The sequence below is a fragment of the Diabrotica virgifera genome, chromosome 2 (genome assembly GCF_917563875.1).
Source record: "Diabrotica virgifera virgifera chromosome 2, PGI_DIABVI_V3a".
Taxonomy (NCBI): Eukaryota; Metazoa; Arthropoda; class Insecta; order Coleoptera; family Chrysomelidae; genus Diabrotica; species Diabrotica virgifera.
The window spans coordinates 145,837,957-145,910,045 of NC_065444.1; the positions used below are offsets into that span (position 1 = coordinate 145,837,957).

Here is a 72,089-nt window from a genome sequence, read left to right on the forward strand (position 1 = left end):
CTGGGTTGAAAGTAGAAACAAATGATTATAAGAAATTAAAAGAAGAAATGGAAAATTTCAGAGCCCAAGAGTTGCAAATACAAATAAAACTAAGAAGTGCAAAAAAAAAATAGGAGAAACAGTATGCGCAATAGAAACAGAAGCCTCACGTATAAAATGGAAATCCTAAACAAGAAACGTAAACTAAAACAGCATAAAGATCGTATCTATATAAACAACGATTGAACATCGAAAGAAAAAGAAATACAAAAGGAAATAACTAAAATAGCAAAGGACGAAAGAAGCAAAGGTAAGCAAACGAAAATCGGCTACAAGAAATTAATAGTGAATGGCAAAATCTAGATATGGGACGAAGAGAGAGAACAGCTGATAGAAAATTCAAAAAACTAATAAACCACTAATAAAATGGAAATCCTAAACAAGAAACGTAAACTAAAACAGCATAAAGATCGTATCTATATAAACAACGATTGAACATCGAAAGAAAAAGAAATACAAAAGGAAATAACTAAAATAGCAAAGGACGAAAGAAGCAAAGGTAAGCAAACGAAAATCGGCTACAAGAAATTAATAGTGAATGGCAAAATCTAGATATGGGACGAAGAGAGAGAACAGCTGATAGAAAATTCAAAAAACTAATAAACCAAGAACAGCGGCTGAAATATGATATTGACATGACAAAAAAGACTCGGAAATGCAAACGGTTAACGAAAACAAAATAACGCATACAAAATAAAGAAAGAATCTCAATAAGAAGAAAAGAACAAAACCCATTAGAATGGGCTCTTGGAATATTAGAACCATGCTGGCAGCAGGTAAGATGCAAGAAATAGCTCTTGAAATGAAAAAATACCAACTAGAAATCCTAGCCCTACAGGAAATACGATGGAAGAAAGAAGGAAAAATTGAGAAGAAAAACTTTAGCATGTATTATTCGGGAGAAAACAAACAGGGAACGAATGGTACGGCATTTATGGTGAACAAAAAAAAATGAGGGAAAAACTGATACAATTCAAAGCAGTTAATGAAAGGATATCTTACATAAGAAAATAAACAAGCCAACATCTCGATAGTCAATTGCTATGCACCCACCGAAGAAGCAAACCAAGAAGATAAAGCAGAATTCTAAGACATCCTGGAAGAAACCTGTGAAAATATTCCGCGGAATGACATATTAATAATATTGGGTGATTTCAATGCAAAGATCGGAAAGGAGGACTATAATCGTAATGTAGCTGGCAAAGAAACCATTCATGAAACTACGAATGATAATGGAGGAGAAATCTGCAACCTAGCAGCAGCAACAAATAGATATATAGTTAGTACTGGGCATAAACATAAAAAAGAACACAAAATAACATGGATGATACCAGGAAGAATGGATGGAAACCAAATAAATCATACTCTAATTTCGAAAAAGTGGACACAAATAGTACAAGACGTAAGGTCATATAGAGGGGCAAATGGAGGCACTGACCACATATTGTTGATAGCAAAACTTAAGATGAAAATAATCAAAGCAAATAATCATAAGGAAGGAAAAAAGGAGGAAATGGAATATAGCCAATCTGAAAACGCAAGAAACAAAGCAACAATATACAGAACAACTGGAACAGAAATTGGGTCAGTACGAGCACATAGAAATAGAAGGAGAATGGAAAAACATAAAGAACAGCATAATAGAGACAGCAGAACAAATAATAGGATTCCAAAAAAACAAAGAATCGAAAGAATGGTTTGATGAGGAATGTCACCAAAAAAGTCAACTGAAGCACCTCGCAAGAAACAAATGGCTACAAAGTGCCGAACAGGAACAACTGGACCAATATAGAAAAGAAAAACAAGAAGCATTGAAACTGTATAGAAAAAGAAGAACACATGGATATCTGAACAAATGCAAGAATTAGAAACGAATAATAAAGACAACAAGAAATTGTTCGAATAGATAAAACAACAACACTACCAAAAAATCTGTCACAAAAATAAACAAAAAAGATTGGGAAAAACATTTCACGGACCTATACAAAAACGACAATAAGGCATATTCAGAGGATGAGGATATAAGAGATAACAGAGATGAAGAAGTAGTCGCACCTACTTATCAGGAATTCATGGAGGTATTAAAACAACTAAAAGTAAACAAAACGCCAGGGCCAGATGAAATCAACAACGAACTGATCATCAACGGAGGAGAGGAGCTCACGAAGCGAATGCACAAGTTAATGGTTACAATTTGGAAGGACGAACGCTTGCCCATAGAATGGAAAAACGGACACATCGCACCAATCTTTAAGAAAGGAGATCCAATTAAGTGCTGTAACTACAGACCCATTATGCTACTAAATACACCGTATAAGATATTGACCACAATTATAAGAAACCGACTAAATCAATACACAGAAAAAATTATAGGACCATATCAACAGAGTTTTAGAACAATAGATCAAAGGAAGATCAACAATAGATGCAATACACGTACTGACACAAACAATTGAAAACAGCTATGAACATGACATAGAATTACACATACTATTCATCGACTTCCAACAGGCTTTCGACAGCATATACAGACAACAATTATTAAAAGAAATGAAAAAAAATGGAGATACCGGCAAAATTAAAAAGACTAACTAGAATGACAATAAAAGACTCAACAGCAAAAGTTAAAACAAATGAGGGCGATACAAATGACATCAAAATAGAACTTGAAGTAAGACAAGGAGACAGTCTGTCAACGACAAACGACACTATTTAATATCGCTCTAGAAGGAGTAATTAGGGACACAGGGCTGAAAAAGACAATTATTCAAAGCTCAACACAGATCATAGGATATGTAGATGACCTGGGACTGGTAGCACGAGATAAAAAAGACTAGAAGAGGCACTTTTAACCCTGGTAAGAGAAGCAAAGACGAGAGGACTAATAATCAATCAGAATAAAACAAAATATCTTATAAGCACACGAGACAATATAAACAGAATAACAGAAATAAAGATAGGTGAAAATACATTCCAGAGAGTAGATTGCTTCAAATACCTGGGGGTGATGGTGGACGGCAAAAACAGAAGGAGTATAGAGATAAACGACAGAATTAAAGCAGGTAATAGAGTATATTGGAAATATCACCAACTACTCAAGGACAAAACCTGAGCAAAAAATCAAAATCAAAAATATACACAGCAGCAATCAGATCAGTGATAGCCTATGGAGCAGAAGTAATGTGCCTTACGAAAAAAGACGAAGAAAAGTTAAAAATAATTGAGAGAAAAATTATAAGGATACATGGCCCAGTAAAGGCAGAAACAGGGGAATATAGAAAGCTGATGAACCATGAAATAATAAATATAAATAAAGGAGTAGATATAGTAAAATTCATTAAAGCACAAAGCCTCAGATGGTTTTTAGCACACACAAAGAAGAGGGGTAGAAGAACTGATCAGAAAGATAATGAACTGGAAACCAGTAAAAAATAGACCAAGAGGAAGACCAAAAATTAGATGGGAAGATCAACTGCTAGACGATATATCAAAGATGGAAATTGCAAACTGGAGAGAAAAGATTCAGGACCGGAGAGATTGGAAGAAGATAGTAGAGAGGGCAAAAAAACATCACAACCTGTGAACTAAGACCTAAAGGAAAAGCGGACTAATTTACCGCGTGAAATGGATTAAAAGAGCTCATATTTGAGCGAACTATACTCTAGAAAGAGTGAACGGTCCATATAATAATTCCAGGCAGGGCCTATTTTACCACTAGGCCCATGAGGCTCCTGCCTCGGGCCCGCATTTTAAGGGGGCCTGAAAAGATCACTTAAAAAATATTTTTATTAAAAAAACAAAATACATTTTCAAAATTATTTTGTTTTACGAACCTTTTTAACCCTTATGTTACTTACAATTTTTATATAGGTACGTCGATTACCTAAAAGGTACACCAGTACCTACCTACAATAGCTGGTTTTATTATTATTTTTAAGTGTACTTTATGGGGCACTGCATTGCAACCCCAACACCTGGCAATAAGCACATAACCTTAGCGACAGTGAAACCCGTTATATCTAAATTTAGACATCCACCCGAAAATGGCTGGGGTGTGAATTGGTCATATTTCAATCTCTTCAGTTGGATTGAACTATTTTATAATTATTGTGGTGTTTGAAAAAATTTGTGTTTATTTTGAAATATTATTATTTAAATATTAAACGAAAAAAAAAACAAAATAAAAACATGTCATTAAAATGAAAAATCTACCTACTTGTTTTAGACTGTTTTCAGAAGGCTTTTAGTTTAGGAGATATCCAATTTATTCCATACTTAACAGAAACACTGTACATTGAAAATACACATTTGTAGTCTGAATTACTTATTCCCAAACAAAAGTATTAGTCGTAGCAGAAATAAATAAATTAGAAAAAGTATTAGCTAAAATATTGACAAGCTCGTTAAGGAAAGCTCGGCTCGTTTCGAATTCGGCTCGGCTCGGCTAGCAAAAAATTTAGCTCGGCTTGAAGCTCGGGTCGTAAGAAACGAACCGGCTTGAGATCGAGCTATTACAAACATTTAAGTGACATTGAAAAACGAAAAAAGCAAAAATTAAGAGAACAGAAACGGCAGGCACAAAAAGATGCAATATTATCATATTTTACACCCCACAACAATGCGCAAAAAAGGAGTTCGTCCTCCCATCCTATTCTTCTTCTTCTGCTGCGGTACTACAGCCCAAATTGAGCCTTACCTCCATTATTTTTTGCCTCCACCCTTGTTTCTGTCGCTGCTCTTCCTTATACACGGACTCCTAAAAATGCTTATGCATCTCTGCTTACCAGCGTTACCGTGTCTTTCCAGCGCTTTCTTGGTTTTCCAACCGGTCTCCTTCCCTGCATCCTAACGTTAATTGCTCTTTTTGGTAGCCTATCTTCTCCCATTCTTATCACATGTCTGGCCCATTGCAATTTTTTATTCTAATGAAGTCTGACAAAAGGTGTTTCCGTATAAAGTTGATAAAGCTCGTTGTTGTATCGAATTCTGAAGATTTCGTTTTCCCTCGCAGTTAACACGTCCTAGTATTCTCCTCAGTAGTTTCCTTTGGAATGTGTCGAATTTGTTTTTGGATGTTTCTTACAGGACCCATGCTTCACTGCCATAACATGCTATTGGTCGAATTAAGGTTTTATAGATTCTCATATTTGTAATTCGATGGACACTTTTAGACCGAAATATAATATATATTATAACATATTATGGGAGAGGACAAAATAAGTTCCGTATTTCTCCATCTTCTGATCCGCCTGCATATATTATTTCTACTTCCAGGTATCTAAACTTTCCAACCGTTTCAATGCCACCTTCATGTATAATGTTTTGTGGAATTATATTTCTTCTCGTCTGTATCATTATTTTTGTTTTTTCTTTGTTAATTTCTAGACCTAGTCTTTTCGTTTGCGTTTTTAACTCTGCGTATGTTTCCTGTGCTCTTGTTGATGTTTTGCTCGTAATATTAATATCATCGGCATAAGCGGTCAGTTGAACGGTTCTGTTGGTCAGTAGGTTTCCTCGTCCAGTTTGCATTTATCTAACCGCATATTCCAGTGCCAGGTTAAACAATGTTGTGGCCAGCTCATCTCCCTTCTTCAATCCCTGAAAGATTTTGAAAAAGTCTTTCCCGTGGTTTTGTACTCGTACACATGCCTGAGTTTCATCTTCATCCATGGTTTATTGTGGCTTTAATGGGTCTAATTAGCTTGTGACGTATTGCCAATTAAGGCAATATATAGTAAAGTCCGTTTGACTGAGTTGTAAGCATGTTTGAAGTCTACAAACACGTTGTGAACATCAATGTCGTGTTCCCATGATTTGCTCAAGACTTGCTTGACTGTAATTGATCCATTGTCGATCTTCCCCAGCTGAAGCCCGTCTGATACTCTCAAATAATATTTTCTGCTAGTCGTTGGAGCCGCTGGTTTACAATATACTTACATGAGGACTTTATAATGCTGTACATAGAAATTCCACGGTAGTTTTTGCACTTTAAACAATGTTTAATTATTTAAATATAAATTTTATTATTAAAATTTATTTTATTTAGTAAAAATTTAAATCTCTGATGCAACTATATTTCTATTAAATAATTAATACTTTTAAAAAAGTTAATATTATTAGTACTACATATTAAATTTTTGTTAGGGGCCCGAAAATTATGTAGTGCCTCGGGCCTGATTTGAAGTAAAATAGGCTCTGATTCCAGGTATGCACCTGTATAAATTACCCTCCTTGAAGTTGGTGTAAAAGGTATTCACCATTTATGTATTGTCTTTTGGAAGGATTACTAGAGAAAATCCAAATAAATTTTGAAAAAATGGCTGAAATCGCTGAAATTCTTGTAACAGATTCCGTAATGAGTGTACATGGGTGGTAAATGATTTTAAATTGCACTTAAAGAAAGTGCTAAAAAGTCTAAAACATTTATGGTACTGTTCTGCATCTGGTTTCCAGGCAACCTGTTATACCGATGGTTAGTTTTTTTAATATTTTGAGTAGTAACTATGTTGGTTATCAACAATTTGATGTCAAAAATGCACATTTTGCCATTTTTTGTCTACCAGTAAGAAGTGAAACATTCAAAACAAAATTTAAGATAACCGCATTATAGAGCATGAAAACAATTTAAACAAGGTTTTATAAATTTCGCTATACTTAATTGTTGCTTATAAAACTATAAATTAAGTCAGTTTAACGTTAATATAACTTATGTAAAAAATACAACTTATATCTCGATATTACGTGAAATAGCTCAAAGAAATGAGTAAAAATACACGGTTTTTATGACACTCAGTGTAACTACGTAACAATTGTTTTAGTTTCTATATGGACGGAATAACAAAATTTATGTAAATCTGACCAATTTTTTCTCAATTTAATTATTTATTGACAATTTAAATGAAAAATAGCCGATTTTAAGAATTTTCTTCTATAACCCTAATAGCACACGACGTCCAATGGACGTCCAAAATAGGTCCATTTTTGGTCCTAACGTCCATGGACTATAAATGGACGTCCTTTGGACGTCCCATGTTGGACGTCCTTCGGAAGGAATAAATATGGACGTCCTTTGGACGTCCGACGTTGGACGTCCTTCGGACGGAATAAAAATGGACGTCCTTTGGACGTCCGACGTTGGACGTCCTTCGGAAGGAATAAATATGGACGTCCTTTGGACGTCCGACGTTGGACGTCCTTCGGACGGAATAAAAATGGACGTCCTTTGGACGTCCGACGTTGGACGTCCTTCGGAAGGAATAAATATGGACGTCCGACGTTGGACGTCCTTCGGAAGGAATAAATATGGACGTCCTTTGGACGTCCGACGTTGGACATTCTTCGGACGGAATAAAAATGGACGTCCGACGTTGGACGTCCTTCGGATGGAACAAATATGGACGTATATATACTGGACGAAATACGGACAATTCCCTAATAGCACACGACGTCATTTGGACGTCCAAAATAGGTCCATTTTTGGTCCTAACGTCCATGGACTATAAACGGACGTCCCATGTTGGACGTCCTTCGGAAGGAATAAATATGGACGTCCTTCGGACGGAATAAATATGGACGTCCTTTGGACGTCCGACTTTGGACGTCCATACTGGACGAAATACGGACGTTTTATGAACGCTTATATTGGACACATTATACCAATTACGAGATCAAATAGCAAAATAATTCAATAAAATATTAACTTGCGTTAACTTTACGTTAATGAAATACAGTCAAACCTGTCACTAACGGCCACTAAAATGAAAGAACTATTGGCCGATATAGAAAAGTGGTCGTTATTGCCAGTTTTTGTAGCCTAGATATACAGTACAACCTGTGTTACTGGCCACCTGTACTAACGGCCAGTTTAAAAATTCCCCAAACCAATTATATCTAGACTACAAAAACTGGCAATACCGGTCACCTTTCTATATCGGCCAATAGCTTTTTCATTTTTAGCGGCCGTTACTGACAGGTTTTACTGTAATTAGTGTGGGGAATTTTTAAACTGGCCGTTAGTACAGGTGGCCGGTGTTGGCAGGGGGCCGGTAACACAAGTTTTACTGTAGTTTAAATCGATTAGATCGAAAGATTAAATCTTAATTCAAAATTGTATACTAAATTATTACAATTATAAAACTATATAGTTTAATATCCAAAACATGTTTTGATTTCATGTAATGTAATGAAAATCTTATTTGTAAATTATTGGTTACAATGTTTAACAACAGGAAATATTCAAGAATAAATAAAATAAAAGTTTCCCCTAACAACAAAACATTCCAGGAATTCTACTATCAAAGTTCTATTCCGTGAACATCTGATTAAATTATGGCTGGAAAGTTACCACAAGATATTCTATGAAAAGAGTACAATGTCCTCCTGGAGGGGTAAAATTTTCCATACTCTAAAGAGAGGCCATTTACTATTCAATTTGCGTTCATTTTCAAATTTGCCGCGCGAGTATCTATGTAGCGTCGCGTGGTCATTGGTCATCAAGTCATCAATTATTTCATTTTCATCATAAGATAACCTAAAAATTTAGTAAAAATTTTGATTGGAAAAAAATGCATCGATAAGGGGGTGAAAAATGGAAATTAGTGGCTTTTTTTGCTGTACTCAACTGTACTGTTTAGTATGCTAATAGTTTTGGCTATGGCTGGATCTCTTAAACAATTATGTAAGTATTATAAAATCCGTTTTCAATTTTCTTTATGAAACGAATCATTTATGCATGTATTACCTGTAAATATTTTGATTTTTAATTGTAAAGAATAGAAAAATTACCGTTCATTTTAATTTTTTTTAGAATCAGCTGAAAGTGGTCTACAAAAAACCAGATATAACCAAAATAAAGATATAAAAAGTGTATTGGCTAATTGGAAGAAACAACATTGTCCATGCATAATAAGTTATTACTTTATAAACAAATATTAATACCTAGGAATGGAACCTGGATATAATCATCAAGAAGATAGCAGGAATCCCGACAAACAACTTAAATAAGTACAAGAATATTGAGGAAATCCTCCTCGATACTACTGGGCAAACTAGAAGATTGAAGAGGACAAAGCCTTTTGAACTAGTTTGAGTGATAGGTGATAGTGAAAAGCAGAGCATAGTGCGTGATGTGGCTGTGTATGTTAGAATAGTGCACGATCTTGTTAGATTAGATAAGAGACGCTATCGGGTAAGCTCTTCATTTTAAGAAACATTAGTAATTTAGGTTAAATTAAAATTGCTCATTGGTCAGTTATGACCAGATTGCTTTTTTTATGTTTGGCAAAAAGGGCGTAAGTCAGAATTGCACATTGCTAATGTTTTGATGATTTCTGGACCAGCAAAAAACTGTTGTAGACGTAAACTGTATGTACCAATAAAAAGAGCCGATTTTTCTGGTCCAGAAATCATCAAAACATTATCGATGTGCATTTCTGACTTAAGCCCTTTTTCCCAAACATCAGAGAATTGTAATGTACAAATTCTCCTATCTGATTTTTCATGAATTTTGTAGGAGACGAAAAACCATTTTTAGGATCATCTCCTGCTTTCACATGTAAATTTTGACATGTCTTGTAGTAAATAGATAGTTGAATTTACTACAAAACATGTCAAAAAATATATGAAAACAGGAGGTAACCATAAAAAAGTTTTTAGTCTCTCTTACAAAACTCATGAAAAAACAAATCGGAGGTATGTCACATCAGTGACTATATCCAGGGAATGTCTAAAAAATATACTTTGATGTCCCAAGAACCAAATATAACCTTTATATATATACAGGGTGTAACAAAAATACAGGTCATAAATTTAATCACATATCCTGGGACCAAAAATAGTTTGATTGGACCTAACTTACCTTAGTACAAATGTGCACAAAAGAAAAGTTACAGCCCTTTGAAGTTATATATTAATAGCACCAAGGGCCTTAGAGGCCCATGGCTTGAAAAGTTTGTTTTTTCTTCATTTTCACGTTTCTTTATGTACTGAGATCTTCTCTGGCTTGATATGTGATTTTTCTCCATTCCTTCCTCTTATTCATTTTTCTTTTCTGACCCTGTAACACCATTCTTTCCAAATCTTTTTCGACCTCTTGCTTCCATCTATTTTCCGGTCTTCCTCTTCTCTTTCTTGAAGCTATAGTGTAGTTTAGTACCCTTTTCGGAGTCCTCGTTTTTGGCATCCTTTCAATGTGACCTCGTGATCTAAGTCTCTGTGCCTTTATCACTCATTTGAAGTTACAAAATGAAAAGTGATTTTTTCCAATGTATCGAAAACAATGTGCTTTTGTGCACGTTTCAATTTAATTATTATTGTAGTACCTACCATTTAAACAACGTTTTAAAAACTTTTTTGCCTCTTATTGCTTTTTCGAAAAGTCAATTTTTATCGAAATATTGTGAATATTTGTCAAATCCACCACATATTTGTATATGGTTAAGTACGATTATGGAGACTTGGTAATAATATGCAAAATTATTTATGCTTTACATTTTTAGGTATATTTTGAACCATATTAAAAAAGAAGCCAGACTCGATAAAACGTGCCTTATCGAAAAAATACAAAGAGGCAAAAAAGTTTTGAAAACACTCTGTTTAACTAATGGTACCTCAGTAATAGTTTAATTGGAACATACAACATTTGGGGGGTTTAAAGGAACAAAACCCCCATAAAATTTTTACGTGGACATATTAAAAAAGAAGTCGCAACTCGATAAAAACTGCCTTATCTGAAAAATACTAAGAAACAAAAATATTGAATTTAACTAATGGTACCACAATAATAAAATTGAATTGGAACATACACAAAAGTTTGGGAGGATTTAAGGGATCAAAACCCCCATAAAATTTTTATGGGGTGCACAAATTTCACCATAATTTTTCTTTAAGATATTCCTGCCATAATAATGCCACATGTCACATGTCCATTTTCAATAAAAAATCGCTAATAGTTTTCGATATAATCGAAAAAATCCATTTTCATTTTGTAATTTCAAAGGGCTGTAACTTTTTATGTGCATATTTGTACAAGGTAAGTTAGGTTCATTTGAACTATTTTTGGTCCCAGAATAATGTGATTTAATTTATGACCTGTATTTTTGTTACACCCTGTATATACAGCCCATTACGCACCACCTTAAAAATTGGGCATTTTTGATGTCTCGAATTTCCTAAACCTGTTGTTGCATCTAAGTGATTTTTTTTATAATATTCTAGCCTAGGCCCTAGAATATGTTACCTCCTTATGCTTGTCATGCACAGGGAGCTATACTGTAATATATATTATATCACATTACTATAGAGAGCGATATGATATAATATACATATATTACAGCATGACAAGCTTAAGGAGGTAACCTATAGCCTAGGCTATAATATTATAAAAACATCACTTAGATGGGACAACAGGTTTAGGAAATACGAGACATCAAATATACCCCATATTTAAGGTGGTGCGTTAATTTCTTGGAGAAGTGTATTGTAATTTAATGTAAATACTGTAATATCCAATAATTGTAATTTGATATAAGATGAAATATAAGTTCCTTAAAAAATATATTTTTTATTTCCCACAATACATTCTCCACAGGTCTAAATATCGTCGCTAGACGTCCACCGAATGACCTTCCAGGACGTTAGATGGATGTTCAGCAGCAAGACATTGGACCAAACTGGGACATCCTATGAATGCCCAAATGACGTCCACCGAACGTCCCCTCCGACGTTAGGTGGACCTCCATTGGACGTTTAACAACTTGGCCTTTGGACCAAAATTGGACGTCCTGTTAAGGTCCAATTCACGTCCCCTAGGACGTCCGATTAAGGTCCAATTTACGTCCGATTAAGGTACAATTTACGTCCGCTTAAGGTCCCATTTACGTCCGATTAAAGTCCAATTTACGTCCGATTAAGGTCCAATTTACGTCCGATTAAGGTCCAATTTACGTCCGATTAAGGTCCAATTTACGTCCGATTAAGGTCAAATTTACGTCCTATTAAGGTCCAATTTATGTCCGATTAAGGTCCAATTTACGTCCGATTAAGGTCCAATTTACGTCCGATTAAGGTCCAATTTACGTCCCCTAGGACGTCCGATTAAGGTCCAATTTATGTCCGATTAAGGTCCAATTTACGTCCGATTAAGGTCCAATTTACGTCCCCTAGGACGTCCGATTAAGGTCCAATTTGCGTCCGATTAAGTTCCAATATACGTCCCCTCGGACCTTAGATGGACGTCCAATGGACGTTCGGTAGCGCGACATTTGGACCAAAATAGGACGTATAAAGGACGTTCCTCGGACGAAAACGGACGTCCAAAGGACGTCCCTAAAGTCCGTGAAGGACGTCCAATGGACGTCCATTGGACGTCCTTGTGCTATTAGGGAAGTTACAATATTTTACCAAAAAACTGAAAAAAGAACCGATTAGTTTATTGAAATAGCCTTAAAATGAGTTGAAGTAAAATAGAATTGGAGCTTTGTTTATCAATGAACATTAACTATTCAAATTTATTTCTTACGTTTTAAGCTAACTACCTGAGGTACCCCTAAACCCTAAAAATGTCATCAAAACGACGATTTTGAAGCTCTTCCGACTGGATTAAAGAAGCTATTATCGATTCAAACAAAAGTTGTGTATTTTTAATTCTAAATTTCAACTATTTAATTAAAAATAAAGGGTTTCAGTTGAAAATTCAAAGTTGCTACACCCACCGCTTTCGCAGGCAGAATAAGAACCCTGCTATTGCATAAGTATATAGATTTTGAAAAGCCATTCAAAAAGCATTCCAAAGTTTTTTCGATATGCCGTCTAGTTCTCGAGATATTTGACAAGCGCCTTTCTGGACAGAGCCCTTAAATAATGTAAACATTCTTATTCAAGCTAGACATAAGCCGAGTGAGAGAGCTGACCGTGAAATTCAGTTGCGATGTTTCCAAATTTACCGGATCTCGGGTTGTCTGCAAAGTATATATTTACCATATACACAACGGATCGCGCGCGCTGACCTCTACAGCGGATTTAGTGGAACCACTGCAATATAAAATTCACCAAAAGGGGTGCAAAATGAGGTCCAGACAAAAATCGATTTCCTTGTAGCCTAACCATTGTTACATCGAGATGTCACTATATACACGTGAATACAAGGTGAGATCCAAAATCGGATCTCGCCTTGCAAAACGGATCTCATCTTGTATAGCTTATGATACAAACGGATCTCGCCTTGATATGAAGACATATATATATATATATATATATATATATATATATATATATATATATATATATATATATATATATATATATATATATATATATATATATATATATATATATATATATATATATATATATATATATATATATAACTTCAAAGGGCTGCAACTTTTCTTGTGTGCACATTTGTACTAAGGTAAGTTAGGTCCAATCAAACTATTTTTGGTCCCAGAATATGTGATTAAATTTATGACCTGTATTTTTGTTACACCCTGTATATATCTACATACTTCGTCTAATTTACTAACTGTTGCGCGTCATCCGCGTCGTAGCCTGTGAGGTCGCATGATACCAACACGAAATATTTAGGCGGTAGGTGTGTTCTTTTTTAGAATCACTTTGCCGAGTACATTGGAATTAGAGACTCTAGACATATTTTATTATATACGCGTAGAAATAATATTTGAAGATTTCTATTAATGTTAACCTAAAGAAATACACAATAATATGTTTCATTTAATTTGTATAAATGGATTATAAAGCGTTTTTATGAAGCAGATTTGTTCGGATCACACTGTAACTGTAATTGAACGAAGATGACATTTTAGAATAAATTGGTAACATTTATTTGACAGTTGCGGTGATGACACTTCATATTTGTTTATATTCTTTACTATAAGTATCTGTATTATATTTACTGTTTTTATTATTTACTTTACTATAAAAAGATCCTCTACTATAAAAATATAAATTTCACCTAATTTTATAACGACTTGGAATAATCATCGAGGTATCTGACAACTTTTTTAGTTGTTATTGTAGACATACTTATACAAAGAAACCTACCGGCTTTTTGCCAAGAGTTCGGAGCCGTTTTTTAATTATTAACAATGCAGTGCAAAAACGCTTGCACTGCAAATCTTAAAAGATTATAACTTAATTCTTGTTCTCTATTTCTTAAGTTTTTACTTATTTACATTGAATATTAATTTGTTTTGTTGTATAATCCACGTTTACAATAATTATGTGATATATTTGATTTAAAATGGATTCAGGATCTTTTTATACTTTGGCAACTATGTCAACTTAGATCTCTGGCGTAGATAATGACGTGCAACGGTAAGTAAATTAGATGGACTGTAGGTTATATTTGGTTCTTGGGACATCAAAATATATTTTTTAAACATTCCCTGGATATAGTCACTGATGTGACATACCTCCGATTTGTTTTTTCATGAGTTTTGTAAGAGAGACTAAAAACATTTTTTATAGTCACCTCCTGTTTTCATTTATTTTTTGACATGTTTTGTAGTAAATTCAACTATCTATTTACTACAAAACATGTCAAAATTTACATGTGAAAGCAGATGATCCTAAAAATGGTTTTTCGTCTCCTACAAAATTCATGAAAAAGCAGATAGGAGAATTATTGTACATTACAATTCTCTGATGTTTGGGAAAAAGGGCTTAAGTCAGAATTGCACATCGATAATGTTTTATGATTTCTACAGTACTGTAGTAGATTCTACTGTACATACAGTTTACATCTACAACAGTTTTTTCTGGTCCAGAAATCATCAAAACATTATCAATGTGCAATTCTGACTTAAGTCCTTTTTGCCAAACATAAAAAACAATCTGGTCATAACTGACCAATGAGTAATTTTAATTCAACCTAAATTACTACTGTTTCTTAAAATGAAGAGCTTACCCCATAGCGTCTCTTATCTAATCTAACAAGATCGTGCACTAATCTAACATACACAGGCACAGCACACAAGCACTATGCTCCGTTTTTCACTATCACCTATCACTCAAACTAGTTCAAAAGGCTTTGTCCTCTTCAATCTTCTAGTTTGCCCAGTAGTATCGAGGAACTGGATTTCCTCGATATTCTTGAACTTATGAAGTTGTTCAATTGCTCCTGTTGCTCGTGACTTCCTGCTATCTTCTTGATATTTGTTGATAAAGTAATAACTTATTATGCATGGACAATGTGGACTTTCTTCCAACTAGCCAATACACTTTTTATATCTCTCTTGTGCCTTTCATAGCCACAAGGCTATACATTTCCTTCTTGGTTTTTTTTGTAGACCACTTTCAGCTGATTCTAAAAAAAAATAAAATGAAGGGTAATTTTTCTATTCTTTACAATTAAAAATCAAACGGTAATTTTTCTATTCTTTACAATTAAAAATAAAAAAAAATAGAGACTATTTACAGGTAATAATATGCATGCATAAATGATTCGTTTCATAAAGAATAAAGCAAATTGAAAACGGATTTTATAATACTTACAAAATTGTTTAAACAAGAGATCCAGCCAGAGCCCAGAGCAAAAACTAGCACACAGTACAGCAAAAAAGCCACTAATTTCCATTTCCCACCATAGAGTTATATATTAGCATAGAGAGAGTGTCTTTCAGAGCGAAGTGACGACACCATCTTTTTTATTTGGATTAGTGCTGTTTCACTCTTACGCACAGTAAAGCTGCTATAGTTGTCCTCCTCTTCCGTGCCTATATTCACACTGAATGTCATCATAGATTTTCGATACAATGTGTTAGAAAGAGATGCAGCAAACCAGTCAATGAGATCTTGTCGTCAGGAAGCGCGGAAGGTAGGCTCCCTCTATGTTAATATATACCTCTATGTTTCCCACACCCCCTTATCGATGCATTTCATTTTTTTCCAATAAAAATTTTTACTAAATTTTTAGGTTATCGGTTATGTTATCTTACGAAAATGAAATATGTATATGAAATGTGATGACCAATAACCACGCGATGCTAAATAGATACTCGCGCGGCAAGTTTGAAAATGAACGCAAATTGAACAGTAAATGGCCTCTCTTAAAATCTTGTAATGGAAAATTTTACCCCTCCAGGAAGACATTGTACTATGTTCATAGAATATCTTGTGGTAACTTTCCACCCATAATTTAATCAGATAGATGTTCACGGAATAGAACGGTAGTACCTCATTCCTGGAATGTTTTGTGTTGTTAGGATTAAACTTTTATTTTATTTATTCTTGAATATTTCCTATTGTTAAACATTGTAACCAATAATTTACAAATAAGATTTTCATTACATTACATAAAATCAAAAACATGTTTTGGATATTAAACTTTATTGTTTATAATTATTGTAATAATTGTACAATTTTGAATTAAGATTTAGCCCCGTATTTATAGTCAGTACTCAAGACTGATCTCGAGATCGGTCTCAGCCAAGACGATCTTACGGCAACGTCGAGCTCAAGACCACGTTCTGTTTTATAAACGAGTCTTCGGCTAATCTCGGCCAAGATTGATCTCGAGGCTGGAAAATTATGGATTTTAAGCAACTTTGACATAGAACACCAACTAAAAACTGTCAATCGTCAAGTTAAATATCTTTGCAATGTTTTTATATTTAATTTGTTTTTTGAAAATAGATTATTAAAATGTTTTCAGTTAAATAAAGTTTATTTTATTGATTGAAAGTTTACATTTTTATTTTTTCTAAATCTTACATGCTATTTTTTCAAAGGTTAATGACCTCTCATAATTTGTTTCCATTATGAGAAAGGATTTCTTTTCTTTGTGGTAAAGGATTGCATATTAAAGGAAAGTATAAATATATTCTTTGATATTACCCCAGTATAACAGAATACTGTGATATTACTTTATTCTTGGTTGGGAGTAATGGTTTATTTCTTATGAGAGAAAGCAAAGCAAATAAAACTCTGGTACTTCCTAGTATTACCTGCCTTTTTATTAATGGTGTAAGCTTTCTTCTATGTTTATATTCTTCATCTGACTAACAACAAAGAAGAAACCATGAGAGGTGGAAATTGTATAAAATGCAATTACTATTTTCATGGGAATAAGCCTCAATTTAAGTTTGAAATTAAATTTATTTAATGTTTAAATTCTTAAAGACAGATCACATGCTATAAATTTTTTGTGATGGATATTATTGAGTTAAAGTTGATTTTATGTAATTGAATTAACTATATTTTAATAAAATCGTCCCAGGAATGCAACTCATTGGCGATATTGGTTTAAAGTCATCTACTCTAAAATGTATAAATATATGTCTGAATGAGTCAGATAAAATTAAATTATTAGAAGAATTTTTATCAAGCAACAACAATATTGATATAAAATATTAATCTTACCCAAATAACAGCACAAAAGTAAATATAGCCTATCCATTTCTACTGGACATTAACGCTCCTCCTCCAATTCTACACTTCTATATCATCCAAATCTCCTTACTGCTTCGAACAACTCTTTTCATGGTCTTTCTCTTTTTTTCTCTCCAAAAATAATCTCTTACATGTCGCTCTTACATTCAAGTAATGTTGACCTAGCCACCTGACTTTCCATATCTATTATTTTTTGCCAGTCCTAACTCAGAACTGCCAGCCCCTACCAGTACTATGTCTATTTTCATTTCATCTTTCTTATTCATTGTTTCAAGTGCCACAAGCATACAATGCCACTTAAAATAACTGCTTCATAATACATTTTTGCATTATAGTTGTCCTACATACATTTTTGACTTCAATTATATACCATCGATCTGCTTACTAGCTTACTCTTAGTAGTATCTTTTCTATTTCTTTTTCTTCTTCCCATTTATCAATTATTGCCACTACTAAATACTTGAATTTGTTGATATTTTCAATTTTGTATGCTTTTGTTCCTGTTTTTAGTGTGAAAAATTTATTCTATTTCATCTCTCCACACATTTCAATACACTTAATATTTTATTTTTGTTTCATTTATAGACATGCAATTTTCTTGCTTCACCTCTTAAGTTTCTAAACAACTTCAGCTTTTTTTCTTGTTAAGAGGACTATGTCATCTGCATAAATAATGGTATACAGTGATGAGCGTGCTATTAACTGGAAAAATGACACAAAAGATGGAAACATATAGTACGTTGTGAAATAAAAGGAGATGAAACTAGTAGAGGTGTACAATTATCAATAGGAACCTATAAATTTACATTACATTACATAATTTCCCACCTTTAGACCTCTGTGACAGTTGTCATACTCCTCCCACACATCTAAAGGTGACAAACTATGTAATGTAAATTTATAGGTTCCTATAGATAATTTTACATCTCTTTATTTCACAACATATGTTTTCCATTTTTTGCGCTATTTTGCTGGTTATTAGAGTGCTCATCAAAGTATTGCTGTTTACACGCCCGGACCTCGGAGGTAATCTACACTATGTCGACATGGTGTTTTTTTATTAGTTGGATTATACACATTGGTTATATATTATCATTAAAATATAGTCATATTGTCTGTCAACTAATTATGGGATATATCAGATTTTTATTAACATCCTAAGTGCTCTAAACTTTGTTGCAAACACATGCTAAACACAGTTGCTCGAAATGACATAGTGTAGTTTACCTCCGAGGTCCAGATGTGTAATTAATTTTATATTTGGTAAGGAAAGGTTTGTCAAATAAATACTTATTTAAGAAGAGGGAAACTCATACTCATTTATTTTAAAATAAAATATAAAAAATACATATTAAGAAATAAAATAAAAAATAATATATCTAACATAATACAGATTCAATAATGTATTCTCAGAATAAATAAACAAATTCCAGTTGAACAAGAGAAAGACAGAAGGTTACTATATATTTATATTCCAAAAATATATGGTGAAAGTACAATAGTAGAGTAGCAGTAGACAGGTAGGTAAAATAAATGATGATAAATTGATAAAGCACTGGAAATAACGATAAAGCACTAGAATCAGGCTAAATAGCATCTAAAATATGAAGACCAGAGAAGATATAATTTTGAACTATACAGGGCATACCACGATCCATATACATTCATCAAAATAGGACCACGTTCTAAGAGGAAGGATGGAAGCATATGAAATATAATTTTGAACTATACAGGGCATACCCCGATCCATATACATTCATAATAGGACCACGTTCTAAGAGGAAGGATGGAAGCATATGAAATATAATTTTGAACAATACAGGGCATACCTCATCTTTCCAGGTTCCAAATAGCTTTTCTACATTTCTTGTTCTCACATGAGTACTATGGTAAAAATATCTTATTTTCTTGATCATTACCTAAAAAGATATTTATGTCTATTAAATAATCTACTATTTATTTAGCAATTATCAATAAATACCTGGCTGTAATACTGGGGTAAGTAGATAGTGTCTGCATGCATACCCACTACTGTCATCTATTCCTATTAATAATCCTGGAATTTCACTTCTTTCCATTTCACAATTTCACTCTTAATGCTCTTAGATCAAATATTGAATGACTTGATAACCTTGTTGTTGAACAATACAATAATATACATAATTTCTCTTCTAGTACCTACAAATTCATTTACATAATAAGAGCCTGAATAACATATATTGTATGTCTTTACAGTACCTGTACATTTTTGGAAAGTGGGTTTCCTTATAAAAACTGGTTATATTCCTATAAGTAGCATAAAACCTTTGTTGTTTAAGTTAATGCGCTGATTCGCTGATGAATTTCAATATTGTAATACTCCATTGTATTTTAGATTATATTTTTATCTTGAATATATCGCTTTTGTATACTTCCTGGGCGATTTTCTTCTCCAATATTATCAATAAACTCTAAAAATGCTTTTACTTCTTCATACATTTTTATTGTAATTAGAAAAATAAAAAATATATGTTGGAACTGAATTAAAAATATTCAAAATTCAAACAATAACAAACAAAGTTAGGTTAGAATCGCGGTCTTGAGGAAGGTCGATCGCATAGAGTTATATATTAGCATAGAGAGAGTGTCATTCAGAGCGAAGTGACGACACCATCTTTTTTATTTGGATTAGTGCTGTTTCACTCTTACGCATAGTAAAGCTGCTACAGTTGTCCTCCTCTTCCGTGCCTATATTCACACTGAATGTCATCATAGATTTTCGATACAATGTGTTAGAAAGAGATGCAGCAAACCAGTCCATGAGATCTTGTCGTCAGGAAGCGCGGAAGATAGGCTCCCTCTATGTTAATATATACCTCTATGGTCGATCGATGACTTGAAGGCCGCGTCTCACCATCAAATAATTTGATCAAACAGTTTGAGCAAACTCCGGAAGTACGTCAAAGTGACGTCACAATTGCAGTTTTTTTGAAATTCTAAAAATCTGTGCTCTCACTATCAGTCTAGTTTGATCAAATTTTTTGTATTGAGTTGTCTAACTTGTTTGTACTTTATTTAAAATTAAAATTTTTCATTATTATCCACAATGAACACTCAGGATGTGACGTCACTAACTGTCACTTTCAGTTTGCTCAAACCGGTTTGATCAAATTATTTGATGGTGGGACGCGCCCTTGAGATTCGCCTGTCATTTTACACTTCCCAAGCATAGAGGTATATATTAACATAGAGTGAGCCCTCACTCCGCCACCACTGACGACAAGATCTCTTCGACTGGTTTGCGGTATCTCTTTCTAGCACAATGTATCGAGAAACATAACATGAAACTAAGTGGGGGTACGGGACGGCAAGTGAAATAAGGAGAATTACTTTATTCTTCTTTTTTCTTTAATTATTATGACAAGTGACAAGACAACATAACCCAAATAATTTAATCCGGCCCTATTTCTATTTTTGAACAAAATGTTGGAAATATCTTAGTTTATTTTTAGTTCTAGCTTATTTATGGCTAGATTGAAAATCTGAATTTTCTAATATTGGTTCATGATTATCATCAGGGACTTGATTCGGTTCTTAAACAGGTAAATTTTCTGTCTCATCTGATATTGATTTGGTAGTGGAATTCTTTAGTGTATTATTTGGACTTTCATTTTCATCTTAATCACTATTGTGATTCAATAATTTTAGGTCACTTTTAGGAGCTGAGTACTTCGTTGCAACTGTACTTTTCTTTCTGTTTGGATACTGCATTAAGGCATAATCTACATTGGCTTCTAAAAGATAATCCTTTTCAACTAAAGGATCAAACTTACTCATTCATACAAATTTTCTTAGTAATACTTTGTCTGAATCTTTCATGAAGAAATAGAATTTCTGCTAGTTGATCTTCATTGATAAGTAAACACATGTTCATGATGTGTACAATTGGTTGCTGTAGACAGTAAACTTCATATAGAGTGCAGAGCATCTGGTATATAGAACATTTTTCCATTTAGTGATGTCTAAATTTCTGGTTTTCAATGCTAGATTCACTGCTTTCCATATAACTCCATTGTATCTTTTAACTTAACCATTTCCTTTAATATGGTGTTGTTCTACTTGAAGATATTCCTTTAGAGTGTAGGTAATTAATAAATTCTTGGTAAGTCAAGCTAGTCCCCCTGTCTGACTGGACGTATCTTAGCATGGAAATCTTGAAAATTCATCAATTTTTTTTTGTTCAGAATCTGTGAGGATACGTGAGAAAAAAGTAACGGGTCTTCCAGATTGACTCAGCATGATAGCAATAGCAAATTCATTCATGTATCTGTTTCAACAATGAGAATTTATTTTTCATTAATTACTGTCCATAGAAGTGCAATATTGTATATCCCAAAATATTTATAGCTTTTGATTGTAGTGACATTTATTTTGATTTACAGTTAACCCATATTTTTTAACGGCATTTAAAAACTTCAAATCATAGCTATCTTGATCCTCACCACTAACTGTTACGTCATCTAAATAAGCGTAAACCCCTTGTAGATTTTCTTTTTTATTGATAGAATCAATGGCTCTCTAAAAATATGATACTCCATTGGTCACCCCAAGAGGAATACGACAAAATTGGTAAAGGCATCCACTTTCCTCAAAAGCTGTACATGGTTTGTCAGATTCATGAATTGGCTATTCTCATTTAAAAAAATATTTGATTACGTCATCACGCCCAGATGGATGACGTCACTAGTATGTTGTATACAGTAGAACCCCGAAAATCCGAACTAATTGGGGGGACAGCCTGTTCGGATTCTGAAAAGTTCGGATTATTCGAAAGTCAGCCTAACCAGTAATTCAAAGCTCTCCTGCAAAACGTGTAACCTGGCTATGAGAAAACCGAAGTAAATTTATGTTTAACCTTTATAAGCACTACATATAAAGTACCTACGTATTTATTTTTAAGAAATTTTAAATGTCAAAGTCCTACGAATCCAATATTGTTCAATTTTCTGGTTATACTTTGTATAATAAACATGTATTTAAGTTTTTGTCTTGAATTTTTAAAAAAAAATTCACTTTCCGTTAGTTTGGATTTGCAGGGTTCTACTGTATGTCAAAAATATATATGAGGGGGGCAAAATATATTGAATAACCCTGTACATCAAGAAATTTACTACCAACGTCTCTGTTACTGAATATATCACTAAGTACAGGGCAACCTATTTAAAACTTAAAAAATCAGCTAAAAAATTAAACTATCAAAATCATCTGAGAAGCTTTAAAAGTGTTGCAAAAGAAATTTGGTCCATAATAAACAATCTTCGAAATCAAACTCACAAAGCTCAAACATTTTCCCTTCCAGACCATGAATACTTTATTAATGTGAGTAAAATTATAACATCAACTATTTTGTCACAAGAGATCAATTTTGTTAAGATCCGATTTCCTATCTCCCTAATTCAAGAAAGGTCTCAAATTCATTATTTATAAGACTAGTTGATTAATCTGAACTGATCCAAACAATCAATAGTATCAAAAGCAAATCTTCCTGTAGTACTGATGGACTATCCATAAAAATTGTCTCAAATCTCCCAGAAAATGTGTTGGGAGTCTGCATCCCACTAATGACTCTTTTAAGGGGCTATCCTAGTGTAAAAGAACGAAATTCACATACTTTTTTTGGGAATATCTAAAATAAAAAGTACTGTACCAATTGTTTTGAAAATTTGCATGACTATTTATTATAAAAAGAAGTACAAGTAAAACAATTTTCATAAAAAAAAATAATGAAAATTTAACGATTTATGCCCTATCTACTGGCACAGTGAAAATAAAAAACATGGCTCCACTGCTGCAGCGATTGGGACTAATAGAGATCCTGAATTATAAAATTGCAAATACATATTGATTATTGAAATATTAGTTATTTCCTATACCATCAATTAGGATTTTTGGAAAAATGACGAAGTGTTGAAATTTTTTTAAATTAGCTAGAACATTTTCAGTTTCAAAAACCGCCAAATTGACATTTTTTATCCGATTAAAAAAATCCCTATTTGATGGTATAGAAAATAACCTATATTTCAATAATAACTTTTGATATTTTATGTTTCAGGATCTCTTTTAGTCCCAATCACTGCAGCAGTGGAGCTATGTTTTTATTTTCACGGTGCTAGTAGATGGCGAATAAATCGTTTAATTTTCAATATTTTTTTATGAAAATTGTTTCACATGTACTTTTTATAACAAATGTTCAGTAGTAATAACCAGAGGACATTGATAATTGTTCGAAAAATTTTTATAACAGATTTCGAAAGCTTGTTCCTTGGAAACAGACCGACGCCGTAGGCGGAGGTCTGTTGCCTGTAAGCAACAAGCTTGAGAAAGTTGTTAAAAAATTTTTGAGCATTTATCAATGTTCGAGGGTTATTCGGATAGAAAATTTTTTGCTGATATAAAATTAATAATAATTTCATTAATATTCTCATCAGTATTACAACCAAATCGTGACATTTTGAAATATTGAATATTTGAAATGTCAAAATTGAAATGAAACGAAATGTAGGTATCCATAGCTACATGATTGACTGAAAACAGCCCATGGGATCTGTTTTCAGTATAATGTTGGTTTTATTGGTTGTATTCAATCAGATGACCACAAATTAATTGATTTCATTGGATTTCTAATTGAGCAAAAAATTTTCAAAATAATTGGTACAGTACTTTTTATTTTAGAAATTCCCAAAAAAGTATATGAATTTCATACTTTTACACTAGGATAGCCCCTTAAGAAAGGTAAATTTCTAGAGCTGCCTAAAGACAGCCATCATTATTCCTCTTCATAAGGGTGGTGAAAAATCTAATGCCTGCAATTATAGACCTATTGCATTACTACTGGTACTATCAAATAGGACTCATATTACACAAGTATAAAAACTTGTTGCTGGTATGAGCACATTGTGTAAATGTTAGGATTTAAAGAGGATATAAAAACCTTCAATACAATTATGAGCGTTAGTCTCTTTATATCCTAACATTTTTTTTGTTATTGTTTTAGTTTATTATTGTTTTTTATGACTCTGTAAGTTTTGTGTATAAATTCTACAATTTTCCATGACAATAAAGCATTTTTCTATTCTAAGTTGTCTATTTGTTAAACCAAAGCATTGATTATTATTACAAAATATTAATATAATCAATTAAATAATAATATTAATCTCACAAACAATATAGGAAGTATAGTTAAAAAGAATAAACATAGTAATCCACAAGGAAATAAATCTGCACATAGCTATAGCCCAAAGTAACTTCTGTTGTTTATCCAAATCTTCAATAGTCAAAAACATTTGTGTAAAATTAGATTCCAGCAGTTTCTCCTTTTCCTACATTTAAAATAGCTGGTGTTTATTCCTAAAAACAACAAATACATAAATAAAAACTCTAAATTGTATACCATAAAAAAATCATACAAATATGACAAAATATCACAAGAGTATTTTAACATTATTTAAGGACAATTGCCATAATAAGCCACAACAAAAATGTATTAAGCGAAAAAGCTATAGAGCTGAAACAGGAAGTTGCTATGTTTGGTCTATATATTAATGAAAGTAAAAAAAAATACCTAAATGGAATATAACAATGGGTCTTATCGGTAATAAGAAGTGTTTTTATGCATACAAAGACGTAATGAAAAGTAAGTTACTGTTACTGAATCGTGAGTATAAGCTTAGAATCTACAAAACAGTAATTACACCAGTGGTCACATATGGATGTGAAATGTGGACCATCTCAACCACTAATGAAAATCAACTGAGAATATTTGAGCGTAAAATACTAAGGAACATATTTGGACCAACACATTGTAAAGATGGTTCATGGATAATTAAAATGAACCACAAGCTGAATGAACTAATGCAGAGCACAGATATTGTTAGATTTGTAAAGTGTCAAAGACTAAACTTTCTTGGTCGCTTAGCAAAAATGTCAGATAATCGAGCTGTGATGTCAGAGATGGAAGCCCCAAGGAAATATAACAAGAGGAAGGCCCTGTAACAGATGGATAGACGATGTAGAGAAGGATCTTAAAACCATAAATATCAGGCAGTGGTGCAGGAAAGTAGCAACAGGGCAGAATAGAAGAATGCTGTTAAGCAGGCAAAGATTTACAAATGGTTGTAGTGTCATTAGAAGAAGAAGATTTAAGGACAGTTTAGGCAGGCTATATGCATTAAGGCATTATTAAGCTTTGCATTTAACCATATTGTAATACACTATATCTTACATGGTCAAGCATGATTTTCTTTACATAACCCTTGTTCTAAACTAGAACCGAATTGGTAAGTACATATATATTTTTATTGTAGACATTTTAAAAACTTATTACTTAGTTGAATTACTTTAAACTTACCACTTATAAAATGTTTACTACATACTCTCATATTTTAATTTGTGGTCTGTTCTCTTTATTGCTTTTATCCAATGTTCCTGCCTTTGTTTGGATAAAATTCATTTAAATGTATTGCATGGGGGAAATGTATAGCCTTGGGAACAGTAAAAAGTGAGGATTTTATCCCTGTCTGTCCTATTCCCGCAATTTACAGGCTTCTCAAGAAAGCCCTTGCTACAAGTCGGTCAAACACAAGGAAAGGTGTTTTTTCTTTTTTGCACACAAACAAATTGACACAAACTGATAATTACTATGGGATAATTCAGTTCTGTAGGCTATAAACAACTTTATATTTAATTTACTATCACAATTTCGCTGCACAATTAACAATAAAAAACAAAACCAAACAGAATATTCGTCTAACATCTACAAATAAATGTCAATGTCCAATGTAAACAGTGACTAAATAAAAATAACAGGAAAGACATCAGCTAACTTCGTACTTCTCCTAACTTAAAAATGACGTTTATCATACTGTCGCAGCTTTACTATGTGTAAGAGTGAAGTAGCACTAATCCAAAGAAAAAAGATGGTGTCGTCACTTCGCTCCGAATGACACTCTCTCTATGTCAATATATACCTCTATGTTCCCAAGACCACAGTACATGACAGAATACTAGGTCTGTTCCTTTGTTTTTTAGTGTTACACTTTTGAGTGTAAAGTGCACTTTAAGTGCACTTTACATCAACAATAAATTGAACAATAAATTGACCAAGTTATTCAAGGCCAAATTTGACGTGTTCTCAAAGCACAATTTGACATCCAAGTTTGTTCGTTATTAACTTGACGCCAATAAATTCGTGAATTTCTTGAAAGCAAAATTTTCTTGTCCTCAAAAAAATTGAAGGAACTTGGAATAAATGTTGTAAAAATGTCAATATTTTCAGTAGTACCAATGCAATGATTTTTTTATTAGAAGCTTTTGAATGTCGTTTGTTTCTTTGTTTGAGTAAAGTGTTTGATTTGAAACAGAATAGAATAGAACAGATTAATAAAATAAATAAAATAGAGAGATAGATTAGAATAGATATATAGTATAAAATAAACTGAAATAGAATAGAGTAGAATATAATAGAATAGATGTAATATATATGTAGATACTTACTAATAAAGTATTTGATTTAAAACAGAATAGAGTAGAATGTAACAGATTAAATGAAATATATAGATAGATTAGAATAGATATATAGTATAGAATAAAGTAAAATATAATATAATAGGTGAAATGATTGTGAAAAGCAATAGTTTTAAGTACCTAGGATCGGTATTACAGAGTAATGGAGAAATAGATGGAGATGCATGCAGTAGAATTAGGGCTGGATGGATGAAGTGGAAAGAAGCGAGTGGTGTGTTGTGACAGAAAAATTCCAATGAAGCTGAAGGGAAAATTCTATAAAACAGCCACAAGACCGGCTATGATGCGCGGAACTGAATGTTGGGCAGTGAAAAAGAAAGCGGAACAACGAATGCATGTGGTGGAAATGAGAATGCTTAGATGGATGAGTGGAGTGACAAAGAAGGATAAAATTAGATATGAGTATATTAGGGGAAGTCTAGGTGTGGCACCAATTGATGCCAAAATGAGAGAGCATAGGTTAAGATGGTTTGGTCATGTTCAACATCGAGACGTTAATCACCCAATACGAAGAATAGCTGAAGTGCAGATTCCTGGAAGGAGTAGGAGAGGAAGACCAAAGAAGACGATAAGGCAGGACATGTTGGTAAAGGGGATTAACATTGATATGACTCAAGATAGAATTGTGTGGAGAAATGCAATTAGGGAAGCCGACACTGCATAGGGATAAGGCAAAGAGAATGATGATGATGATAATAGGTGTAATGTGTAGATACTTATATAGAATAGGTTTGAAATAGAGTAGAATATAATAGAATAAAGATACTATATACCTACATCCCTAATAGCACAAGGATGTCCTTCACAGACTTTAGGGAGGTCCGTTTTCGTCCAAGGAACGCCCTATTTTGGTCCAAATGTCGCGCTACCGAATGTCTGTTGGACGTCCACTTAAGGTCCGAAGGGACGTACATTGGACCTTAATCGGACGTCCTAGGGGACGTAAATTGGACCTTAACAGGACGTCCTATTTTGGTCCAAATGCCACGTTGCCAAACGTCCAATGGACGTCCACCTAACGTCCGAGGGGACGTTCAGTGAATGTCAATTGGACCTTCATAGGATGTCCCAGTTTGGTCCAATGTCTTGCTGCCGAACGTCCATCTAACGTCCTGAGAGGACCTCCGGTGGACGTCTAGCATCGATATTTAGACCTGTGGAGAATGTATGGTGGGAAATAAAAAATATATTTTTAAGGAACTTATATTACATCTTATATTAAATTACAATTATTGGATATTACATTATTTACATTAAATTACAATACACTTCTCCAAGAAATTAACGCACCACCTTAAAAATAGGGCATTTTTGATGTCTCGAATTTTCTAAACCTGTTGTCTCATCTGAGTGATTTTTTTATAATATAGCCTAGGCTATAGGTTACATCCTTAAGCTTGTCATGCACTGGTAGCTATACTGTAATATATGTATATTATATCATATCGCTCTCTATAGTAATGAGTGAGCCTGCAGACAGGGAACTAATGGTTCCGTATGTGCAGGCTCACTCATTACTATAGAGAGCGACGTGATATAATATATATTACAGTATAGCTCCCCGTGCATGACAAGCATAAGGCAGTAACCTATAGCCTCAGGCTATATTATTATAAAAAAATCACTTAGATGGGACAACAGGTTTAGGAAATTCGAGACATCAAAAATGCCCAATTTTTAAGGTGGTGCGTAATGCACTGTATATATAGGTAAACTTATATACAGGCTGTAACAAAAATAAAATTTTTGTGTTTATTTAGTTGGCTATCTATTATAGTGTACAATCATCTAGAATATTTTGAACAAACTAAAAACATGAATATATCATCGAAAAAATAATAAAAAGGTCTTAAAATGCTTGGTTAGATATTAAGATCTAGTTAAAAAGAAACCAAAAACTATATTTTCTACAGAACGTAGATTATGAATTTTTAAGCCAGCTAATCCCATTTATTATACAGGGTGTCCCGAAAAGATTGGTCGTAAATTAAATCACATATTCTGGGACCAAAAATAATTTGAATGAACCTAACTTACCTTAGTACAAATATGCACACAAAAAAAGTTACAGCCCTTTGAAGATACAAAATGAAAATTCGATTTTTTCGAATATATCGAAAACTATTAAAGATTTTTTATTGAAAATGGACATGAAGCAATATTATTGCAGTAACATCTTAAAGAAAAATTATAGTGAAATTTGTGCACCCCATAAAAATTTTATGGGGGTTTTGTTCCCTTTAACCCCCCCAAACTTTTGGGTACGTTCCAATTAAATTATTTCTGCGGTACCATTAGTTAAACACTGTGTTTTTAAAACTTTTTTACCTCTTTCTATTTTTTCGATAAAGCTCTTTTTATCAAGATATGGCTTCTTTTTAAAATGGTTCAAAATATACCTAAAAATGTAAATCATAAATAAATTTTCATATTATTAGTCTCTACAATCGTACTTAACCATATACAAATATGTGGTGGATTTGACAAATATTCAAAATATAACGATAAAAACTGACTTCAAAAAAGTACTAAGAGGCAAAAAAGTTTTAAAAACATTGTGTTTAATAGTACCACAATAATAATTCAATTGTAACTTACACAAAAGTTTGGGGGGGGGGGGGTTTAAACGAACAAAACCCCCATAAAATTTGTATGGGGTGTCGGGTGTCCAAATTTCACTATACAGTGGAACCTCGATTATCTGTCTCTCTATTAACTGTTAACCATTTTGTAAGAGAGACTAAAAACTTTTTTTACAGTCACCTCCTGTTTTCATATGATATTTTTTGACATGTTTTGTAGTAAATTCAATTATCTATTTACTACAAAACATGTCAAAATTTACATGTGAAAACAGATGACCCTAAAAATGGTTTTTCGTCTCCTACAAAATTCATGAAAAAGCAGATAGGAGGTATTGTCACATCACCGACGATATACCAGAAGTATATGTGGCCATACCAAATAATACATCCTTGATAAATATAAACATTTTTATTGCACAAAATATATATATTTCTATATATATATATATATATATATATATATATATATATATATATATATATATATATATATTTTTTTTTTCCATAATCATCACTACGATGATGATTCATTTGTATTGAATTGTACATTGCAATTCTCTGATGTTTGGGAAAAAGGGCTTAAGTCAGAATTGCACATCGATAATGTTTTGATGATTTCTGGACCAGAAAAATCGGCTCTTTTTATTGGTACATACAGTTTAAGTCTGCAACACTTTTTTTATGGTCCAGAAATCATCAAAACATTATTGATGTGCAATTCTGACTTCAGCCCTTTTTGCCAAACATCAGAGAATTACAATCTGGTCATAACTGACCAATGAGCAATTTTAATTTAACCTAAATTACTACTGTTCCTTAAAATGAAGAGCTTACCCTATAGCGTCTCTTATCTAATCTAACAAGATCGTGCACTATTCTAACATACACAGGCACACAAGCACTACGCTCTGCTTTTCACTATCACCTATCACTCAAACTAGTTCAAAAGGCTTTGTCCGCTTCAATCTTCTAGTTTGTCCAGTAGTAGATATCGAGGAGCTGGATTTCCTCAATATTCTCATACTTATGAAGTTGTTGTTGCTCATGACCTCCTGCTATCTTCTTGATGACTATATTATCCAGGTTCCATTCCTAGGTCTTGATATTTGTTTATAAAGTAATATCTTATTATGCATCGACAATGTGGAGTTTCTTCCAACTAGTCAATACACTTTTTATAGGTATCTTTCTTTTGCCTTTCATAGCCACAACAAGGCTATAATACGTTTCCTTCCTGGTTTTTTTGTAGACCACTTTCAGCTGATTCTAAAAAATTAAAATGAATGGTAATTTTTCTATTCTTTACAATTAAAAATCAAAAGAAATAGGAAATAGGTACTACTATTTACAGGTAATAATATGCATAAATAATTCGTTTCCTAAAGAATACAGAAAATTGAAAACGTTTTTATAATACTTACATAATTGTTTAAACAAAAGAGACCCAGCCAGAGCAAAACTAACAGACAGAACTGCAAAAAAGCCACTAATTTCCATTTTCCCACCCCCTTATCTTATATGCATTTTCCAATCAAAATTTTTAGGTTGTCATGAACATGAAAGACTCAACCTCAACAAATAATAATAAACAAAAAGCTCTACAGCTCTACTTCCACTTCCCGCCAAATGGACACAGGTTGGTGACACTGAATTCACGCCAAATAAATGAAAAAATAGAACAATTTTCTTTTTCGTCAATTTCTTCACGTGAAGTTTATAACGAACAAACTTAGATGTCAAAGTGTGCTTTTACACGTCAAATTTGGCCTTGAATAACTTGGTCAATTTCTTGTCCAATTTATTGTTGATGTAAAGTGGACTTTACATCAACAATAAATTGAACAATAAATTGACCAAGTTATTCAAGGCCAAATTTGACGTGTTCTCAAAGCACAATTTGACATCCAAGTTTGTTCGTTATTAACTTGACGCCAATAAATTCGTGAATTTCTTGAAAGCAAAATTTTCTTGTCCTCAAAAAAATTGAAGGAACTTGGAATAAATGTTGTAAAAATGTCAATATTTTCAGTAGTACCAATGCAATGATTTTTTTATTAGAAGCTTTTGAATGTCGTTTGTTTCTTTGTTTGAGTAAAGTGTTTGATTTGAAACAGAATAGAATATAACAGATTAATAAAATAAATAAAATAGAGAGATAGATTAGAATAGATATATAGTATAAAATAAACTGAAATAGAATAGAGTAGAATATAATAGAATAGATGTAATATATATGTAGATACTTACTAATAAAGTATTTGATTTAAAACAGAATAGAGTAGAATGTAACAGATTAAATGAAATATATAGATAGATTAGAATAGATATATAGTATAGAATAAAGTAAAATATAATATAATAGGTGAAATGATTGTGAAAAGCAATAGTTTTAAGTACCTAGGATCGGTATTACAGAGTAATGGAGAAATAGATGGAGATGCATGCAGTAGAATTAGGGCTGGATGGATGAAGTGGAAAGAAGCGAGTGGTGTGTTGTGACAGAAAAATTCCAATGAAGCTGAAGGGAAAATTCTATAAAACAGCCACAAGACCGGCTATGATGCGCGGAACTGAATGTTGGGCAGTGAAAAAGAAAGCGGAACAACGAATGCATGTGGTGGAAATGAGAATGCTTAGATGGATGAGTGGAGTGACAAAGAAGGATAAAATTAGATATGAGTATATTAGGGGAAGTCTAGGTGTGGCACCAATTGATGCCAAAATGAGAGAGCATAGGTTAAGATGGTTTGGTCATGTTCAACATCGAGACGTTAATCACCCAATACGAAGAATAGCTGAAGTGCAGATTCCTGGAAGGAGTAGGAGAGGAAGACCAAAGAAGACGATAAGGCAGGACATGTTGGTAAAGGGGATTAACATTGATATGACTCAAGATAGAATTGTGTGGAGAAATGCAATTAGGGAAGCCGACACTGCATAGGGATAAGGCAAAGAGAATGATGATGATGATAATAGGTGTAATGTGTAGATACTTATATAGAATAGGTTTGAAATAGAGTAGAATATAATAGAATAAAGATACTATATACCTACATCCCTAATAGCACAAGGATGTCCTTCACAGACTTTAGGGAGGTCCGTTTTCGTCCAAGGAACGTCCTATTTTGGTCCAAATGTCGCGCTACCGAATGTCTGTTGGACGTCCACTTAAGGTCCGAAGGGACGTACATTGGACCTTAATCGGACGTCCTAGGGGACATAAATTGGACCTTAACAGGACGTCCTATTTTGGTCCAAATGCCACATTGCCAAACGTCCAATGGACGTCCACCTAACGTCCGAGGGGACGTTCAGTGAATGTCAATTGGACCTTCATAGGATGTCCCAGTTTGGTCCAATGTCTTGCTGCCGAACGTCCATCTAACGTCCTGAGAGGACCTCCGGTGGACGTCTAGCATCGATATTTAGACCTGTGGAGAATGTATGGTGGGAAATAAAAAATATATTTTTAAGGAACTTATATTACATCTTATATTAAATTACAATTATTGGATATTACATTATTTACATTAAATTACAATACACTTCTCCAAGAAATTAACGCACCACCTTAAAAATAGGGCATTTTTGATGTCTCGAATTTTCTAAACCTGTTGTCTCATCTGAGTGATTTTTTTATAATATAGCCTAGGCTATAGGTTACATCCTTAAGCTTGTCATGCACTGGTAGCGATACTGTAATATATGTATATTATATCATATCGCTCTCTATAGTAATGAGTGAGCCTGCAGACAGGGAACTAATGGTTCCGTATGTGCAGGCTCACTCATTACTATAGAGAGCGACGTGATATAATATATATTACAGTATAGCTCCCTGTGCATGACAAGCATAAGGCAGTAACCTATAGCCTCAGGCTATATTATTATAAAAAAATCACTTAGATGGGACAACAGGTTTAGGAAATTCGAGACATCAAAAATGCCCAATTTTTAAGGTGGTGCGTAATGCACTGTATATATAGGTAAACTTATATACAGGCTGTAACAAAAATAAAATTTTTGTGTTTATTTAGTTGGCTATCTATTATAGTGTACAATCATCTAGAATATTTTGAACAAACTAAAAACATGAATATATCATCGAAAAAATAATAAAAAGGTCTTAAAATGCTTGGTTAGATATTAAGATCTAGTTAAAAAGAAACCAAAAACTGTATATTTTCTACAGAACGTAGATTATGAATTTTTAAGCCAGCTAATCCCATTTATTATACAGGGTGTCCCGAAAAGATTGGTCGTAAATTAAATCACATATTCTGGGACCAAAAATAATTTGAATGAACCTAACTTACCTTAGTACAAATATGCACACAAAAAAAGTTACAGCCCTTTGAAGATACAAAATGAAAATTCGATTTTTTCGAATATATCGAAAACTATTAAAGATTTTTTATTGAAAATGGACATGAAGCAATATTATTGCAGTAACATCTTAAAGAAAAATTATAGTGAAATTTGTGCACCCCATAAAAATTTTATGGGGGTTTTGTTCCCTTTAACCCCCCAAACTTTTGGGTACGTTCCAATTAAATTATTTCTGCGGTACCATTAGTTAAACACTGTGTTTTTAAAACTTTTTTACCTCTTTCTATTTTTTCGATAAAGCTCTTTTTATCAAGATATGGCTTCTTTTTAAAATGGTTCAAAATATACCTAAAAATGTAAATCATAAATAAATTTTCATATTATTAGTCTCTACAATCGTACTTAACCATATACAAATATGTGGTGGATTTGACAAATATTCAAAATATCACGATAAAAACTGACTTCAAAAAAGTACTAAGAGGCAAAAAAGTTTTAAAAACATTGTGTTTAATAGTACCACAATAATAATTCAATTGTAACTTACACAAAAGTTTGGGGGGGGGGGGGTTTAAACGAACAAAACCCCCATAAAATTTGTATGGGGTGTCGGGTGTCCAAATTTCACTATACAGTGGAACCTCGATTATCTGTCTCTCTATTAACTGTTAACCATTTTGTAAGAGAGACTAAAAACTTTTTTTACAGTCACCTCCTGTTTTCATATGATATTTTTTGACATGTTTTGTAGTAAATTCAATTATCTATTTACTACAAAACATGTCAAAATTTACATGTGAAAACAGATGACCCTAAAAATGGTTTTTCGTCTCCTACAAAATTCATGAAAAAGCAGATAGGAGGTATTGTCACATCACCGACGATATACCAGAAGTATATGTGGCCATACCAAATAATACATCCTTGATAAATATAAACATTTTTATTGCACAAAATATATATATTTCTATATATTTTTTTCCATAATCATCACTACGATGATGATTCATTTGTATTGAATTGTACATTGCAATTCTCTGATGTTTGGGAAAAAGGGCTTAAGTCAGAATTGCACATCGATAATGTTTTGATGATTTCTGGACCAGAAAAATCGGCTCTTTTTATTGGTACATACAGTTTAAGTCTGCAACACTTTTTTTATGGTCCAGAAATCATCAAAACATTATTGATGTGCAATTCTGACTTCAGCCCTTTTTGCCAAACATCAGAGAATTACAATCTGGTCATAACTGACCAATGAGCAATTTTAATTTAACCTAAATTACTACTGTTCCTTAAAATGAAGAGCTTACCCTATAGCGTCTCTTATCTAATCTAACAAGATCGTGCACTATTCTAACATACACAGGCACACAAGCACTACGCTCTGCTTTTCACTATCACCTATCACTCAAACTAGTTCAAAAGGCTTTGTCCGCTTCAATCTTCTAGTTTGTCCAGTAGTAGATATCGAGGAGCTGGATTTCCTCAATATTCTCATACTTATGAAGTTGTTGTTGCTCATGACCTCCTGCTATCTTCTTGATGACTATATTATCCAGGTTCCATTCCTAGGTCTTGATATTTGTTTATAAAGTAATATCTTATTATGCATCGACAATGTGGAGTTTCTTCCAACTAGTCAATACACTTTTTATAGGTATCTTTCTTTTGCCTTTCATAGCCACAACAAGGCTATAATACGTTTCCTTCCTGGTTTTTTTGTAGACCACTTTCAGCTGATTCTAAAAAATTAAAATGAATGGTAATTTTTCTATTCTTTACAATTAAAAATCAAAAGAAATAGGAAATAGGTACTACTATTTACAGGTAATAATATGCATAAATAATTCGTTTCCTAAAGAATACAGAAAATTGAAAACGTTTTTATAATACTTACATAATTGTTTAAACAAAAGAGACCCAGCCAGAGCAAAACTAACAGACAGAACTGCAAAAAAGCCACTAATTTCCATTTTCCCACCCCCTTATCTTATATGCATTTTCCAATCAAAATTTTTAGGTTGTCATGAACATGAAAGACTCAACCTCAACAAATAATAATAAACAAAAAGCTCTACAGCTCTACTTCCACTTCCCGCCAAATGGACACAGGTTGGTGACACTGAATTCACGCCAAATAAATGAAAAAATAGAACAATTTTCTTTTTCGTCAATTTCTTCACGTGAAGTTTATAACGAACAAACTTAGATGTCAAAGTGTGCTTTTACACGTCAAATTTGGCCTTGAATAACTTGGTCAATTTCTTGTCCAATTTATTGTTGATGTAAAGTGGACTTTAGTGTACGAAATTCTATGGACATTTGAGTGTAAAATGACAGCGGATGTGACAGCGGCTCATGACAGCGGACAGTATTAAACGAAAATTATCGGTGTGCCAATCAAGCAAAGGGACAAGGAACTTCCGAATATGGCCTAACTGGGGGCACATAACATAACATAATCCTAATATTTACATTTGTAAAGAATATCCTGTTTGTTTTTATTGTCGATTGTGCAGCGAAATTGTGTGCAGCAAATCAAATATAAAGTAGTTTATCGCCTACAGAACTGAATTAGTCCATAGCAGTTATCAGTTTTTCTTTCTTGGGAAGCTTATACATGTAACTTGTATTGTTGTAAATTGTGGGAGTAGGGCAGACAGGGAAAAGTCTTATTTTGTACTGTTCCCAAGGCTCCCCATGCAATACATTTAAATGAATTATCCAAACAAAGCTGGGGACAATGGATAAAAGCCACAAGAAGAACAGATATAAGGGAACTAAAATTAAAATATGAAAAGTAAACATTTTATAAGTGGTAAGTTTAATGTAATTCAATTAATAAGGATTTTAAATGTCTGCAATAATAATAAAGATGTGATAATTCAAGCTTAATTATTAGGAAAGCCAGCCATGTTTCACTTCCATGAAGCAGAGAAGGGAGGTATATAATATACTGTCCCTTTTGTCTTCTCACTAATTTCTCTTTTGCTAATGAAACCTGTAGTGAGGGAGTGATATAATCGTGATGTTTTAGCAATTCTGTTGTTCATTTTTTTTTGCATTTTTTGTCTATTATAGTTTATAAATATTCAAAATCATTCATATGTTCTACTAAATTTCCGTCTAGGTTTATATGGATTTCTCTCAGTGTCTTGGAAATAAGTAAAGTTTTAGTCTTTGCTAATTTTATTTTCATTCCTTTGTCTGCAAGTTCTCTCGTCTATAAATTTAGGTTACTTTGTAAAGATTTCTCTGAACTTGGTATCAATGCAATGTCATCTGCAGATACACATTTACTTAGAGTTATACTTTTTAATCAATGGTAACCTAAATCTAATTTTCGGGACTCTACTGCATTTTTTTTATTGGTTCATTCATATACAGATTCGGCACTTTTTTATCTACCCTATGGGTTATTCAGTGTGTGGAACAAAGATAATACTTAATTGTTTGAATGCGAGTGAGACACAATCCACTCATGTTGTGGATCGTCTCCCCACTCCGGTCAAGTAACGAGGCTGACAATTCGACAGTGTTGCTATATTTCTGTTATATCATTCCTTCTAAAATATTAGTCGGATATTGAATGTAAAATAATATTTAAATCCGTTACAGTTTACTGTCGAATGAAAATTAATATTGTCCCAACAAAACTTAAATGAAGTAGTCATATAATTGTTATTTTTTAAACGATTCCATCAATTACTTGATTAATTAACACAGAACACTCACTTTACAAATTGATGAGTGACAACAGCGCAACTTTACTAGACAGACAGCAATATTCCCCTCATTTCCCTAAAAGGCTAGGCGGGGCTTATGATTTGCTTCTATTTTTCGTATTTTCGCGTTCAACAGGTCGAATTTCAGATTTCAGGTTCTATTGTTTACATTTACAAGCTGTTGTCACATAAGGTTGAAAATTAAAAAATAATTAACATGCCAAACTTTTGTAAACGAGAAGAAAAGATCCAAATGATAAAATGGTATTATGTGGGACATTCTATTCTGACAATAATACATTTATTTATTGGTGATTTTGAAAATCGCCCAATTCCAACAAAAAAACAGTTCGGTCAATAATTAAAAATTTCGAAAATTTTGGTTACATAAATAACTGTAGAAAATGTCGTCCTGCGAATCAACCACGACCGAAAGTAATTTCTGTCGAACGCGAAGCTCGCGAAATGCAAGTCTGCTTAGCTGCTGAAGAAAAGCCTTGTTCGAGCAGACAAATTGCGGACGAAGTTGACCTAAAGGAGAGCACTGTGAGGAACATTTTAAAGCGAAATGGATACAAGTGCTATAAAGTGCAAACCACACAAGAACTTTTCCCAGACGATCATATTAAACGTATGCAATTTTGTCAAGCTATTATTGAGAAGTCGAATGTCGACAATAACTTTTTAAAAAATATTGTGTTTACCAATGAATCTTCATTCACCATCCACAGACGTCATAATCCATCTGTCGTCCGCTATTGGTCTAGGAAAAATAAACGATTGAGTATTGCTGTGCGAACACAATACCCAAAAAAATTAAATGTGTGGACTGGACTTTATAGCGATCATATAATTGGTCCATTTTTTATTATGGGAAATCTGAATGGACGTCAGTACCTAGAATTATTGCAAAATCAGATTATTCACGCAATTCGAAACGTCGCGCCCATCTTCGACGATGTCTGGTTTCAACAGGATGGTTGCCCAACACACAATTCAGCCGCAGTCAGAAATTATTTGGAACAAACATTCCCGGGACGATTAATTTCTACTCGAGGGACAATAGAATGGCCCCCTAGATCACCAGACTTAGCACCTTTAGATTTTTATTTCTGGGGTATGCTAAAATCCAAAATATATCAGCATGAATTTGAACGAGCGACCACTTTAGCAGAATTACAACAAAAAATTGTTCAGCTCTGCAGTGAGGTAGAGCCAGATCAGCTGAATGCAATGAGATCGTCGTTGTATGATCGATTCGGTTTTTGTTCACTGCAAGAGGGTGGTTTGTTCGAACATTTACTTGTTTTGCCTTTAATTTTAATTTAATTATTTAGAATAAATTTTTCAGTTGGTTTTCTTATAAAAAAATATTTTTTTAAAATGATTTTAATTTCAATTTCATTATTTAGAATAAATTTTTCAGTTGGTTTTCTTATAAAAAATATTTTTTAAAATGACTTTAATTTTAATTTAATTATTTAGAATTGTTATTGTTATGTTGGTTATATTTTTATAAAAAAAGTAGGTACTTATTTTGTTATTTAGTTTAAAAATTTTTTTTGGGGATAAAGGGGTAGCATGCGAAAACATGGAGTTGATTCCAGTTTACTCCAATTAGCCTCTTCTACTCAAATCCGACTCTCACCTTCACGTTGGTGTCCCCTCTTAACCGAACAACCCAACCTAGAGATCCGGTATCCAAGCCCGGGTGGAAAGTTGGGAACTGACGAGAGCGGGTGAAATGGCCCTCCGAAAAGGGGGTTTGGCGTTGGGTTAACTACCCAACCCCGTAAAAATCCATAGTTACGAAATCTAAAGTTGAAAATGCTGGACGGAAATCTCGACGACGACCTATATGCAACGACATAAGGACAAATATTAAATTGTATGAAGCCATGGATGAATTCCACATCCCTGATAAACTGATAATATTGGTTAAGGCTACAATGCGTAAAGTTGTAAAATGTAAAGTCGAAATACAATGGCGTTTGAAACGCATGTTGGGCTGCGACCGGGAGATGCGCTGGTGTGTCTCATTTTCAACATAGCTCTGGAAAAGTCGGTTGAAATGCCCGAATAGACAACAGAGGAAATATTTTTAATAAATCATCTCAAATTTTGGCATATGTAGATGACGTGGACCTAGTTTCCCGACAACACGCAAGCTAGAAGAAATGTCACCTTCTCAAATGCTTCAAAAAATATAGGGCTGCAAGTAAACGAGGAGAAAACTAAGACGATGGCATCAACATCCAACAATAGAGCCAGAAACATCGGTCACCAATTCACTGTTGATAACTCTACCTTTAAAGCGGTGGACAAATTCACATACTTAGGCACCCTGCTCGCCAAAGAAAACGTCATGACGGAAGAAATCAAGCGAAGGATACCTACAACATTTTTGTTCAATTTATTAGATAATATTTTGTATTTTGACAACGACATTCGAAGTAGGAGTTTTTTAAGTTAAATTGTGGCTTATTTCCCATTTAGAATAATAAATTACATAAGTAAATGCCACAAAAAATAGAAGCTTTTTATTAGATAGAACAATAGAAGAAATAGAACAATGTTTTAGGTGAAATATGTTTTAAATACGTATCCATAAACTTATAAAAATAAGAATCCATTCGTAAATACCGCGTAGATATGCATAGAAAGCTGCAATCGTGCAAGTAGTTAGTTTCATTGGGTTCCCTTGGTGCGATGCAGACCCTTAAGTCACATATCGCACCGGCAGAGGATATCGGACTGAACTGAAGTTTAATTTTGGCAGGCGGGCGTGGCTTATTTTGCTACGAATTGAGGGGAATAACGCGTAGTTGCCACGCATCAATTCCTTAAGTCAATGTTCTTTGTTAACTAATTAAGTAATTAATAGAATCGCTTAGAAAATAACTATTACATTGCTACTTTATTTAAGTTTTTTTTTGTGACAATATTAATTTTAATTTTACAATGAACTCTAGTGAAATTAAATATTATTTTACTCTTATGTATCTCACTAATATTTTAGAAGGAAAGATGTAATAGAAATGTAGCAACACTGTTTCAAGATCAAACCCACTCATTCGAGATCGTGACTGCATCTCACTTGTATTCACACAATTAAATATTATCTTTATTCCACACACTGAATAACCCATAGGGTAGTTAAAAAAGTGCCGAATCTGTATATAATATAATGAATAGCAGTGAGCTTAAAACTCCACCTTGCCTTACTCCTTGTGTATTAGCAAATTTGTTTGATTCACAGTTTAATGATCGCACAATGTTCCAGTACATAAATTTTACTTGCATCAATTAGTTCTCCTCCAACATCGAACAGTTCAAGCCCTTTCCAAATGTGATGTCCGGGTACCTTGTCAAAGGCTTTTTCCATTGTCTTATAGTAAAGATATGATCTTGGACACTGTGCCCGGTCAGAAACCTTTTTGTGCATCGTCTAGTTGATGTTCCACTTTCTTTCTCAGTCTCATCTCCAGTGTTCATTCATAAATCTTAGCCAGTACACTTAGCATGAAAATACCTCGATAATTTGAACATTACTTTTTTACCTCCCTTCTTTACCAGAAGAGCCATTACTGCTGTTGCCCAATCTTCTGGGATGCGTTTCTGTTTCCAAATTGTTATCAGTAATTTGTGTAAGTAGTGTAATGCAGATTCCCCCATATATTTCAACAATCGTGTTTTGATATTATCTATTCCTGCCACTTTACCATTTTTCATTTTTGCAATGGCTTCCGTTAATTCTTCCATTGTTATTTCATTACTCAACTCTTTGGAATATTTACTCCATCTATTAACTATATCTTGTGGTTGTGTAAGTGTTTCTCCATTTTATTTTTTTTTTATTTGCACGACAGTACTACCTGATTTACCTCTCATTTTTTCAGACCTTAATAGAACAATTTTTGGTTTGTCCTACTACTGTCTTGCTCCATCTTTTCTCCAAATCTCTCCCACTGTTCCAATTTAGCTTTTTTAACTTTTTCTTTCACAAGCTTCCTTGCTTATTAACTGTTATTTTCTAGATAAGCTCTCCATGGTACTTTCTTTTCTTTCACAGCTATTTTTATCTCTTCGCTCCACCAACTAGTCCTTTTTTTTTGACTACTTTTATTCAATAAAAATATTAAAATACTCTTGTGATAGTGAAGAGACAGTTTATGTTTCTTTTCGATCCAGAGGCGATACACAATCTCCAGACAGTTGTTTCTGCCTTACGGCGTCCCCAGTGGAGCTGCCTACACACCTCTGAATCAAAACGAGATCAAATTGTCTATTTAAGTGGAATTTCAAAAATAGTTATCTACTATTAGGATGCTTCAGCGATATCTCTTAAAGAAAAGAGAAAAGTCCCAGATACAAAATTCACTATTAAAATAGTAAATAATTATTTAAATCTGAAACTTTTCTTATTGGAACCCCTTTCTGGTACATCCTTAATCTCTTTTTGACTTTTACAATTTCGGACTTTGAATTATCTTTCTGATCTTTTTTCTAGATTAATGAAAGCAGAATGTAACTGTATACTGCAGAGTCCTTTTCCCTTTCTTTATTCATCATCTCTTGTCTTATAAATTGTAAAAGTCAGAGATTAAGGATGTTACCAGAAAGAAGTTCCAATAAGAAAAGTGTCAGATATAAATAATTATTTACTATTTTTATTTTAATAGTGAATTTTATATCTGGGACTTTTCTTTATTCTTGTGATACTTTCCACATTTTTATGATTTTTTTATGGTACACAATGTAGAATTTTTATTTATGTCTTTGTTTTAGGAACAACCACCAGATATTTAAAAGGTATAAAAAGAAGAAACTGCTGGAATTTCAAAACAAATGTGTTTGACTAGTAAAGATTTGGATAAATAACAGGAGTTACTTTGGGCTATAGCTAAGTGCAGATTTATTTCCTTGTGGCTTCCTATGTTAATTCTTATTAATTATACACTTAAATATGTTTTTAGTCTCAGGAACATTTTATATTTGATTATTTTTGAATAAACATTATTATTATTATTACCTTAATTTCCATTAAATAAATTAACTGTAATCAATAAAGTAATCGTTTAATTGTTAATAAATTATCAAGTATGATTCCCAAATATTTTATTTGTTTGACACCTTCTATGGGCTGATTGTGAGATTATAGTTAAGGTACCAAGGGTATTATAAGGATAATAACACTTGAGGTCAATGGTGTATATACCGAGGGCCTTTGGCCTGAGGGATATAAGTTGACTGAAAGCGATATTATCGTTAATACCCGTGAAAGCGATATTATGCCTTCAACATTTAATGTCCGACTAAATTATTTTTTATAGGCAAAAAATTGAAGGAATTTTGAATTAATTAGTTTTCAAATAAGTACATTTACCAGCAATAGTCGTAACGTAATTGTGGTAACCATAGTTTTACTTGGGTTGTTATTTGTCAACTTGACAGTATTTAACTAGTTATTTAAATTTAATACCCTAGGGCGTAATTTTTCAAAATAATGCCCTAGAGCCTAGGGCATTATATCATACTTAACTGACTTCGAAATCATGTCATTATTTATCAAACTGACTTCAAAACCATGTCATTATTTGTCAAATAATATACCAGTCGGACATTAATATTATTACAGTAGAACCTCGATTATCTGTCAGGGCACCGGACCAAGGGTATGACGGATAATCGAAAAGACGGTTAACAGAACATTAAAAAAAAAATAAAAATTCATAGTACAACTCTCAAATTTCATTTGTATGGTTTGTTTGACAATATAAGAGGGATTTGTGTTCATACAATCGAATCAATTTAAAATATTCTGAAATTTGTGTTTGTTTTACTGCTGCTTCATATTTTGCGACGGCTGAATTTCTTAATCGGCATAAGGCATAAAGGCATAAGATCATGCAATCTACTTTATTGGCTCCTTCTTGTTGAGAATACCACTCGATGAATTATTGCATATGCGATGCAGCTTCTCTAGATTATTTACGCAAATCTTTGTCAGTTACAATAGGTTCATCAATATAGCTACAGTCAAGCTTCCTTGTGTCCAAGCATCAATATAGCTACTGTGTCAGCTTCCGAATAGGTTTGGTCCGCCTTTGTTGCCATTTCAATGAGTTCTTTATCTGTCAGCAATGGACAGCCGTTTGTGTCCTCATCACAAATCAAATTACCTTTTTTTTTTATTTTTTTGCATTTAAATGATTGCTAATGTATAACTCAATACAACTTCTGTATGTACCCTGACGGTTAACAGAGGTGATGGTTAATGGAGAGACGGATAATCGAGGTTCCACTGTACATGATTTCGAAGTAAGTTATATTATAATGCCCTAGGGCGTTATTTTTCAATATTTATTTTGAAAAATAATGCCCTAGCTAGGGTATTAAATTCAAATAACTAGTTAAATACTGTCGAGTTGACACAATTACGTTACAACTGTTGCTGGTAAATGTACTTATTTAAAAACTAATTAATTCAAAATTCCTTAAATTTTTTTGCCTATAAAGAATAATTTAGTCAGACATTAAATGTTGAAGGCACCACGGGTATTAAAGATAATATCGCTTTCAGTGAATGTTTATCCCTTTAGACCCTTTTAACCCTTAAGATTGCTATCTAAAAAAAATACCAAGAAACTTTACAGAATCAACGATACTGATCTGGCTGTTATTAACACATTCACAGACACACTTTAGATGTAGACACATCTTATGGAGTAAGTGGCTTCATATGCAGTTGTGTCTGTGAATGTGTTAAGAGGTAAAGATTGACGAGCTCCTGTATAGGATAATGCTACTGTTTTATGTTAAAAAAAGGTAAATTAGAATCGGACCAGGTTTTTATCGTGAGTAGATCAGAAGGTATAGTAGCAATATTTGAGTTGCTCCAAGTAATACTGGTATCATCAGCAAAAAGAAAATTTTTTCCATTAATTTTTAAACTAGGGATGTCATTAATAAACGTAAGGAAAAGTAGAGGACCTGATACTGAACCTTGTGGTTTGTAGAGGACCCCACATACAATATTTTGGAGACTAGAGTCTGTATTATTTGCTCTAACCAGTTGTTTCCAACTATCCAAGTAAGATTGAAACCAATTCAAAGAAATTCTTCGAATTCCATAGAAATTTAGTTATTTTTATCAAAATTTCATGATTTACACAATCAAAAGCTTTGGCATAGTCACAAAAAACAGTGGCAGTGTGAAGATTATTGCTCAGTGCTTGATAAACCTCATGTAGTACAGAAAACATGGCATCAGCAGTACATTTATTATTTAAAAAGCCGAACTTTTGTAATAAAATGTTGTTTTTAACAAGAAAGGACATAAGTCATCCTTTTATGCGTCTCTCAATAATTTTGGAGTACCGGTAGTAATGCAATAGGTATATACTTGCAGGAATTAGATTTTTCACCACCCTTATGAAGAGGAATAATGATAGCTGTCTTTAGGTACTCTGGAAATTTACCTTTCTCAAAAGAATCATTAATTGGCGAGATGAGGACACAAGGATCTACAGATCGAGCGAGTCTCGTAAATTGCACGGCTTCGAGCCACGCTTCACACAACCATATTTGTGTACTTGTGTTTTGGGTTGTGTGGTCGTGCTCTGGTCGATTGGAGTTATAATTTACCAAATTTAAATATAATCGTTTCTACTGATTCATAATATGTATACTATAATATATTGAAGTTTTTAAATATTGCTAATATTATTAAAGTTTTTAACATTGTATTTTAATATACTTTGTTTTATTAATAATAATATTACCTAAGTATTGCACCTTGTTCAAAAAAAGTTCAAGATAAATACCGCGGTTTTTTCATATGAAAATGCAAAGAAAAAATATACAATTTGCAGAGTATGTAAATGCTTGTTTTTTGATAAAACAATACAAATTGTATGTAGGTAGGTAGAGTAGCAAAGCATTGAGTAGTTATAGCAAAAGTAGCTACGCCATCTGAGACACAATAAGGATGAAATTAGTTTTATATTTTCTTTTCTCATGGAGCATGCATGATGGAGAGTTTTTTAAAATACGTAACAAAGCATGTTGTTTTGTTATCTATGTTGCAAATATGTTGTTTTTTTTTTCAAATTACAAAATATGTTGTTTTCAATACAAGTACCTAATTGTTGTTATTATTTACTGAGCATTTAGAATTTTGACTAACGCTCGATTTCATAATAAAGTTAAAGTGTGTGTTACCTTAAAAAAAGCAATTGTTACAGTTAAAGAAAACTTTAAATTTAAAGTCCACTTTAACTTTATTAATATAAAATCGAGCGTAAGAAATTTTATAAACTTTGGAAAATAGCATTTCAAAAAAAGTACTGTAAGTATGCTGTACTTTTAATTTTTTCTCAAAAAATAAAACAAAACTCATTTTAAAACATATATTAAATTATAAACACAACACTAAATAAATAATTTTTCTCAACGGTTAAAAACCACACTTAAAAGTTTTAGAAATTCACACCCCAGAATCAAGTTACTCAAATTTTCAAACACCTCACCTAACACAGTGTCTCAAGTACAATTGCACGAAGCTGTTGATGTTATATTTTTACTCACATTAACAAAGTATTCATTTAGATTTCCAGGGTCTGAAAGGAAAAATGTTTAAGCTGGGTGAATTTTATTTCGAAGATCGTTTATTATGGACTAAGTTTCTTTTGCAACACTTTTAGAGCTTCTCAGACAATTTTGATAGTACGATTTTTTAGCTGATTTTATAAGTTTTAAATAGGTTTTCCTATACTTGCTGATATATTCAGTGACAGAGCCATTGGAAAGTAAATTTCTTGATGTAGAGTAGTGAACGCATATTCATGGCTGATATGCGGATACCGGATACCTTTAGTAGTCCAGGGCCCAGGATTTGCGATGTTTTGGCTTAATTGTAATTAAAGGAAATGCTTTGTTGAACTTAAGGACATAAAAGCATATTAAAAAAATCACTGAAAAGTGATAATTTTAAAATTACAGGAAAGTGCCACTCGGAGGTTAAGCAAAATTAAATTAAAACTTGTAGCTACTTTAGTTTTTTCAATTTATAAATCTAGTTTAAATTAAACTAAAAAGAAATATATCTTTTTTGTAAACAAACACATTTAACGGCTAAACAGCTGGCTCCGGTTGGATGATACTGCGCAGGACGAGTGTAATATCCACCACCGTCTCGGAGGTAGGTGTAGAAAAGTGTTACACTTTTTTTCCTACAGCATTTCAAAGAAACGAGTTGTACGCGTTCTACGACAGAAGTTGAGTGTATCGTGAAAAAAAGTGTAAACACTAGAAAAACAAAGAAACAAGAAAGTGTAACACTTTTACACTTTTCTTACACTTTTCAAGAACTAGTGTTACACTTAAAACAAAGGAACAGACCTACTGTGTCCCAAGACTGCGTCGGGTCTCGAGATCGGTTTATAAAACACAAAGTTGGTTCAAGGTCGGTCTTGAGCATCGACGCTGTCTTGAGACTCGACTATAAATACGGGCCTTAATCTTTTCGATTTAAACTACAGTAAAACCTGTGTTACCGGCCCCCTGCAAACACCGGCCACCTGTACTAACGGCCAGTTTAAAAATTCCCCAAACCAATTACAGTAAAACCTGTCAGTAACGGCCACTAAAAATGAAAAAGCTATTGGCCGATATAGAAAGGTGACCGGTATTGCCAGTTTTTGTAGTCTAGATATAATTGGTTTGGGGAATTTTTAAACTGGCCGTTAGTACAGGTGGCCGATTTTATCAGGTGGCCAGTAACACAAGTTTTACTGTATATCTAGACTACAAAAACTGGCAATAACGGCCACCTTTCTATATCGGCCAATAGTTCTTTCATTTTAGTGGCCGTTACTGACAGGTTTGACTGTATTTCATTAACGTAAAGTTAACGCCTAAGTTAATATTTTATTGAATTATTTTGCTATTTGATCCCGTAATTGGTATAATGTGTCCAATATAATATATAAGCGTTCATAAAACGTCCGTATTTCGTCCAGTATGGACGTCCAAAGGACGTTCAACGTCGGACGTCCAAAGGACGTCCATATTTATTCCGTCCGAAGGACGTCCAACGTCGGACGTCCAAAGGACGTCCATATTTATTCCTTCCGAAGGACGTCCAACATGGGACGTCCAAAGGACGTCCGTTTATAGTCCATGGACGTAAGGACCAAAAATGGACCTATTTTGGACGTCCAAAGGACGTCGTGTGCTATTAGGGTTGCTATGGCTAGATCTACAGCGCTAAGATTATTATTAGGAGGTTGAAACAATGTTGCTGACCCATCATTTAGGATAATTAATTCTTTATCAAAAATAAAATCATAAATATTTTTTCCTCCCTTATTGGTAGGACATTTATCCCATAGGGGATGGTGAGAGTTCAGATCACCTAGTATAATTAAGTTTTCTGTAGGTATGTTTTCTATTGTTGAGCTCAAGAAAGGAAGAGTTATGGCATTATTTGTATTGGAGTAAATGTTTATTATGTATAAGTTACCAATTTTTGTTGTTATGTATTGGATTTGGTCTGAGTTGTACTTCTGAATTGTAGAAAAAATAATAGATTTCTTGATACAAGTAGCTACTCCACCATATCCGTCATCTCTGTCCTGTCTGACAACATTATAATACTTCAAAGAAAAATTAAAATCTTGTTTAAGCCAAGTTTCATTAATAGCAATTATGTCAGGGTCTTCTTTGAAAATTAAGTTCGTTATGTTTTCCCTGTTTGATTTAATACTTCTAATATTCCACTGAATAATTTTTAATTTCTTTTTTGAATTCATGATTATGTGATTTGATATATGTTTAATTAATTAAAATCAGAATCAGATTTATCCTCTTGGTCCATATAGGACTCTACGTTTAATCGGGAAAATAAATGGTTTTTAAGTAAATTTAAGTTTTCTGATGATGTATTACTAATAAAATTTAGGCATGAGTTTAAAAAGTCATTTGAAGAAAAGGTATCAATATTTTGAAAGTTTTGCGATGCACTGGATTGCCAGGCTTGATTGGAGTTTTGTGATAAATTAGCTGAGGTTCTTGATTTGAAAGGTTCTGAACGAGAAAATGAGCTAGTGGGGGAAGAGGTTGGCTTTTCTGGTCTTAATTGCTGTGTATAAGTACTCTTTTCATTTGGTTGCTTATCTTGACGTTTTTGCACGACTCTCCGTTTGTTGTCGGAGTTCAGAACCACCTGTTGAAAGGAACGTTTTACTGTAGATGATCTAAAATTGTTTGTTCTTCGTTGCGATGGTTCTATGGTGTTAGAATTATTTGTACTGGTACTTGGAGTATTTTCTAATGGCCTGCTGTTATTTTTAAAATTTGGAAAATCTCTCGGGTTATAAATAAATTTATTATTTGAGATGTACGATTTTGGAATGGCTTCACTTGCCTCAAAAAATGTCAAATTTTCATACGCCATCAGTTCTTTAATATTCTTTTGCCTTGTATATTCTGGGCAGCTCTTGTCAATAGATTTGTGAGAGTCCTTGCAGTAAAAACATTTTGTCATGCATACGTCTTCATGTTTGTTTTCCCCGCAATTAAAACATCTTTCTTTCCCTTTACAGTTTGTTTTTGTGTGGCCAAATCTAAGACAGTTATAGCATTGTGTCACTGGGGCAATATATGTGTCCACTAGTCTTGGTATGCCATAAAAAAACACAGTTTTGGGCATAAGAACGCCTCGAAATGTAAATAGTGTCGTACCTGTGGGTTCATAAGAAGTTACTCCATCTTTAATTACTCTTCTATTTAATCTTTTTATATGTAAAATTTCAATGTCATTTCCTGTATCGCAACACCGAAGAAGTTCTTTTTCATCAATATCTGTATCAATCTGTCTGACGATACCTTTGCAGGTTACGAAGTTAAAAGGTATATATATCTTGTATCCCTGATTTAGAAGTTGAGTGTTCTTAAGTAGCATGTTAGCCGAGTGAAAATTGGCAAATTCAACTGAAACTCTATTGAGCCCTTTACTATCTATTTTTTTAACGTCATTAAGTTTGAGGTTGAATATATCTCGAGCTATTTTAATTGTATTGAATGTGCCAATTTTTATATTCGGTATATTTGTAGATTCAAGATATACTACAAAAGGTCCATGATCTTTTTCGGAGTATGTATTAACCTTTTTTTCTTCCTGAGAATTATTGTCGGAAGTCTGATTTTGATTTTTTTCGGAATTATTAGTCATTGCAATTTTAGCCGGAGAAGAAGTATCAGGATAAGGGGGGACTGAGCCCCCCTTCTCCTCACTCATTGTAAGAAAAAACCAGTCAATGAAGTATTAATAACTAGAAAGCAAAAAGAAATAAAAAGAGCAAGCAAAATAGCATAAAAGAAAGCCGCTTGAAAAAAAAATATAAGCAAAAATGCTCAACTTACCTATATGCAAACACTTAAGCAACAACACCGGCGGTTGTTAGCTAGGTTAAGACCCTAAACTAGTGGCAAACTTTAACTGCTGCAAAACAGAAACTGTTCACACCTCGAAAGCGTAATGCCTAGTTTAGAAATATTAAATTTTTGGAAAATATTTCTTAAATTTAAAATACGCGGTCTGACGTTTGGTATTTTATTTGACAATACTGACAAAAATATTTCATGCAGTTCATGTCATTAAACTGTCAATTGTCTAGAAGCTCGCCAAGAAAGTATAGGGCTTTTCATTCACAGTCATTTGTTTCGAGCTTCTGTCATGTGTCACATAATATTAATATATCTACGTCATACGTTATTGGTATTGCCAATGATACAAACCAAAGACGTATGACGTAGATATATTAATATTATGTGACACATGACAGAAGCTCGAAACAAATGACAATCGATGAAAAGCCCTATTAGCGGTTTGTAGACGCGAGTGGAAATTACTACACAACCAAACGTACGTGCGTATAATCAACATTATTAATAGTAAACAGACATAAATAACATAAATATTACAACAAGTTATAAATATTTATTTACACCATACTATAATGGATTGATAACAAATGAAAAAATTATTTATTGTACAAAATAAAAATATTTTGTAGAAATAAAATTTCTGAGGACAATTTTGACATATCAGTCAGAAAAAGGTTAAGATACAGCGTACGCGGCATACTTCATTGTTGTTGACGGTTCCTTTCCTAATTTCCTAAAGTGCTGGCAAAGGCACCATAAACTTTGTTTTTTCTTACAAAATAAATATAATAATTTAGTATTTTAGTTTACAAGATTAAGGGCCGGTACTTTATGTCCCGGTTAAACCTCGGTTAGCTAACCGGGGTTTAATCGGGACAGAAAAGTACCTCATAGGGCCTCTTGCGTTGTAATAAAAGCAATTGTAATTATTATTATAATTATTTATGAACATAATAATAAGTATAATTGCGTGTATGTCTATTTTATGCATATATTTCTGTCCCGATTAAACCCCGGTTAACTAACCGGCTGTTAACGGAGACATAAAGTACCGGCCCTAAGGAAGATACAGGGAATTAGTATAAGATACTAATTTCCTGTGGAAAGAGGATTTAGCCATCCAAATAGTAGTAATTTTGACAACAATTGATGCTGTTATGTTAAGCAGATTTGTCTCCAAAATTTCTGTTCAATAAAATTAGTTGAAAATGTTGAAAGCTTCCATGTAAGTATACTTATAACAAGTTAATTTAAATAATTTATTGTTATTTCTGTTCTAAACCCAATGTTTTCTAAATTAATTGCCACTAAATTTGAGTTTAATTTTGCAAATTATAAGTTAAATGATCAAATTTCATTTTAGATTTTCACGAATTACTATGGACATGAATTATGATAAGTATTATGCAGCTGAAGCGTGACAGCAAATGAAATATTGTAAAATATGCTAAAAATACCAGAAATGCATTTAAAATTATGCATGTACAATGGATCCTAATGATGGTATTTTTTCTTCATTTTGTTGTTCAAGGTTTTTTTGTTTTTGGTGACAGAATTTCTTATATCTGGGTTCATTGCTAAAATATTTAACAGTAAAAGATGTTACTTTTGAAAGAGAGAAGGAAAAGAAGAAATAAAAACTTTGAATTTTAACAAAATGAAACAACTTACGTATTGTATGTATCAACTTGTAATTCATTTTAAGGAGAAGCGAAGAGTATTGAAGCATTTGTGAAGAAAATTCAAACAGGCAGCGTGTAGATATAACGAATAGCAAAAGTTGAAGCAGAATCAAGGGAACAATACACAAACACCCATTGGCATTGGTTTGAACTGTTGGATAACGTCTTCAAGAGTATGTTTGAAGCTAGTAAATGTAAAACAAATGCTTGTCTAGTTTCTCTCATATTCTTATATTATGATGGCATACGTACATACTCTGAATATTATGTGTCCAATAAAATTGTAACCATATGGGAAACTTTTTTATTTTTAATTTGATGAAAAAAGTTGCTCTTTTTAGAAAGTTCTGTATGTTCTAAAACCTAAAATACAATCATCAAATATTAAATTTTTTCAGTTATATACGAGGTTTGTCAAAAAATATGAAGATAAAATTTATGTTTTTTCACAAACGTGAACCACTACAAAAATATAATATCTGACGATTGTGTTCTAGGTTTAAGATCACTCAGAAATTTTTATAAAGAATACCTTTTTTCATGAAATTAAAAATACAAAGGTTGGTGCTATTATAGTATGCTTTCTACCATCATGTTTCTGCTATAGCTTGTGGCCGATCGAGATGCAGTTTGTAACCTGTATTAGGTATATTACAGTGCTGGTAAAAAAATCTTTAAAAGTGAATAAAAAGCATAAATCAGAAGAATTGTTATTTGAATTTTACAAATAAATACCTTTTGCCAAGTTTATGGCTTATTCCCAACTAAAATATTAAATTAATATGACAAAATATTGACTTACCAAATTAAAATAATAATTCTTCTGATTTATGCGTTTTCTTCATTTTTTAAAGATTTTCATTATTGTGTGAAAATCCTTTTGAGAACAGACTATTGTGTTGTTTAGCGGCACAGGTATACAGTCCCCACAAAAATAAGCTTTACAAGCTAAATCTTCTGCTTAACAATGTTCTTCCATTCTGCCCTGTCGGATAATTTCCTTTACTTCTGTCTGATGTTCATGGTTTTAAGATCCCCTCTACATCGTCTATCCATCTTTTACGGGGCCTTCCTTTTATTCTATTTCATTGGGGCTTCCATCTCTGTATTATTTTTACAGCTCGATTATCTGGTATCCTTTCTAAGTGACCAAGCCCAGTTTAGTCTTTGTGATTTTACAAATCTAGCAGTATCTGTTCTCTGCATTAGTTCATTCAGCTTGTAGTTCATTTTAATTATCCACGAACCATCGCTGCAATAGGTTGGTCCAAACATTCTCAGTTGATTTTCCTCACTGGTTGAGAGGGTCCACGTTTCACATCCATATGTGACCACTGCTCTAATTACTGTTTTATAGATTCTAAGCTTAGACTCATGATTCAGTAACTTACTTTTCATTGAGTCTTTGTATGCATAGAAGCACTTATTACCTCTAAGAATCCGTACTTGTATTTCTTGACTGTTGTTGTTGTCATTTATTATTGAGTTTAGGTAGGGAAAAGTGAAGGCATATCTGTAGGTGTAGGTATGGTTATCTACCTTCAGATTCTCATGTTGATTCGACTTTATGCACTCCATATATTTTGTTTTACAAAGTAAATGAAACGCATAAATTAGAAGAATTATTATTTTAATTTTACAAATTAATACTTTGTCATATGAATTTAATATTTTAGTTGGGAATAAGCTACAAAATTGTTTTATTCTGCACACTGCTATAGATATGCACAGGTAGAGCACATCCTCGGGGTAGACTGCATACTATAGTAGCACCAAAAAGTTTCCAATAAAATTTAATGAAGTCTGCACCATATGGAAAACTTTGTTATTTTCAGTTTTATAAAAAAAGTTAGTCTTTATAAAAGATTCTGAATGATCCAAAACCTAAATAGAATACAACCATCACATATTAATTTTTTTCAGTTATATACGCGGTTTGTCAGAAATATGAATTGTGGATATTGTCACTCTTACATAAAATTCGTTTTATAGAACTTAAACAAAACATTATATAAAGAATAACTTTTTTTATTAAACTAAAAATAAAAAAGTCTCCCATATGGTGCCAACTGTATACATAGTACATACTATAATATATTGTGTGTAAAGTTTTTTTAGTTTCTTGATTTGAAATTTAATAAAGGAAATCTTTTGGTGAATTACCATTTTCAATGAATACTTTTATATTTTAACTATTTTAACTTGAATGGATTTTGGTTTTGAATATTAGTAGTGCACCCAACATTCACTTAGTATTGCTACATTTTTTAGGTGTTTAAATAAATTAACAACTGCAACTAATATTGTGTTTTATTTTATAAACTATAAACAATATCTACTACATATTTATTTAGACTATAAACAATATCGACTACATATTAATTTATTTTTTCTACAACCGTGTTAAAAATGTGCTTTAAAAATTTTATGGCACTGCAGTTCGTATTGACCGTATGGGCAATTTTGATGTAAAGTCAAAAAAATATAAAAATGGAATGTCAGTCAAGTTCAAGTAAAAGTTTTTGTAGATATTATCCTGTAATTACGTTTGTAGAAAAAATATTGTATGATATGCGTGTTAAAAAGTACATTTTTAAGGCACTCATGTGAATTGCAGAACTCGCTATCGCTCATTCTGCAAACTTTCACATGCGTGCCTTAAACGTGTACTTTTAACACTTATATCATAAATAACTATTAAATTGTACATATTTATTTATTATAGTTATAGAACATGAAGGGGAAAAATTTGAGTTATGGAGTTTTCAACTTAGATTTTCTTTCAACATAAAAAGGTTGAAATTCATTCAATCTAATTTTGAGCTAGAGAAGAACATATTTTTATTAATTATAAATAAACATTATTTTAAAACAGCTTTAATATGTATGGCATTATAAAAGTCAGTAATGTTTATTTTATATAATTCGGTTGTTCTCTATCTATAGCATTGTCTACAGTCTAAGGTGTATAGCGAAGAAAATGCTTGTTCTTCAGAGATGCTGGTTTGCTTTATAAAATTCTCAAAAGTATTCAATGATGTTCTTGCCTTTTTGATGGAAGCCCGTGGAGCATATTGCATATTATTCAAGCCTGTTAAAAACCGTATTCTCCATATACCGTGGTCGCAAATTGGTCTCAATATCCTCATTAATATCTTTCTTTTAAAAAGTATTAATTAGAATATTGTCTTTTCTGTCATGCATGATTTATGTTTTTACGCCATATGTTGTTGTTGGTCGTATGATGGTTTTATATATTTTAAACTTGACTTCCCCATGGATGTCTTTAAATCCAAAACACCTGCGACAGAGAGAAGGAAGTATTATCCGATTCCGTATTTCCTCCCCCTCGCTCTTTTTCTACTTCAATGTTTGTGTCGTTTGTGGTCAAATTCTGCAAGCTTCGTTGTTTAGTTGCTTGCATTAGGGCTTTAGTTGTATCTATGTTGATGGTCTACTACTTATTGATCTACGTCCTATTTATTTAGCATTTTCTTCAAGCGTCACATAAAGTTCTGTGATGTCTCTTGCGGTTCTTCCCATCAAGTTTACATGATCTACGTACATTACAATCTGCTTAGACTTGTTTAAATTTTTTGGGTTTACCGACATTTTTCTTATAATATAATTCATACATTTATATTAATCAGAGCCGATGCCACCACATCTCCCTGTTTTGGCCCTTTAGTTATCTAGAAGGGATATGTCAATTGATTTTGAAGTCGTACTAGCGCGTCTGTTTGAGTCATGGTGGCTTGAACTAACTTTACCAATTTCCTTGGTAGGTATACCAAATTCTTGCATAATTAAATATATTTTATCTCTATTTATGTTATCATATGCTTATCGAAAATCTATGAAGATTTGGTAGATAACTAAATATGTCATACTCCCAGGTTTTAGCTAATATTTGTTATGTTAAATGGCTAGTTAATAGTAGACTGTCCTGGTCTGAATCCGGCCTGGTATTCTCCTATGATTTGTTCTGTGAAGTGACTTCTCCGGTTTATGATCCACTTAAACAACTTATAACTCACACAGAGTAAGGATATACCTCTATAGTTTTTGTAGCTAAGTTTGTCCCCCTTCTTGTGGACTGGGTAAATAATTGCTTCTTCCCATTCTCCTGGAATTTCTTCTGTGTCCACACTGTGTCTGTGTTATTAGTTTATGGAATCTATCTATTAGTGTGTGTCCTCCAATTTTGAGAATATCAGCTGGTATATACATTGTCAATCCCTGGGGTTTATTATTCTTCAGTGCTTTAATGGCATCTAGTATCTCCTGTTTTGTTAGTGGGTATGTTAATTCATTATTCTGGTTCTGATCTTTTGTTATATCGATATCAGGTACCGCACGGGCTGTATTTGAATGTACTTGCTCTGTTATGATAGCAGGCCTTTAAAATAGTTTTTGCATCATACTTTTATTACTGCATCCTCACTGATAATTTGTCCGTTACTATTTCTAGAAAGATTAGTATGTGATTTATATCCCTTTCTTTAGATTCAGATACCAATGTATTTTTTTTCTCTAGGAGGTGAAATACACCTGCAGGTAAAAGAGAGAGCCCAAACATACGGAAAGACTAACGAGGAAAAGACAGAAGAAAGGAGAGAAACCATTACAAAGTGGCAAGAAGAGTGAGAAAGCGAGCGGAGGGCTGCATGGACAAGGACTCTGATCCCTGACGTGGAGGAGTGGGTGAAGTGCAAATATAAAAGTACGAACTACTTCTTCACGCAATTCCTTACGGGACACGGATCATTTAGAGCATACCTTGAGAGGATAGGCAAGATAATAGATGATAGTTGCGTAGATTGCGGAGTAAGCGACACAGCAGAACATTGCGTGTTTGAATGCAGAAAGTTTAATGACCAAAGAGCGGAGCTACATGCAAAAGTAGGCATCTTAGGAGCAAACAATTTTATGGCCATAGTGACAAGGGGGGAAAGGGAGTTTAAAGAAGTGATAGAGGCTGTGACAAAAATCATTAAAAGAAAAGAGATTATAGAAAGAGAGAGACAACAGGGGTAAACAAAAGCAATAAAGCAACAGAGAGAAAAAGAAAATAGTAGAGAAGGAGAGGCTGCGCGCGCGAGAGAACGGTCTGGAAAGACGTGCCACGCGCGTAAGCCGAGAGTGGGTTTAGTTGGTAGGCATTGTAACACGGATGCATCCGGAGGCAAGGCCCCCAGAGGGGGAACTGCGTTCGGATGTACTCCGTCTACTCTGAATCCAACACACGCCAGGTACGATTCGCCTGGTACGGTCTTTAGAAGATTCCACTCTCACACAAAAAAAAGGAGGTGAAATAGATATCTTTGGTTTCAGCTTCTTCTGTTGCTGGTGGTGGAAAACCACAGTGTACATGACAGTTGTTTATAGGTAGTGGTAGTTACATTTCGTCAAGCTTTATCAACCATTCTCATGGCTTGCAATACATCTATAGAAATTTTTTGGCTTCCACGTTATCCAACGTGTTCCTGATAACTTCCTTTCCATATATAATGACTTAAAATATGTAATGATAGCTTGATCCATAGGCTGTAGTTTTGATATGGTATTTAAATGATACGATGTGGTGTTTAAGCTTTGATTGATAAATATACAGAGTATCCGTATGTGTACTCTGTATATTTATCAATCAACGGTTTAAGTGTGTGTGTAAAAAACATCCATTAGTTAGTTCCACAAAAAATTAAATTACATTTTTTGGTTACAATTATAGATACCTGCTAGTTTTGAGCAAATTTAGAAATTTAGGTCAATTGCCTAATTATACAAGATCCTAAGGAGTGTCTAGTGGAGTAGGGTAGGTATATATGTACCGAATTTAACAGTTTTTGTTATTAGGTATATTAAAACCTTTAATGTAATATGTCATGAATGGAGCTCATATTTTGAAAACAAATAAGTAATGTTTTTTTTCACAGTTACCCTTCTATTGTTGTTCACATATTATAAATTCATTTGGTGCACCTTTTTATCAATTTGTTTTACCTAATCAAATGCAAAATTTAGTGATTTATTTTTTTTTTAATAAGAAGCGTATTAAATTCCAGTATCAACCATTTTTAACTTTAACAACTAACGATTAACATTATCACATGGGAGTATCCATATTGTATTTTTGTGTTTTTGATGATTTTTTTGTACCGGATATTCACTGTGAGAATGATGACTGATGTGCTGGATGCTTAGTGAGACCAATACCAATTCAGCCGAATTCGGGTCAAGGCTGGAAAAAATACCTGAAATTCGGGACTTTTCAATGAAAATCGGGCCATTTTTTTAATATAACACTTTAATATCATCCTTAACATTTAACATTTTTATGTCGACAATGATAGTTTTCATGGGATTAAGCCACAATTGGTTGCAATGATAATTACATTTTTGTTAGTTTTTGACATTTCGACTTCCAATCTGGAAATCGTTCACAAAAAAGGAAAAATAAGAAAATCAACCGATGTTGGATTTACATGTATTTTCCTCGGGCAGCTGATTCATGTGTACACATGAATTGGTATTGTTTTTGAATCGTGTTTTCACAAGACGATAATTAAAATACAGAAACAAAAAAAGCCACAGTTATAAAATGAATACGTTTTGGTTGTGGTAAAGAATACAGCACCCAACTGTGTTGGGTGCTAATGTTGGTATTAATGTCCTACACTCTAGATATTGTCGACTTTTTTTCGTCCCACAAATTCAATTTAATGTGAATTCTTGCAAGAATTCACACCGGGACACGACTTCATAATTCTAACCATGTCCCGGATTCTTCGGACTAGTTGGTCACACTATGGATGCTATGTCTCTTTATCTGACCATGTTTAATTCTAGACCAGTCTTACCCTTACATGAACATTTTTTACAGAAATTAATGAAACATAATGAGAGGCTGGTTTATCTAGATCCTAGATCTTATCTTTAAAAATATTTGTCCGCAAAATACCTAAGGATATTGCTTTTAAATATCATGAGCAATGACTTCTCCATAGCATTTGACAGAGAATATTCCATCTTGCTTGGAAAGATAGATCTTTTTGACTTTTAAAATCAGATGTGACCTTGTTTGCTAGTTTCTTATTAAGTAAAAATCAACAGACAGGCTGTCATATTATATTAATATATCAGGTGTACCACACAATGGCTATTGTTTACCATTACTATTTAAATATTTTTACTAAAGATATCTTATGTAAAATTTATGAAAAAGACTAAGTTTTCACTCTAATGGCATATAACATATCCCACCAGAATGAAAACAATGGGAACCTTCTCTGGTTACACCTCCGAGGCTTCTACAATTTGCAAGCCATACGGATGCTGAGACTAAGGAAGATGAGGGAATTCTACAATTTACAATTCACGTCACATCTGCTCAGCGCGGTAAATTCCAACGAGATTGGACTGGAATTCTCTGATTGGACTGGAATATGGTTCGGCTGTATTTTCGTTTTGCAACGAAATTGAAAAAGGTTATTCATTTTTGATTTACATTTACTCTGTGTGGAGTATGAAGGGAACCAGTCTCGTTGGAATTTACCGCGCTGAGCAGATGTGACGTGAATTGTAAATTGTAGAATTCCCTCATCTTCCTTAGTCTCAGCATCCGTATGGCTTGCAAATTGTAGAAGCCTCGGAGGTGTAACCAGAGAAGGTTCCCATTGTTTTCATTCTGGTGGGATATGTTATATGCCATTAGAGTGAAAACTTAGTCTTTTGCTAGCAGTTGCCGCTAGGGCATCTATGCCGTTTCGTTCGTTGCAATTCGCGACTGCACGCTGGGGTTTGTTTTGGTTGGATCAGGGAGAGCAGCATATGTGCCTCCTGATGAGAGACTAATAAGTTTCGAAACCGGTAGAGGTGCTTGCAGCACTCTCTGATTGGACTGGAATATGGTTCGGCTGTATTTTCGTTTTGCAACGAAATTGAAAATGGTTATTCATTTTTAAAATTTATGACTTTGTTTTCTTAGCAGATGACTAAAAATTCTTCAGTGCCATTGTTTCTCAAGGTGATCAGATTCTACTACATAATGGTTAAAGAATTTTATTGAGTGTAAATAATAACTTGTTTCTGAATGTAGCTAAATGTAATCAATTAAGCTTTTATAAATGAAATAAAAATGTGAATTTAGATCGATAGTAATGCACTTAAATATTTTGATGTAATTAATCTAGGGATTTATTTGATGAACCTTTTAATGATGATACTTTTAATACAAATATGTACAAAAACGATTGTACTTCAGGTATCCAAGATTATCGGTGTTGTTTTGTACAAATGTCGAGAGCTTGTTTGAAAGCATGTTAAAGAGTAAATTTGTATCTTTGTTAGAATATGGATTCATGATGTGATACCTTTAATATATTTAGGTTTGTTTGATTTTGTCCGTAAAAAATTCACATCAGGATTACAGATAACCATTCATACGATAATGATTAAGAATTAATGCATATAAAATTTTGAAGCAAGTGTAAATCTATGCAGGTTTGGTATTATTGTAGATAAACTTTTAGGTGGTCAAACGTCGTCCTAAACTACTTAAGAGATTTTAGTAAAATGTTCCGTTTATTAACCTGAGTTGAATCCAAAATACTAGTTATTATGGATTTGCATATCTATATCTACACACATTTAAAGAATATTAAACAGTTAGAAAAAAGTTCGGAACCAATATAATTAAAAGGATTAACATGTTTGTTTGCATTATTGTATGTTGATAGTTGTAAGGTTAAATATGTATCACTGTTTCATCGCAACTAATCCCTAACATTTTCTATTTCTTCATCAGATGAACTTTCCTCATCTACGTTTATTACTAAAGGTTGTACTTTAATTGATAAGACAACCTTTTTTCCTTTTTATAACTTTCCATAATTACATTATGGGTATGGCGAACATAATTTTTCCACTGGTCCTTAGTTACATTATTTAAAGCTGTTTCCCAAACTTCTAAAACATTTTTATTTGCCAATATGTGCTGATCATAAAACCGTTTCGTTTGACTCCATACCATTTCAATGGCATTAAAGTGACAGTGGTAGGGAGGCAAACGAAGTACTTCATGACCAGCTTTGTTAATTAGCTGATCAACAGCATAATGTTTTGGAGGTCTGGGAAGAGCTTTAATAATGTCTAATAAAATTGTTTTAGTGCTATTCAGTGGAAATACGATGCCTTTACTTCTCAGCCATTCTACCAGTTCATCTTTTTTCCACGATTGCGTTGGCCATTTATTTATTTGCCGACTATGGTAACTGGCATTATCTAGGACGATCATTGATGGCTCTTGCAATCGTGGTAAAATATCCTTCTCCAACCAACTCTCAAAAATATCACCATCCATTTCTCCATGATAGTCTCCTGTTTTGGAGCCCGATTTAAAAATTAAGCTTGATCCGTCTATAAATCCATTCTCTGAGCCTGCATGTAAAATTATGTACCTACAACACAAATATAGTTCGATCTAATAAAAACAATTTATTTAAATACAATGGAAATACGTTCTCTGCAAAAAAAGGTTATAAGTTAATTATAAAGACCTAAAACGGAAAAAAAATCAACTTAAGTCAGTTAAGGCAATTAAAAAGTTTTATAAGTATATTTATCAAGTTACCTCATTCCATCACCAGTTCTTTTTCTTATTCCTTCATTTGTCCCATCCTGCCAAGACCTCCTAACTGATCCAGAAGAAAATATCCATGTTTCGTCAAAAAAAATTAAGGGCATTTTGTTTGCACCTTTTTGGTCATTTTCATGGTACATTCTTAAAAAATTATGTCTCATTTCAACTACATGAGAAGCTTCCATAAAATGTTTTTGTGGATTGTCTCGTTTGTAGCTGAATCCTATTTCTTTCAAGATATGGAAAAAGCTAGTTTTTCCTCCCTCATAAATAAATTTTTCTCTTAAAACTGTCAGAAGACTCGATATTGTAAGAGGCAGCTCTAAAATAATAATAATTAATTTTTAGGAAGGTTTACAATAGGTACAGGGTTATTCAATATATTTTGACCCCCCTGCATGTAAACTGCTTTATCTACAGGATTAGAAAAAAATGTAAAATACAAAAGTGAAAAAGTGTGAAATACAAAAAATTTTAAATTATGATTTTTTGACACATATCATACTAGTGACGTCATCCATCTGGGCGTGATGACGTAATCGACTATTTTTTTTAAATGAGAATAGGGGTCGTGTGCTAGCTCATTTGAAAGGTTATTAAATTCTGTATTCAGTAATATAAACAATAAGATGATTATTTATACAGGATTTCCAAAAAAGTTGACACAAAAAGAAGAATGTATGTAATTTATTTAATTTAAAACATCTTCTACTGCTGTTAGAAAACAGTTTATTGCACAAATAAACATTGCTTTTCGCTTAAATTCAATGTTCAAACTACCAAGAGGTAGATGGGTAACAGCTTGAACATTGAATATAAGTGAAAAGTAATGTTTATTTGTTAAATAAAACATTTATTTATGTTTTCTGACAGCAGTAGAATTTATTTGGAATTAAATTGAGGGCCGGCGTGGCTCAGGCGGTAGTGTGCTTGACTCGAGTGCTGGAAGGCCAGAGTTCAAATCCTAGCGCCGCGCCGGCAAGAACAACTAGACATTTATAAAAAATATCTATTGGCCCCGGGTCAACTCAGCCTGAATAAAAATGAGTACCTTGGGTAAAACAGGGATAATAATAGGCGGTTGAAGCGTAGCACTGGACTATTACCTTCCTTGTATACCGTAGTCTCTAGAAATAGCAGACTACCCTGCTATAATCCCAAAGCAACGAAAGCGGTATAAAACGGGAGACTATTACTATTAAATAAATTACACACATTCTTCTTTTTGTGTAAATTAATTTAATTTAAAAAAAATTTTGGACACCCTGTATAAATAATTATCTTAGTGTTTATATTACTGAATATAGAATTGAAGAACCTTTCAAATGAGCTAGCATACGACCCTTATTTTTATAAAAAAAAAATAGTCGAATACGTCATTACGCCCAGATGGATGACGTCACTAGTATGATATATATGTCAAAAATCATAATTTAAAAATCGAATAACTTCTGTATTTTACGTCTTTTCTAATTCTGTAAACAAAGCAGTTTATAGGGGGGTCAAAATATAGTGAATAACCCTGTACATATTACAGAGTTGCAAATTTTCTCGGAAAGGGTGTTAATATAAATATATGGTGCTGCTCGATTTTCAATAATGGAATTCGTTTAGAATCGTTAATTTGAATTTTATACGTTAATATTGAATAATATTAAATTTTATTCCTTACTTATAGTAGGGGAGGAAAGTATGCTAAATTTGCAGTCACTCGAGCGCTTTGGGGACCTATTAAGTTGTGATTATTAGGTCCTATAAAACCAAAAAAAGTTTAGTAATATTTTCCATTTTAGTGGGGACTTACCATTTTTTTAATTTAATTTTCTATTTCCAACAATCATTTTTTTCGATTATAGCGCCATCTATCCATAATTCAAAAAAATGTTTCGAATAAAAGTTGCTTATTTTAACGTAAAGAATCCAAATCTGCAATAAAAATTTGGGGCTTCTATTTAAGATTTTAAAGGAACCCCCCACACCACCTCCGCGGGGGACCATGTTTGGTACCATTCGATAGATTTTTCAAAAATATTGAATACGTGTATTTTGCACTTTTTCGACCTGATGTTTATTTTGCAAAATATTGCGGAATTTGTATTTAAAATTTTAAATTTACCCTCCACTCCACTACGTGGGGGTCAAGTTTGGTATCATTCGATAGATTTTAGAAATATATTGAACACGTATTTTTTTAGTTTTTCGATATGACGTTTTTTTCGCGAAATATTCGCTTTTTTTGTTAAAGTTTTTGACTCTCCCATTTCCTTACGTCAGATTTTTGAAATATACACTCTTTTGCATGTCCTTAACTTAGCTTATCTTAGGCTCGGTCTTTTCACCTCCGAATAAAAGTTATCCGGAGGTATATTTGACAGATTTACATGTAATCTGCTGAATAAACTTCCCAATAAATAGTTATTCGGAGGTGAAAAGACCGGGACTTAATCTGATAATTTCGAGTATTTTTAAGGATAGATTTTTTTTTCGGACCCTACTTAACGAACGCCCCTGTGTTAAGAGCCAATATATGGTAGAGGTACCAGGATTTCTCTCCATATGATAATCTGACGCACTCGAGTAACTGCAAAAATTCTCGCTTGGGCTCCCCTACCATCAAGAAAATATTGGAGCTGAACTTATTTCTGTTAACTAACAATAATTCTGTGTCTGAGGTGAGTAAGCACATAAAAATTCGGAAATTTTTTTTATCAAAATATGTAGGGGATTTGTAATAATACCATCGGCACCAAGTACTTAAGAGGAAACAGTAGCGATCAACAGGTAGCGAAAACGCGTTCCAAGATTGCGGCTGTAATTTTGAATATTTTTGCGATATATTTGGCACACGTATTCGTAATATAATAAAGAATGGCGGTACAGAGCCCAATTTGAAAAATATATCAATATGTGGAAATTACTCTGTAATTAAATACAATATTAAAAAAGCCAGCCTGTACCGCCATTAAGAAGAACAAAAAAATACACTTTCTTCAAATAAACTTTTTTATCCGATGCCTAGATTTTGTGTCATTTTGGAACTACTAAAATTTTTTATTTCATTAGTAGTTCCAAAATGACACAAAATCTAGGCATCGGATAAAAAAGTTTATTTGAAGAAAGTGTATTTTTTTGTTCTTCTTAATGGCGGTACAGGCTCGTTTTTTTAATATTTTATTTAATTACAGAGTAATTTCCACATATTAATATATTTTTCAAATTAGGCTCTATACCGCCATTCTTTATTATATTACGAATACGTGTGCCAAATATCTCGAAAAAATATTCAAAATTACAGCCGCAATCTTGGAACGCGTTTTTGCTACCTGTTGATCGCTACTGTATCACCTTAAGTATTCCATGCATTTTTACGTCTGTTATTGTTTTTACAAAGAATTGTAAGTTGCCTACATTTGGCGCAACTCTAATAAACTAAATTTTTAGCCTTACTTTTATTTTTATACATAATATAAACTTACTTTGTTCATACATGCGATAAATTTCTGAGCGAATTCTATTTTTGACGCTATCATCTAAGTCCCTCGTTAATTTTCGTTTGCGATTTATTGTGTGCTTGAATGAGTGAGTTCCAGTATGAGGTCCATCTTTAAATCTGCGCACACTACTTATCGAGATTTGCAGACATTTGGATGTTAACTAAAATGTTTTTAGTAGAATATTTGAAACACTTACATAATTCTATAAATAAATTTTAATATGATCAACTTACCTCAACAGGGTTTTCATTCGGTAAATGATTTAAAGAAAAAAAGTGGTAGGCATTTCGAATTAATATTTGTGCAGTTTCATTACCCTGTAATTTAACGGCATCCGTGCTCATCTAAAAATATTAACTATTAAAGAACATTATTATATTTATTAAAGAAAAACTTACCAAGGCATTAGGTGGCGGAACTAATGAAACAAGTTGACTATCCATAATAATAAAATTAAAACGAAAAACTAATAAAACTAACTAATTAACTAAATAGAACTAACAAATAACGAAACAACAATAACACCTACTAATAATATCTAATAATATAAACACTATCTAATAATATAATCAACGCGAATAATAAAATAATTTAGATACTATGTTAAACAATTATTATGACAACTGAAATTATTTATTTTGAATATAGGTACGGATAATTTTATGAGATTAGTATACACTCCCACTATTTCTAATAATTCTTCTTTTTTTAATGAAAGATTAAGTTAATTTCAGCAGCTAATAGCGTGAGGTAGGAATTTTTGTGTTGTATGTTTCCTATTCCGAATGTGTCAAAAAAAATCTGGCGAGAGCGAATGTAGTATACTATAAATATATAAATACTATAAATACTATAAAAATAATAATGTTAGTTTTTATAGTATCATGATGTAATCTAAAAAAAAGAATGTGTGTGTACTTTGTACGCACGTAAGAAGATATACTTCTGTTATAATATAATCTAACTTCACGGTTTCTGTTATAATATAATCTAACTTCAGTCGTTTACCAGCACTGGAAGCGTACGGTTGTATGTTTTGTTTTGTTTCTTGTGTTTACACAATTTGTTATTTGTTTTGATTTGATGTGTTGTGAATACTAGCTGTAAGTGTTTTATTTTTTTATTAATATCATCACATCACCAAGTTTAAACGACCTAGTTAAATATTTGTATAATATTTAACCATGACGTCCAAAAATTGTGAAATTTGCTTAGCTGAATTTTCTGAAAACGAAAAATATCAGATACGTTGCCATGGAGATTGTAAACGGTATTTTTGCATCAAATGTTCTGGTCTCAATAAAACAACGGCAAAAACTCTACTGGACCCAAAAAATTCTCATTTAAGATTTTTCTGTACTTTATGTGATTCGCCTAGTCTCAGATATCTAAATGAAAAAATTAACAATCTTTCAAAAAATCAAATACCACAAGAGAATTTTGACGCCTTAATTCAAGTTACAAAAAAACTCACTGATAATTTGCCAATTTTCATCGAGACATATGATTTATTAACCAAAAATGACGGCAAATTAGACTATATTACGAAAAAAATTGACGAGATACATAAATTAAATAACCTGCTAAATCCTGAATATCTTTTAAAATCGATAAGGCAGATGGAACAAGATATCTTCAATATATCGTCAGTTTTTTTCGGCTGTTCCAATGACACGATTAAGGTGCAAGTCCAAGATTCAAATTCATCTGAGATAAAATTGGGACTAGATAGGCTCTCTTCAAACGTAAGTGAAATATCTAATCAAATGAGTAATCTTTCAAATAAACTACCTGCTATACCAACGAAGAAAGATGTATCGAAGAGAGACATTGTGTATGCCACTTCAAGTACTCAAACCGAAGACACTCAACATTTCGAAGCTAGTCCAGTCACAAAATCAAAAAGTGCAGAAGAGAAATGCCACTTTGTCGTTATTAACAACTTAACCTCAATTTACACTCCTATTCAAGTAGTTCACCACATTAAAGAGAAGCTAGGTATCAAGGAATATATAAGATGTTATGCCCTTCTTAAAGATGCCAACACAACAACAGGGTCCTCATTCAAAATAGGTATTAAGTCTAAAACATCTATTGACTTATTATTTAATAAGGAAATTTGGCCACCTGGTGTAAACATTAAATGGTCTACAGAATCCTCATGCTCCGAACCAACAACTTCATCTGAGGCAAATATGAAACCGAAGCACATCAGAAGCCCAGTTAGCTTGGAAAATCCAATTACCATTCCAAGTAAAAACAAAAATGAAGTTCAAAACACAAATATACTTACTGACAAGCAGGCCATCGAAATTTGCAAATCTAAAGATCCGTTCCGTTCCCAAATTAATTTCATTAAGAAAGATACTTTGGAACCATCCATAAATTTGGATCCTTTAACACCACCAAGAGTTAGATTAACCAATAACTCAAACAGTCGATATCTTCTAGCAAGATTAAGGGAACCGGATATATTAAAAGCAATTAAGCTACATCTTGCTTTCCTACACGACCAGCCTGCCTCAGTATTTTGTGATGGATATACCAACACCAGTGTGAAACTATTTTTGGCTTCCGAAGGACTACCTACCAAGACTGAGGAACTAAGAAAAATTCTTCTAGAATTTAATGATGCCTATGGAATTGGTCCAGCTGAGGTGGAAGCTGATCTTGTTGCTTATAGGTCCTTTCTAAGTTCAGAAAGAATCATACATCTACAAAAATCAAGGGAATGTCACCGAAATTATTATTCTACTAGCTCTCCAAGACGAAATTTTTAAATAACACGACGTGTTCTGAGGAACTAGAAACCTCGAATAATTTTAGTGATGACAACTTTAGTATGGTTCTGATTAATATTCGTTCTATAAGAAATAAAACTGACGAATTATTTTTGTTTCTGGAAGAATTAGGATTTCCCCCGATAGTTGCGGTTACAGAGCACTGGCTTGAAGTCAACGAGCCTTTTTTTGTAGAAAAATATACCACAATTGCTAGGTATGATCGTCCAAGTTCAGCTCATGGAGGCACCCTAATTCTTTCTAGAAATAATGATTTTTCTCTGATTACAAAATATGACTTTCTGTTAAATGAAGCCTTCTTTGAGTTTTCCCTAGTTTATAATAAAAATCTTAATCTTTACATTATTTGCATCTATAGATCACCTGACTCTCCTGTGGAACTATTTTTTCAGAACCTGCTAAATTTGTTAGATGACTTGCCTCATAGAAGCCGAAAAATTCTATGCGGGGACTTCAACATTAATTATGATGCTGCTTGTGCTACCCAAATGTCCTTGGTCAACATATTTGAATCATATGGTCTCTCTATGCACGTTAATTCTCCTACAAGGATTACAAAAACTTCATCTACCATAATTGACTATATTGTCTCAGATTTCTCACCCCTTGATGTCTGCTCTACAATTATTAATGCGGGATTATCAGATCATGAAGCAGTATTTACGAAGTTTAACATCTTCAGCAAACCCTCCTCGAAAACCCGACGTTTAGGTAGGATTTTTTCCGCTCGGAATTTTCATAAATTTCAAAATTTATGCTTAACTTCTGAGTGGCATTTTCCTTCTGCGGACGTGGACTATAATTTCAACGATTTTATAGAAAAGATTGTGTCTATCTTCAATAAGGCATTTCCTTTAATTTCAATTAAGCCAAAACATCGCAAACGCTGGGCTACAAAAGGTATTCGCATATCAGCCAAAAATATGCGCTCACTATTGTATATCAAGAAATTTGCTACCAACGTCTCTGTCACTCAATATATCACCAAGTACAGGGTAACCTATCTAAAACTCATCAAATCAGCTAAAAAAGCCTACTATCAAAATCGTATGGAAAGCTCTAAAAGTGTTGCAAAAGAAACTTGGTCCATAATAAACGATCTTCGAAATAGAACTCACGCAGTTCAAACATTTGCCCTTCCAGACCCGGAAAATCTAAACGAATATTTCGTTTGTGAGTAAAAATATAACTTCTACTATTTTGCCACAAAAAGATCCCATTTCCTATCTCCCCAATTCAGGAGTGTTCTCGAATTCATTCTTTTTAAGACCAATCGATATATCTGAACTGATCCAAACTATCAATAGTATCAAAAGCAAATCATCCTGTAGTACTGATGGATTATCCATAAAAAACTTCTCAAATCTCACAGAAAATGTGTTGGAAAACCTCGTCTCACTAATTAATGATTCCTTTGAAAGAGGCAAATTCCCAGAGTGCCTAAAGATAGCCATTATTATTCCCCTTCATAAGGGTGGTGAAAAATCTAATGCTTGCAACTATAGACCTATTGCCTTACTACCGGTACTTTCAAAAATTATTGAGAGACTCATAAAAACCCGTCTTATGTCCTTTCTCATTGATAACAACATCTTATCCCAAAATCAGTTCGGCTTTTTAACTAATAAATGTACCACTAATGCCTTGTTTTCTGTGTTTTATGAGGTTTACCAAGCACTAAACAATAATCTTTATACTGCCACTGTTTTCTGTGACTATGCCAAAGCTTTTGATTGTGTAAATCACGACATTTTGATTAAAAAACTAAATTTCTATGGGATTCGAGGTATTTCTTTGAATTGGTTCCAGTCTTACTTGAATAATAGGAAACAACTAGTTAGAGCAAATGATACTGACTCTAGTCTCAAAAACATTGTATGTGGAGTACCACAAGGTTCAGTATTGGGTCCTCTACTGTTCCTTATCTTTATAAATGACATCACTAACTTAAAAATCGATGGAAAAATTTTTCTTTTTGCTGATGATACCAGTATCACTTGGAGCAACTCAACTATTGCATCTCTTCATGCAACTATAACTTCTGATTTGCTTACGATAAAAACCTGGTCTGACTCTAATTTACTCTCTTTTAACGTGGATAAGACAGTAGCATTATCCTATAAAAGTGCTCTTCAACCCCTGCTTGTTAATAACAGCCAGATCTCTACCGTTGATTCTGTAAAATTTCTTGGTATTTTTTTAGACAGCAACCTCAAATGGTCCCTTCATATCGATGTGTTAAGTAAGAAACTCGCCTCAGCCTGCTATGCTATAAGATCTGTTTCGAAAGAACTCAATTTAGCATCTTCTAAACTAACATATTTTTCTTTGTTCGAGTCTCATCTTCGATATGGTCTTCCTTTTTGGGGTTCTAGTACAGCTGCCCAGTTAGATGTTATTTTTAAATTACAAAAAAGAGCAATAAGGTATCTGTTTGGCCTCAGAAGAACAACACATTGCAGAAGTTACTTCAAAGATCACGGCATTTTAACCCTTACATCTTTATATATTTTAGAAACTGTTTGCTTAATTCGTAAACACATGCATGTCTTTCCAGCAAGGCCTCGTCATGACTACTCCACCAGAAATTCAAATTTTGATGTCTATTTACCGATCCCGTCCTCTGAGTTAGTAAAGAAATCTATATTATATTCCGCAAAAAATCTATACAACCATCTTCCTTTACAACTCAAATCTGCAACATCTTTCCCCAAGTTCCGTAAAATGACAAAAGCTCATCTATCTACAAGACCATATTATTCAGTAGAAGAGTTTCTTAATGACTAACTTAGAAATTACAGTAATGTACAAGTAACCAAACTTATCTATACTTGGGTGTCACATGCAGCAGCTTAAACTTATTAGTTCCTATGTCTATAAATAGTTTACTTTATTGTATATTCACTTTGCAATTTCTATAAATTGTTGCAATATATCGATTTTGTTTTTTTTTCTTTACTTTATTAACTTATATTTTGTATTTATGTATATTTTTTTTATATTGACGATTTATCAAATTTCAGAAAATTGTATTTGTTATTGTTGTTAGATATTATTTATTTATTTTTTTCTGACTTTAATTAAGCTTTGTCCATAAAATTTGTATTTTCAGTGACAATAAAGCATATTTCTATTCTATTCTATTCTATTCTAACTTCATATTAGAACAGGCAATTAGACATGCAAAGACCGCAAAAGCAGTAGGCCCAGATCAGATACCCACTGACTGAGCTAATTAAATGCATTGACAAAGAGACACTGCATATATTTTTAGATCTGTTCAACAAGGTAGGTATATTACAACAGGAGTAATACCCCAGGATTGGTTGCTGTTCACATTTGTAACACTACCAAAGTCAATACATGCGACAGAATGCTCCCAGTACAGAACAATTTCTTTAATAAGCCACACACTTAAGATATTCCTCAAAATAATACATGGAAGACTATACAAAAAAATAGAGGAAGATATAGATGATACCCAGTTTGGTTTCAGAGGAGGACTAGGAACGAAAGAGGCTCTGTTCGCTTTTAACGTTCTCGCGCAAAGACGACTAGATATGAACCAAGATCTCTATGTCTGCTTTATAGATTATCAAAAGGCTTTTGATGGAGTACGAGATCAGAAACTCATAAAACTTTTAAAAGAGAAGAATGTGGACAGTCGAGATATGGGTTATTGTCAATCTGTACTGGAATCAAAAAGCAACGGTTAAAATCGAAAATGTCGAAACAGAGGCCATAAAAATCAAGAGAGGTGTTAGACAGGGTTGCGTGTTGTCTCCATTGTTATTCAATCTGTACAGCGAAGCTATTTTTAAGAAAGCATTATCAGAGGAAGAACAGGGTATATCAATAAACGGAAAAATCTTGAACAACATAAGATTCACAGACGACACCGCTATTTTTGCAGACAGTCTAGATGCATTAGTAAATAGATTACATCAAGTCAGTATGGACTATGGATTACAAATGAACGTTAAGAAAACCAAGTTCATGATTATTTCTAAGCAACATACAGTAGGAAGGTTGGATATCGAGGGAAAACAAGTAGAAAGAGTGAATAACTAGAAATATCTGGGAACCTGGGTAAATGAAAACAATGACCAGGGTAGAGAAATCAGGACACGCATTGAAATTGCAAGACAAGCATTTATAAAAACGACAAAGATGTTTGTTAATCGAGACCTTCCTCTGGAGCTGAGGATAAGAGCCTTAAGATGCTACGTGTTCTCGACTTTGTTGTATGGAGTGGAAAGCTGGACACTAAAAGTAGAAAATATAAAGAAGTTGGAAGCCTTTGAGATGTGGTACTATAGAAGGATTTTGAAATACCATGGATCCAACGAGTTGCAAATGCAGAAGTGTTAAGAA

General features: G+C 33.0%; 1 protein-coding gene and 4 long non-coding RNA genes across 5 annotated transcripts; 2 read left to right on the plus strand and 3 right to left on the minus strand.

Moving 5' to 3' along the window:
• Positions 1 to 17,659: 17,659 nt before the first annotated feature.
• Positions 17,660 to 20,012, minus strand: LOC126879657 (uncharacterized). Its single transcript, XR_007696178.1, has 3 exons — positions 19,684 to 20,012; positions 19,427 to 19,623; positions 17,660 to 19,364 (listed from the first exon to the last, which is right to left on the minus strand). It is a non-coding gene; the product is annotated as an uncharacterized LOC126879657 (long non-coding RNA).
• A 505-nt stretch (positions 20,013 to 20,517) lies between these two features.
• On the plus strand, positions 20,518 to 25,713 carry LOC126879658 (uncharacterized). The gene is made up of 2 exons (XR_007696179.1): positions 20,518 to 21,026; positions 23,537 to 25,713. It is a non-coding gene; the product is annotated as an uncharacterized LOC126879658 (long non-coding RNA).
• Positions 24,549 to 26,455, minus strand: LOC126879655 (uncharacterized). The gene is made up of 2 exons (XR_007696176.1): positions 25,832 to 26,455; positions 24,549 to 24,831 (listed from the first exon to the last, which is right to left on the minus strand). It is a non-coding gene; the product is annotated as an uncharacterized LOC126879655 (long non-coding RNA).
• Positions 26,456 to 35,563: 9,108 nt separating this feature from the next.
• On the plus strand, positions 35,564 to 42,754 carry LOC126879660 (uncharacterized). The gene is made up of 2 exons (XR_007696181.1): positions 35,564 to 36,741; positions 42,437 to 42,754. It is a non-coding gene; the product is annotated as an uncharacterized LOC126879660 (long non-coding RNA).
• A 17,859-nt stretch (positions 42,755 to 60,613) lies between these two features.
• LOC126880826 (uncharacterized) lies at positions 60,614 to 65,357 on the minus strand. Its single transcript, XM_050644891.1, has 5 exons — positions 65,313 to 65,357; positions 65,148 to 65,258; positions 64,897 to 65,074; positions 61,412 to 61,742; positions 60,614 to 61,238 (listed from the first exon to the last, which is right to left on the minus strand). The coding sequence occupies exons 1-5, from the start codon at positions 65,355 to 65,357 to the stop codon at positions 60,614 to 60,616; spliced, it is 1,290 nt and encodes a 429-aa protein (XP_050500848.1).
• Between the last annotated feature and the right edge of the window lie 6,732 nt (positions 65,358 to 72,089).

Coding starts and splice junctions, on each gene's coding strand:
- LOC126880826 (XM_050644891.1), bottom strand. CDS start 65,357: ATGGATAGTCAACTTGTTTCATTAGTTCCGCCACCTAATGCCTTG. Junction 65,259..65,312: donor TTCCGCCACCTAATGCCTTG/GTAAGTTTTTCT, acceptor TAATATTTTTAG/ATGAGCACGGATGCCGTTAA. Junction 61,239..61,411: donor AGAACTGGTGATGGAATGAG/GTAACTTGATAA, acceptor TTTGTGTTGTAG/GTACATAATTTTACATGCAG.